This window comes from Marmota flaviventris, chromosome 3, assembly GCF_047511675.1.
Source record: "Marmota flaviventris isolate mMarFla1 chromosome 3, mMarFla1.hap1, whole genome shotgun sequence".
Lineage (NCBI taxonomy): Eukaryota > Metazoa > Chordata > Mammalia > Rodentia > Sciuridae > Marmota > Marmota flaviventris.
Window position 1 is genome coordinate 9584002 of NC_092500.1, and position 67237 is coordinate 9651238.

A 67237-nucleotide genomic window follows, 5' to 3' on the forward strand; every position below is an offset into this window, starting at 1 on the left:
TAAGAATAGCCAAACTGGAGTTTTGGATATCAGTTGTTATGGATTTGAGCCAAATCATCTTCTTTTTGGTCTGTAGAAATCGCTTTAGTTAATCTTTCTGGAATCCAAATCGGCTGCTGTTCTCCCTGTGGAAACACATAAACAGACCCCCGACTCCAGACAATCACTGGGTCAGGACCTTGGTTAATCTCTCTGGAATCCAAATCGGCTGCTGTTCTCCCTGTGGAAACACACAAACAGACCCCCGACTCCAGACAATTACTGGGTCAGGACCTTTCCATTGTCCTGTTAGAATATCCTTCCAAAGTACCTTGGGCTTATGCACATTTTTTGGACACATATGCCTTTCCGCAGCACTAAGTCCTGATGAATCCAAATTTAAAAAGTTTAGAGTAAAAAGGGTTATTTTAAGTTTATCTTTGGGGAATATATACCCCTTCCCAATTCCTTCTTTTTGCTTTAATAAGTACATTTTAATAGTTTGATGAGCTCTTTCAACTATGCCTTGTCCCTGTGGATTGTATGGGATTCCTGTTATATGAGTAATGCCAAATGTTGAGCAAAATTGTTTAAAAGAGGTAGAAGTATAACCAGGGGCATTATCTGTTTTTAACTGTTTTGGAACACCCACAGTGGCAAAATTTTGTAAGCAATGAGCTATAACATCTTTAGTTTTTTCTCCGGCATGAAGGGAGCCCATCAAAAATCCAGAAGAAGTATCAACTGTAACATGCAAATATTTTAATTTTCCAAATTCTGGCAAGTGTGTGACGTCCATCTGCCAAATATGGTTAGGTATCAATCCTCTAGGATTGACTCCAAGATTAACTTGTGGTAAAAAGGTCACACAATTTTGACATTGTTTTATTATTTGTCTAGCTTGTTCCTTAGTTATTTTAAAACGCTTTTGTAAAGTATTAGCATTGACATGGAACTTTTTATGAAAATTTATAGCTTCTTCTAGTGTAGAGAAAATATGTATGTCATGTGTAGTTTTATCTGCTAAATCATTGCCCAAACTAAGGGCTCCAGGCAATCCTGTATGTGCCCTGATATGTCCTATAAAGAATGGATCTTTTCTGTCCCAGATTAGACTTTGTATAGTGGAAAGCAAAGAGAAAACAGTAGAAGAAGGGGAAATCCTACCAGCATCTTCAAGAGATACTATAGCATTAACTACATACTGACTATCCGAAAATAAATTAAATACAGAATCTTTAAACATCACAAAAGCTTGTAAAACTGCATTAAGCTCTACCTTTTGAGCTGATTGTTTGGGTACTAAAACTGTAAAAGTTTGATCAGGGGTAACTACTGCTGCTGTACCATTATTTGACCCATCAGTGAATATATTTGGAGCATTCATGATAGGTGTTTTTCTTGTCATTTTTGGAAAAATTACAGGATGCAATGACCAAAAAGACAATAAAGGATTAGATGGTAAGTGGTTATCAAATGAAACATTAGATTTGCACATGATTATTGCCCAAGTATTTAACTCATTAGCTAACTCATCAATTTGATTCATAGTATATGGAGTAATAATTTTATTGGGAGAAATTCCAAACACTCTCTTTGCTGCTTTTATTCCTTTGAGTATTAATTGTCCTACAGCCTCAGGATCTGATGGACCTTTTAGGATATCAAATAAAGGTCCCAACTCTCCTGTTGGTATACCTAAATAAGGCCTTATCCAATTTATGTCTCCTAATAACTTTTGAAAGTCATTAAGTGATTTGAGTTGATCTACTCGTATTTGAATTTTTGGTGGACGGACCATGGTTGAGGATAATAGAACTCCTAAATAATTAATTGGAAAATTTAATTGTACTTTATCTATTGCTATCTCTAGATTATAATTTTTTAATAAGTTTGTAAGTGTGGCATAACATTCTAGCAATGTGTTTTTATCTTTGTGTGCTAATAATACATCATCCATATAGTGAAATATTTGTAGTTCAGGATTTTGATTTCTAAGTGGCTGGATTACTTTGTTAACATAAATTTGACACATAGTTGGGCTGTTAGCCATCCCTTGAGGGAGTACTTTCCATTCATATCTCTGATCAGGACCTTCATGATTCAGTGCAGGGATAGTAAATGCAAAACGTGGACTATCCTCAGGATGAATTGGAATTGAAAAAAAAAACAATCTTTAATATCTATAACTAAAACATACCAGGTTTTTGGCAAAGCAGACAACTGAGGAATCCCTGATTGAGCAGGTCCCGTAATAACCATCTCATTATTAATGGCTCTTAAATCTTGCAATAATCTCCATTTACCAGATTTCTTTTTGATGACAAAAATGGGAGTATTATGGGGAGATACAGAAGGTTGTATATGTCCTTCTGCTAATTGTTGTTTGACCAGGTCATGGGCTGCTTGTATCTTTTCTTTAGTCAGGGGCCACTGAGGAACCCATACTGGTCTTTCTGATTTCCAGGTAATTTTTATTGTCTCAGTGGCCCTTTCTGAAAATCCAACCCATGTCTGTCTGTTCCTTGATCTATTTGTATTGGTGCTGCTATACCTTGTTCTTGTTTTTCTAATCTTTTTCCTTTCCTAAAACCTTGTCTAGTCATAATAGTGGGTGCATTTTGGTTGATGTTATTTGTTAATGTCAAACCTAATTGATCTAGGACATCTCGTCCCCATAAATTTACGGGAAGATGATCCAATACATATGGCTGTATAGTTCCTTCACATCCTTCAGGATCCTTCCAATCTAATACCATTGCACTTCTATGGGGATTAGTTGCCACTCCTAGGCCTCGAAGCGTTTGAGTGGCTTGTTGTAATGGCCAATGTTTTGGCCATTCTTGACGAGAGATGATGCTAAGGTCTGCACCTGTATCCAGTAGCCCATTAAATTCATGTCCTTGAATATTTAGTTTTAGCATGGGGCGAGAATCTAAATTTAAAGAAAGCATAGCCCAATCTACACCTGTGGAGCCTAATCCCTTGGAACCTCTTTCTACAGTACGACTGGAAAATTTATCATGTAGGCTGGGTATTATTAGTAACTGTGCTATTCTATCTCCTGGTGAAATTACTGATATACCCTTTGGAGAACTGGCTATAATTTTTATTTCACCTTCATAATCGGGATCAATTACCCCAGGACTTATCATAAGTCCTTTTAGAGTAGAAGAGCTGCATCCCAATAATAAGCCTACTGTTCCTTTGGGAAGAGGTCCTTTCACCCCTGTGGGAATGATTTGAACTCCCATCTCTGGAGTTAGTACTGCTCTGGCGGAGGCGCAGATGTCCAACCCTGCGCTCCCTCTGGTTTGTCTGATGAGGGATCTGATGGACAATGTATCCTGGGCACTACCCTGATGGGGTTGCTGGGTTCCTCCAGTGCTCCGTATATTTGTGGTTTTGGGCCCCGGAGCATTGGGCCCCCCTGTCCATTTTTTGGCAATGGAGCCCGATGCCTTTCTCCACAATATCGTGGATAAACACCTGGTCCTTGTTCGTTTTTTGATAATGGAGTACCCTCTATGGTGGTTTGAGAACGGCATTCATTAGCCCAATGTCTCCCTCTACGGCATCGTGGGCAAATACCTGGTATTCTACTCCTTTGATACCTAGTTTTGTTAAACCCTCCTCCAATGGGGCAATTCCTTTTAAAATGTCCTGTTTGTTCACAATTGTAGCATGTTCTTGGCCTGGCATCTAAAGCCTGTTTTACTGCAGCTGCCACAATTTGCCCTTGTTCATTAATGTCTCTGGCATCTAAAGCCTGTTTTACTGCAGCTGCCATGACTTGCTCTTGTTCATTAATGTCTCTACATAATTTAATATATGTGTTTAAATCTTCATGTTTCCATGGTCTAATGATATCTCTGCACCAACGATTCGCTTGCTCATAAGCCAGGTGTTTTAGTAATGGCATTGCTTGTTCTGTATTCCCAAAAACTCTGGTAGCTGTTTGAATAAGCCTATCTACAAATTCAGCATAAGGTTCATTAGCTCCTTGTATTACCTTAGATAATTGACCTTGTAAACCTCCATGTCCTTGTAAAGTCTTCCATGCCTTAATTGCATCTACAGCAATTTGTGTATATACACCAGGATCATATGCAATTTGTTGCTGCTGATCCTCATAAGGTCCCTTTCCTAACAACATATCTAGATTTCTCTGAGGATAATCAGCTGCTGCATTTCGCCTAGCCGTCTCCTTGCAAAATTCCTCATTGGCAACCTTCCATAACAGGTATTGTCCTCCATTTAGCACAGCTTTACACATATTAGCCCAATCTGCTGGCGTCATGTTCAAGTTGTTAATGGATTCGACCATGCTTACAGTGAAGGGTGCTTGAGGACCATAGGTTGTTACAGCCTCTTTTAGCTGCTTCACTGTTTTGAAATTTAAAACTTGGTAAAATCGCTGCCCTCCTGCCTCAAATACAGGGCATGTTAATATTTGAGATCTTGTCTCAGGATCCCAACTATCAACTGCGGGGGTTGGGGACCTCCCAGCATATGGAGGTGGCCTTGTTAGTTGGACACTTACGTCCTCTGGTGATAGAAAGGTGTTAGTAGCAGTCTCCTGTTGTAACTTTCCCCCTGATGGCTTTTTCTGTTTTACACTTTCTTTCTCTGTCTGACTAACTTGAGAGACCTTCTCTTTTACTTGAATCATTATGTCTTCTCCTTCCTCTACCATTGTCTGAACTGAAGGCTTTGGACTAAGCAAACAAGATATGAACGTCCACAATGGCAATGTGCCAACTGGCAGAGTCCCTGGGCTTTTCTTTTCTATTCTTTTTAAATCTTCACCATGATGGTTCCATTGTGATATATTTAACAACTCCTCCTTAAAAAGCCATGGGCTACATTTTTGTATTGTATCAACGTATGCCCTGACTGTTCTTGATTTTACTGAGATGCCTCCTTCCTCTAACAATTTACTTAACACTCTTTCAGTTTGTTTTTTACTAATTTCTGATCCCGTATTTCTACTATAATACAACCCAACAAGATGACGCCAAACAAAACCGAGACAGAATGAAATAAAAAGGGAACAACAAAAAGTCATTATAGCCTTTCTATCCTCCTGACATGTGCATCCGTCCTTTCTCCCTATCTGTTCCTCAGACGTAAATAGTTTTTCCTCAGATGTGAGCGGTTTTTCTTCCGTCTCACTCATCTCCAGGGACAGGCAACTTAAAACAAAAGTGAAGCAAAATAAAAGAGGAATCTTAAAATGGCTACCCATCCTCTTGCCCTGCCCTCAGGGGCGAGCAGTTTCACTTACCTTCAGTCGCTCCCCATGCGAGCCACCAAATGCTGCAGTCTGGCTGGGCACAATCAGGAGCCACTTGTCAAAAGAAACTAACTTTATTTTTAGAACCACACACGCCAAACAAAACAGCCTCTCAGGAAAAACCCTCAGAGCCTCAACTGCCACCACCGGCTTTCCACAAGCCTCTCTCTCCCACACAAGCTTCTCTCTACCTCCCACAATCCTCCTGCTCTTGAGGCCGATTGGCTGGGTCACGTGGGCGGAGCCAAAAAAGTCCCCCAATGAGCAGCTCCGTGGTCTGAAAGGGCAGGGAAACAGCCCAATGAGCATCACTGCAGAGGAGCCAATCAGCTAGATGTTGCTGGGGCTGCTGTGAGCCAATCATCAGCCGGCAGCTGGAAGTTTGCTGGGGCCCCTTCGGCTGTGGCTCTCAACACATTCTGTTCCTCCACGACACATCCAACCAAAGCCAGCCCCTCCCTGGGTGTCACTGTCTGTTGCTCTCTAAGAATCTAAGCCTCTCGAGGGCTGGGACTTTGTCTTGCTCTAGGCCATGTCCCCGGAACCTGGGCACCCAGTGTCAGTTGCCTGGCTGCCCACCGTCAGGCCCTGTCCAAGCCACAGGGGTCCCGAGTCCCTGCCTCAGGAGTTCATGCTTCACAGGAGAAAATGACGACAAGCACGTGGAACTCTGCCCTGTCCCTGGAGCACGGAGAACATCCAAATGGGGCAAGAGACTCCTGGCCAGCTCTGTCCAGGGAACCTGGAGCTATAAGCAGAAGCAGGGCCCCAGAGCCAGATGCTGGGGACAGCAGGTGCTGGGGACAGCAGGTACTGGGGACAGCAGGTGCTGGGGACAGCAGGTGGAGCAGCATGGGCAGCCAGCCTTCTGCAGCTCCCACGCTGGTCACTGCTCCAGGGCAGGGTCCACACTGCTTGACAGAGCTGCAGAGGGAACCGGGGCACCCTGGCCTTCCAGCGCCCCCTGTGAGGCTCCTCCAACCTTTCCTTAAAGTGAAAAAGAACTCTGAGAAACTAGCACCCCGCTTCCCACCAGCCCACTGAGTAGATTTGAAAGACGCTCCTCTTGGGTGACCAGGGCAAGCCTTTGAGGACCTTACCTGAAATGAGATCCTGTGAGAAGAAGGAGGCAGCTGCAAAGACCTGGGTTTGGCAGGTGTGCTTTTTAAGCAGGGGCCATCAGTGCAAAGGTCCTGAGACAGGGACCACTCAGTAAACAGGTGTCTCAGTGATACCCAAAGAAGGATGTACAGGACAGCCTTCCTCCAGAGGCAGGAGGAGCTACCATCATTATCTTGGCTGCTTTGGTGTTAAAGAGTCTTAAACAGAAGAACAACTGGATCAGAGCCCTCCATCAAAACTGGCATTTCCCGTATGCCTTGCCCAATTATGACCATATTCAGGAATATTTCCAAACAATTCCTCTGCCTTCTTGCTATAAATAGTGAGACTTTCTTTAGAAGCACATAATTTCACAACGCGGTATTTCAGAAGTCGATACACATTTCTACTGTTTGTGACTTGCATCTGTTACCCAAACTCATGTCTTCAGCTTTTTGTCCACAGTTTCATGGGTCAAATCACAACATGTGGCAGGAGATGAAGGGCTCTAGGTGACTACAGAATTTAGGTTTCAGCTTTTGTTGTTTGTTGAAGGTGCTGGGGATGGAACCCCAGGGTCCTTAACCACTGAGCCATGTCCCCAGCCCTTTCATATTTTATTTAGAGACAGGGTCTTGCTAAGTTGCTGAGGCTGACTTTGAACTGTGATCCTCCGGCCTCAGCCTCCTGAGCTGCTGGGATGACAGGCCACCGTGCCCCACCCACCTCAGCCCATTTAATTTTTAATTTCCAGACAGGCTCTACGTTGCTGGCGATCCTCCTGCCTCAGCCTTAGAATCTAACTACTGTTCTCCTCTGTGCCTTCCACCCTGGGGTGAGCACAAACCCTGTGTCCTCAACAGTGAGATGGAATCACAACACCTCCCTGCAGGACAGTTTCAAGGACTGAATTAGTTAATGTCACCTGCAAACCACACAGGAATCCTTGGAAGGTCACAGTGTTGCACAAAGTGTTAGCCTTTGATATTTTTCACCAATATAATTTCAATTTCCAGAACTGATCTGAGAACTGACTTTCAATGGAAGAAAATGTGTCTGTCCTGTGCGCGGGTGTTCGTCCATCTCTCTGGAGATCCAGTGGGCCTGGGGGGTATGCATGCACCCCTCCACCCCGTGGACCTACTGTGTCCCCGACAGTTCCGGGTGCCTATAATGCTATCGTATGATATGTTATTATCCTCACAATTCTGGAAGATAGGAAGGACTCCAGTTTACACATGAAGAAAGTTAGGGCTCAGAGAGGTGGACAATGAAAAGTTGCCCAGCTCTGATGCAGCTGTTTGCACCCTCAATTCCCATGAACCCCAGGTGCTCAAGGGCAGGAATCTCATCTTTCCTTCTCCTTCTCCTTCTCCTCCTCCTCTTCCTCCTACATCCTCCTTTGTACTGAGGATTGAACTCAGGGGCACTTGACCACTGAGCCACATCCCTAGCTCTATTTTGCATTTTATTTATTTATTTATTTTTAAATATATTTTACTTGTAGATGAATACAATACCATTATTTTATTTGTTTATTTTTATGTGGTGCCAGGGATGGAACCCAGTGCCTCATGTATGCTAGGCAAGCACTTTAGCACTGAGCCACATCCCCAGCCCTATTTTGTATTTTATTTAGAGACAGGGTCTCACTGACTGGCTTAGTGCCTCCCCCTTGCTGAGGCTGACTTTGAACTCATGATCCTCCTGCCTCAGCCTCCCAAGCTGCTGGGATTATAGGAGCGTGCCACTGTGGAAGGAGTATCTGGCTCCCAAATCAGGGACCCACTTGTGATATTGTATAATAGACCTAAGCCCCCTTTGCCATGTGACCTTGTCAGTCCTTATCTAGGGGTGGAGTCTACTTCCCATCCCTGAATCTGGGCCATTATTTATTAGTTTTTAAGTGCGTGATGCTGAGTCACCACCACTCAGTGGCTCAGAGCAACAACACCCATGTATTCCCACAGTGTCCATCAGTCAGGAGCAGCTTACCTGGAGACTGCTTGTGGCTCCCAGGCTGTGGCCAAGGTGTCATCCAGGGGCAGCACTCACCTGAAAGCTCAGGGTCCTTCTGTGAGCTCAAAGGTTGTGACAGAAATCAGATCCTTGTGACTGCAGGACTGAGGTGCTCAGCTCTGAGAAGCAACCCACGGCTCCTGCCACATGACCTGCTCCACAGTGTGGCAGTTTGCTTCTTCAAGGACAAAAAAGGAGAGCAATTCTGCTGCCCCAAATCACTGCCCTCAGGGAAGGTCTGGCCCCTCTTTCCCAGAGCCCCCCTCCCCCAGCTGGGTCACACCAGGACAAACTCCCTTTGGGGCAATTCAGAGTCAACTGATTAGGACCTTAATTGCATCCGCAAGAATCTCTTTACATTTTCCATACAACCTAATCATGGTGGGAAAATCCCAGTCTATTCACTGGTGCTGAAGGGGGAGCTCACATAGGACTCGAACACCAGGCAGGACTAGGGCGGGGACCTTGGGAACCTTGAACTAGGCTCCCCACACCTGTGACTTGGGGGAGCACAGCTGTGTAACTTCAAGGCCAGGCCTTCAGAGACCTGTGGCTTTCCACCTTGGATGTGGCTTCTGCAGCTGTCACCAGAGTCCTAGGCTAAAGGCCTGACTCCAGGGTCCACCAAGTCAGGTCCAGGTGCCCGCCGCCAAGCCCACAGGTCCTGCTGACAACCATGAAAGGAACCTTAGTCAGAGCAGCTGCACCAGGAAGACCAGGGGACCCTGTCCTTGGCCCTGCCTTCCAGAGGCTGACAATGACTCTGAGGGTTTACAGAAAGGGGAACAAGAGCCAGGGTTGGAGGGAGAATCACTTCTTGGTGTTTTGTGCTGTGGGTTTGCTCCGTGGCACGTGCTGACTGAAATGCCCTCTCTGGGCAGCAACTCACGCAGGGGATGGGATCCATCTTTTCCCCTGTGGCCGTGGACCAAATATCAGAACCACACACAGAGGTGAGGGGACTTCTGTTCGTAGAATAGAGAAGATCTCCATGGCTTCACAGCATAGGGTGTGCTTAGGGGTGGGCACAGATCTCTCAGAAACGGAGTAGCTGGGACAGAACAATTCTCAAAAAAGTCACAGGCCAAACATGTTGTGAGCCACTAAAACTGGCCACTCCGCCTGCTATGCTGGAATTGAAACACGAAGGCGCAGAGAGGGGAAAGGATCTCCACAACCAGAGGGACACAGACCTGAACATCCTCAGCCCCCGTCACCTCATCTGAGCACTCAGCTGAAGAGTCCCTGGTGGCTGCACTGCCGGTGACAAAGTCCAAGCTCAAGCAGCACCCAACGTCCTTCCCTGTGAGGCCACCCATCCTCCCAGTGTCATTCCTTGCTGCCTCCCCCGGCCCAAGCCACAGCAGGCTGCGTGTTGGGTCCCCAAAGCAGACATCTTCATGCCTCGAGGTACGTGCCCTGGATGACACCTCTACTTGGGATGCCCTTCCCGTTTGTCACTAACAGGCAGATTCCATTCCCGCCCCCTGAGAAGCCCTCCTGGCCCCTCCTCCAGGCCTCCCCCAAGGCCCCCTGTACTTACCTTCTGTGGTAGGCTGAATAATCCCTCCACCCAGGACGCCTACATCCTGATCCCCAGAACCCATGAATATGATTCCTAACTCATCATATAAAGGGACTCTGCTGGCATAATTGAGTCAAGGATGCTGAAAGGGAGAGATTGTCCTCAATTATCTGGGTGGATGCAAGGTGACCACAGGGTGCTTGTGAGATGGAGGCAGGAAGTCAGCCAGCAGAAGGCAGAAACAGATTTGAGTGATGAAGCCCTCCATGCACCCAGGAACGCCAACAGGTTCTACAAGCTGAACAAGGCAAAGAACAGATTCTCTATTGCAGCCTTCAAAAGCAAACAGGCAGGAGGATACCTTGACTCAGTGACACTGATTCAGGACCTCTGACCCCCAGAACCCTAGTATAATAAACTTGTGTCATCCAAGCCACTAAGTTTGCTGTATTTTGTTACAGCAGCAACAGGAAACTAATACACCCTTCTTGCAGCACCAGTCACATTGCATGGTAGGTGCCTTTCAACATGAAGGGGCCAGACCTTAGCCTACTGAGCCTAAGGCATCTTTGTTTCCTGATGGTTTAATAAAAACCTGATCCTTAACAAGGGCTCACAAATGCTGATGAATGAATTGTCCAGTGGATTGATAGCTATCTGCGTCATTTGCTGCCTTCTTCTCAGCCTACATGCGTGCGCGCGCGCGCACACACACACACACACACTCACAAAAATTACACTTCCCGCACCCTGGCTGCCCCTGCCCCCAGAGCACAGCGCTGTTTTAACCTGGATGCTCACTTGGGGCTTGCCAGTGAATAGCTGTTGCTCTGGCGCATTAGGATTTATGGGGGAGGGGTTCTCTCAAGGTAGTACTTGAACACATTTGCAGGGATACAGGGATGAAATGCTAGTTTTTTGATGTGGTTGATTTGAAACAGCAAGCAATGGTAATGCAGCACAGAAATGTAAAAATCTTTCCTGATGAACAAGTCGTGCTAACAAGAGAAAATTCTGACCACCCCCAACCCATCTCAGTTTCCCCCCCACCACTAAAATGATGGTGATATCAGTATTTAAGGTCTAATTGATGTCAGTAAGGGAGAAAAGGCAGATTTCAGAACAGTGTAAACAGTACTATCCTATTTTGTTAAAAATTATACATGCGTACATATACACATATATACCCGCAATGAATATCCATGTGATGTATATATAGTATTCATGTGCTTACATAAGCAGTGAACAGAGGCTGGAAGATTTTTGAAGATGTCAACGGTTTTATGGAGGTTACAGGGTTTTCCCCCCTTGTCTGTATGTTTTTTAAATATTTGTTTTGCAAAGAACAAGACTATTGTCTTAACGAAAAAAAAACCTTAAATAACTTCAAAACAAAAGGTTTTGTGTGGCTAGGGCTACTTTCTGTCTATTTGGGGACCGTTCCAGATCCCGCAGCCCCTCCCCAAATGGGAAGTTGGGGTCTGGTGTCCCCGAGAGCAATGGCGGAACCATGAGCGGAACTGCGGGCAGGCCAGTGACGTGGCAAAGCGGCCTGGGATGAGAAAACATTGATATGACTGCGGGGGAGGATTCTGACAAGTGACCCAAGGATGACCCGCTCTGGACCTAATCTGAGGTGCGGGACCTTCTCGCCCTGCAGCTTCTCCCTCCTCCTGCCACAGCCGCATGGTCCTCTCCTCGTCTTCACGGCTCCCTGGGTGAATGAAGGCAGGTGCTGCCCAAGACCGCAGCTCGAGAACGGATGCCCAGGATCACCTCGGCCTCCCTCGACCTGCCTCGGCCGGGTCCACCGCACCCCCTTTCCTGCGGTGGCGTTTTTGTTTTAACTCATCTGAACTGGTTACAAAACCACACACCCACGAATACATAAATAATGGATAACGGAGCGGGTGGGGTGTGGAGTAGAGAAATTCCCGCAAGGCCTGGCAAGGCAACAGCAAATGCATTTCTGCTGTATCATATTTAACTGTTTGCAAACTTCTACAGGAGGATGCGCCGCGGCTGCAGACGCCAAGGCTCACTCGCACTTACAGGTCTGCGGCCTGGCAAGACGTGCAAGGGGGGTTGAATGGAGGGGAGAAGGTGATAGCGACCGAGGCCTGGAAGATGAAGTGGAGGGGAGTGGAAGACTGCACTGCGCCTCACCGGGCTTGTCACAAGCCAAACATCCACTGGTCTCCCGCCCGGGTTCCCGCCGCCAGGCGAGGCCCCTTTAAGAGCCAACACGAGCCCCCGCCTCGCGAGCGCAAACTTTCCCTAGCAACCGCCCCGGGGAGGGGGAGGTCCTGGCAACGGCGCGCTAGCCGGGCGGGTCACGTGACGGCCCGCAGCTGGAACGCGAGCGCGCGCCCCGCCGCGCGCCCGCCCGCCGGGGCCTGTGCGCTGCGGCGCGTGCGCGAGCGGTGCAGCACCGGCCGCGGGAGCAGGGAGTATTATGGGCTGTGGGTGCCGCTGAGCAAGATGGAGCTGTCTGCAGTGGGCGAGCGGGTCTTCGCGGCCGAGTCTATCATCAAACGGCGGATCCGAAAGGTGAGCTTTCGCCCGCCGCCGGCCTCCGCTCCCCCGGGCCGGAGCCCTCGGGGCGAAGCGATCCCGCTAACCCGGCTCCCTCGGCCACCCCCGCGTCGCCGCCTCCCTGCGTCCCCGCATCCTCCCCACCCCCACACCCCTCCTTTTCCCTTTCTGTTTTTCAGGGACGCATCGAGTACCTGGTGAAATGGAAGGGATGGGCGATCAAGTGAGTGTGGCGGGGCCCGGGGCGTGGGGGAGGGGCGGCAGCGGGCACCCGGCCTTGGGAGGAGGGTGTCGCGGAGCTCCTCGCGGCGTGCCCTGCCTCTGTGGTTTCATTTGGATTTTGTGCATGCGTGACTCGGCAGGTACAGCACTTGGGAGCCCGAGGAGAACATCCTGGACTCTCGGCTCATTGCCGCCTTCGAGCAGAAGTGAGTTGGGAAGCTGGCAGGGGCGGCGGGGCCGAGGCTCGTGGGGCGCCGCGCGGGGAGGCGCGAGAGCCGGGCGGGTCGCGGAGGGGGCCCGCCAAGGGGCTCTTTCTAACACTTGGCGTTTCTCGACGCAGGGAGAGGGAGCGCGAGCTGTATGGACCCAAGAAGAGGGGACCCAAACCTAAAACTTTCCTCCTGAAGGTAACCTGGCCCAGCCCCAGCAGCCCCCGCTCGGGCCCCCAGCCCCGGCACAGCGCGGGGCCGGGAGGGGAGGGACCGATCTGCGACCGCCCAGGCGGGCGGGCCTTTCCTGAGGGGCCCCAGCTGGGCAGGGGGTAGTTGCAAACCCCAGACAAGCCCCTGGCAAGCAGGCCGGGGTCAGTTCCAGCAAGGGGCCTGGGAGTAGGGATAATCCCAGATGACGAAGCCAGGGTCTGGGGGGCCTGCGGGGCTCCTGGAAGGAACTGGATGTGGCAGGTGGCAGGAGGGGGTGGTAGGGAGGCTATTTTGCCAGGAGATCCCTCACCTCCGCCAGCCTGGGGAGCTTGGGGGAGGTAGAGCCCAGGGGGAGAGTGAGCAGGGGCCACATTCTGGCCGGGCACCTGGAGGGGCACTTTGGAAGCCACCTGCCTACCGCCCCCTCCCCACCTCTCAGGATTTACTTTGCCTCTCTCCCTTCCTCACTTTTGGGCTCGATTTGAACTTGACCTTAAATCACTTGGCTTGAGTGTTATCAAGCTGGGCCACTGGCTGGGGTGGGCGAGGTGCTGAACCTCAGATGCCCCCAACCTATTTATTCGGGTTCTTAGAGGATGGGGTGGGGCGTGGTGAAGCCTAGCCCGCTGGCCCTGGCAGGGAAGGGATGAACTTCCAGAGGAAGCCTTCCTGGGGATGGGGCTTTTGTATTATTTGGTGAGGAAGAAGAGTCTGGGAGAAGGAGGGTAAGACGACCTGAGGTGGTCAGGTGGCCGGCAGAGCTGCAGGTGGAACCCACCGGGGCACTGCAGTCTCCCTGTGGGGCTGAGGATATCTCAGGGCCTCTTCCCACCTCGGAGCCAGTTATTTTGTGACGTTTGGCACCAAAAGGATAGGGAGGCCTTTTTTCAGAGAAGGGGCTGCAGAATCTCAAGAGTCTCCAGTTTGTCCAAAAGGCTCAAAGCCCAGAGAGGGTGGGATGGTCTTGTCCAGCCCACTCCTCCCCCCCACGTACGCCCAGCCAAAGGACTGCGTGTGTAAGGGTTTGTTTTGAACTTAAAGCAGAAGTGGAAAAAATGTTGGTTTCCAAAATTCCATATTTCTGTAACCCCCGCCCCCCGCTGCAGCGTATCTTAGGGGATCCCTGGAGCAGCCTTAACCCTGATGCTTCTCGGTGGGAGGGATGGGGCGGAGCAGCTGGAAGGCTGGTGGGCTGACAGCCTCTCGGCGCGGTCGGAGCGCCCTCTAGCGGGGAAGCGAGTCATGGCCCTGAGCAGGGTTCACAAAGTGCCTTTTACTTCAGGTTCTTTTTCCCTGAGCTGCCTATGGGCCTAACAGTGCTGAACCCCGTGCATGAATTGTTTTAATTCTTTCAACAACCTTGTGAAGTGGGGAGTATTTTTATCCGCATTTACAGATGAAAAAGTCAAGGCCCAGAGAGGGGGATCAACCCACCTGAGATCCAAGTAGTCAGCTGGCTGACCTCATCCTTTTCCTTCCTTGAGTACATGTCAGATTAAAGGGAGCAGGCGGACGCACACTGGGTGCAGAGGCAGACAGTAGCACTTTGATCTAGATCTTACAAAACAGGTAGCACAAGAGTGATAAAGATACCTGTGAGGGGCTGTGGAGGCAGCTGGAACCGGGCCCATTGCTGGGATGTGCTGAGAGCCTTGGCAGTCATCAGATTACACCCAAATAGCACTTTCTGCCAGGAACCACTGTGTAGGGAGCAGGAGCCTGCAAGGTAGGTTCCATTGTCCCCATTTCATACCTGAGAAGACAGACCGAAGAGGTTAAGTTAAATAACACATTAGAGAGTTTCTAACCCCTCAGCCAGGGCTCCACCCCCCACCCCCCAGGGCCAGAAGCATGTTGGCAGTGGTCACTTTTAACTCACCAGGCAGATAGACTTGTATTCAGTATTTCATAAAGATATTTAAAAATTATAAAGTAAGAAATGTTTCTGGTAGAAAATTTGGAAAGCATGCATTAGAAGGAGATGCTTGCTCACTGACTCAACACCCATGGACAAATGAATTGAGTGCTTGCTGCATCCAGACCTGTGCCGAGCAGGTGCTATACACCATGAGGTATCCCAGGAGTGCCCCTGGGGTGGGGCCTGTCATGATTGTACAGACAGGAAAAATGAGACTCCGGGGTTCCTCCTGCATCTGCAGTTTACCCATGCTCTGTCGCTCCCCTGCGTCACTGCTGGACTCAGGTCTGGGATCAGTCTGGATACAGAGGGAGAAGCACCCGTCCCCTGAGGGTGAGAAAGAGCCGAGATCCCCTAAGCTCCTTGGGGATGTTCTTGCAGCTAAGACCCTGTTTGCCAGCAGAAAGCTTGGCTTTTCTCTGCCTTTGTCTGGGAAGGGGTGTGAGTGGTCGGATCCCTGGGGAGCTCAGCTGGCTGGGAGCAGTGGGAGCTGGTGGCATTGGCCTTGTGTGCTGCCATCTAGTGGCCAGAGGAATTGTTGAGCAGGCAGCCCCAGGAGGCCCCAAATTGGGTGGGGAGACCAGATAGAGCTGAAGTGTACTTCTCCGCCCCGGGGTGTGAGGGCCATGTTCTGAGCCTCCCTTGGTCAGCTGGAAGGTCAGGCAACATCGCTTCTGGGGGTCATGGTAGTCAAGTCCTGTCAGGACACACGGGTTACCTCCCTGGGAGGCTGAGCCTCCAGCGCCTGGGGAGTGGGAGGTGGCAAGACCCTGGAACACAGCCCCACCTTAGGGTCATCCTGATTGTGGAGATGTGACCTCCCTATCTGCTCCCACCCGGATCCAGGCAGTCATTGCCTAAGTTCTCTGTCCCCATCCATGGCTGCCAGCCCTGGTACACTCTGAATTCTGTCACTCCCTGGAGTGGGCCCACAGCCTCTCTGCCTCTACCCTGTGTCCCTGTCTTCTCGGGCCACCCTCACTGTGGAACTGCTTGGGCACCCTGGGTACTCATTAAGGATCATGGTGCTCTCCTCTTAGGCTTCAGGGCCCCGCTTGATGATACCTCCTTCACGTGGGGGGGGGTTGTCTTCTCACCTGCCCTCCCACTGCCCCGCCCCCTGCACTGCCCCGCCCCCTGCCCTCTGCCTGTTGTGTGCCCCACCCTCATTGAGAGGATGCTGCCCCGTTTTTTTGTCACTGCAGACCTGAGCAGCTGGCCTTGACTCTTTTTTCTTTTTAATATTTTTTCAGTTATTAATGGACCTTTATTTTATTCATTTATTTGAGGTGTTGAGAACTGAACCCATGCTAGGCAAATGCTCTACCACTGAGCCACGACCCCAGTCCCTGGCCTTGACTCTTTAGTATCTTTCTTAGCAAAGGAAGGACAGGCCACCAGGGACAGCTTATATGGCTTTGGGAGTCCCTTGCTCACTCTCCATTTGGTGTCCTCTGACAGTAGATTGGTTGGACTAAGAGCTGGGTTTCCCAAGGGTCCTATTGGACCTCCCTTGAGGTGGCAGATGAGCCACTGCAGAGCCCTGGGGCTTTTGAGAGATTCCATACCTGGAAGGACAGCTGGGTCCAGGAGCCTGGGAGTTCTCCTGGCTGCCCACAGTCCTCTGCCGCACTCCAGCTCATTCTAAGCCAGGCCTGGGGAGGTGGGGGTGGGGCTGGAGTTGGCCAATCAAAGGCAAGAGAATGGGAACCTGGGGACACTACAAATGCATCAGCAGGACTGAGGTGCCAGGGGAGCAGGGAGGACCTGCCCCTCCTTCATGTCACTGAGAATTGTAAGAACTGCCCCCCAGGGAAGGGTCCTGATTGTTGACAGGGTGGCCCTCAGCTGAGCCATGAAGGTGGGGCCAGCAAGACTGTAGGTCACCTTAGGCAAGTGGAGTCCCCTCCTGGACTTGTCTACTGTTCTCAGTAAGGGTCATCAGCTGGTTTCCTGAGACCGTGCTCAGGGTTGGCTGTGCAGGGTGTGGGAGGTCAGCGGGCCCTGAGGTCCCATCCACGCCCCTCTGCCCGCAGGCCCGGGCGCAGGCAGAGGCCCTCCGCATCAGTGATGTGCATTTCTCTGTCAAGCCGAGCGCCAGCGCCTCCTCGCCCAAGCTGCACTCCAGCGCAGCAGTGCACCGGCTCAAGAAGGACATCCGCCGCTGCCACCGCATGTCCCGCCGCCCCCTGCCCCGCCCAGACCCCCAAGGAGGCAGCCCTGGCCTGCGCCCACCCATCTCGCCCTTCTCCGAGACAGTGCGGATCATCAATCGCAAGGTGAAGCCCCGCGAGCCCAAACGGAATCGCATCATCCTCAATCTGAAGGTGATCGACAAAGGCCCTGGCGCAGGGGCTGCCGCGCAGGGCGCGGGGGCACTTGCCCGTCCCAAAGTCCCATCGAGGAACCGCGTCATCGGCAAGAGTAAGAAGTTCAGCGAGAGCGTCCTGCGCACCCAGATCCGCCACATGAAGTTCGGCACCTTCTCACTGTACAAGCCCCCGCCTGCCCCTCTGTCCCCCCCGCCTGCCGGCAAAGCCGACGTCCCCGCCGCCCCCGGCCAGGGGCTGCTCCTGGCCAACCCTGCTGCCCCCTACGATGCCCGCAGCTCCAGCTCCTCGGGCTGCCCCTCGCCCACACTGCAGTCCTCTGACCCTGATGATACGCCCCCCAAGCTGCTCCCTGAGACCATGAGCTCCCCCGCCCCCACCTGGCCCGAGCCAGAGGTGCTCGACCTGTCCATTCCCCCGGAGTCGGCGGCCACCAGCAAGCGGGCACCTCCTGATGTCACTGCTGCCGCCACCCAGGCACTTCCATTGGCCCCAGAGCCTTCCAGTGCTGCCTCCGAGCCTGAGGCTGGGGATTGGCGTCCTGAGATGTCACCCTGCTCCAATGTGGTTGTCACCGATGTCACCAGCAACCTCCTGACGGTCACTATCAAGGAATTCTGCAACCCTGAGGATTTCGAGAAGGTGGCTGCTGGGGTAGCAGGCGCTGTGGCCGGAGGTGGCAGCAGTGTGGTGAGCAAGTGAAGGGCTCCCCAAGGAGGAGGGCAGGGGGGCCTCCTGCCTGAAGTCACACCTGTGCTCCTGCCCTGCCCCTGCCCTCAGATCCGTCTGCCTGTGCTTTGCTTGTTTCAAATGGCTCCGCGCTGACCCAGGGATGGGGTTGGGCAGTTGGCCTCCCAGAGGCCAGTGGGCGGGGCAGTCTAGGTTAGGTCAAGTCTGGGACAGGGCACACGCTTGTCTCTTGGTACTGCCCCTACCTGTGTGCAGTGGGCCTGCTGGGCTTCTAGGGAGCCCCAGGCCTGGCCACCTGCCCTATCTACATCCCACTCCATCTCCCCTCTGCTTGCTTCTTGCTCGTGTACAGCGTCTGACCTCGGTGCTAACCCAGCAGCTGCAGGTCCTTAGGAGACCCCCACCCAGGGTGGGCATGGTCCCTTTTCTTCCTGCAGATGCCTAGCAAGAGGGGGCAGGGATGGCTTCCTGCCCATTTGGCAAAGCCCCAGACAGTGAAGGAGGAGACCAGATGGGCCCCTCCCGCTCCACCAGTGAGGGCACAGCAGCTGGGCCAGAGGTCGGGCCTCACTGCCTGCTTCTGGACCAGGCCCAAGCAGACCCCTTGTGCCCCACCGTGTCTGCTTCCGATCCCCGTCTTGAAGGCGGGAGGAGCTGGTAGAGTGCACCCTGCCACAGCCTCCTGGCATCTAAAGGCCCCTTCAGTTCTTGACCAAAGGTGCTACAAGAACCTGCTGTGGAAGCTTCCGGTTGAGTGTGCATCTGCCCGTTGGCGTGTGTGTACGAGGGTCCATGTGGGCATCGGGTGCTGGGCCATGGGCCCTCCCTGCGGCACCCTTTGCAGCTCCTCAGAACAGGGTCCCTGACGGCCTGGCCCTTCCCTTTCTTCAGGCCTGGAATAGTCGTGTCTGGGCAGTTTATTGTGCCCTTGCCCGGCTTCTCCCTGCCCAGTGTGTTAGGGTCACCGAACCCCCAGACACTTCTCTTTGGGGTGGTCAGCCCGGCCAGCCAGGCCTTCACTGCAGACCTGGCATGGTGGGAACTGTGAGCGAGCGTGGGGAGCCCCACTTCAGCCTCACCCTCCTCCAGGGTATTGGGGGAGGAGGGGGCAGGCCTGGAGAGCTCCCGAGGGCCTCCAGCTTCTCCCCACCCTCTCGTCTGCTTCTGACGCTGAGGCTTTCTCTCAGCCCAGCCTGCTTGGAGCAGTGGGAGGCCTCGGGGGTCCTAGGCAGCTTCTGTTGCCCCTGCTGCCAGGGAGCCGAGGCACCTATGCCAGTGGCAGAGACCAAAGCCCCAGCTTTAGGCCAGGCACTGGGAGAGTGGGCTGCAGGGACCGGAGACTGCAGAGGAGCCTGTGTTCCGGAGAACAAGGGTATTGTCCCCTGGGGTGAGGCTGGGGGCCCCTGGCAGCCCACTCTTGGCCACTGCCAGGGACGCAGGTGGATGTGGATGGCAATTTCTGCATGTGGCTTAAACTGGGTCCCTATATGTGCCGCCCTTGGTACCTTGCTCGGAAGCAAGATGGCAAGAGGCAGGAGGGGAGCCCGTCAGATACTGAGCAAGCACCTTGGTCCCTTGGGAGGACACTCTTCTTAATCTCCCTGCTGGGGGCTGCAGCATGGCCCCCCCAGCGCACCCTTGGGGTGCCGAACAGGGGCTCCCACAGGGTCTGAGGTGGCAGCACTCCAAGTCCCTCCCCACCCCGCCCTTTGGGCTCTGTGACCGTCCAAGTGCCAATTGGCTTTTCCCCAAAATAAGGGCTGGTATTTCTCCTCTGCCTTTAGAGGTGACTCCCCCAGCCCTTCCCCAGGTGAGCCACCACCTGGGCCAGTTACAGGTGTTTCCAGAGACCATGGAAATGTGTTTTCCTGAGAATCTGTGTAATTCGTGACCTTTTTTGTAAAGAAGTTGTGTTTTCAGAGGTGATTTTATGACAGGAAAGTGAAAGAATTAGTTTTTCAAAAAATGAAGAAAAAAGAAAAAAAAAGGAAAAAAAGAAATAGAAAAAACTATCATGGGGTTCCTAAGGGAGTGGGGTGGGGGGAGAAAGATATTTAAAGAGAACGTAGTGATGCGGCATTGCACAGACGAGGTGGCCATGAGAAGCTGGTGGTCCCTGGGGCTGGCCATCCTCCTCCACCCCAGGAGGGTGAGCCTTTCTGCTGTGGCCCACTTCCACACCCGTCCTTACTAAAGGGAAGGAAGACAGCTGCCCCCAGGGAGTGAGCCAGAAGCCTGGGCCCAGGCTGCCCGGCTGATGGAGACCAAGGCTGCTGAGGTTTTGGAGAGATGGGGTCCTGGTGCTCTGTGGCTGTGGCTCGTTAGCAGTTTTCTCCTGGAAGGCTTGTGGCTTCTCCTCTTCATTCCTTTGCCAGCTTATAGGGCCAAGCAGTTCCTAGTACAACCACCCTGTGGGGACCTTCTTATCACCCCTGAGACCGGAACTTCCTGAGCTCCCCTGGCCAGGAAGAGTCTCTTCCCTGCAAGATGTAGGCAGTGACTATGACAGGGGTAACTGGGGAGATGGGAATGCCCATCTCTTTCCACGGGCAGGCTATTGCCCCAGCTCCAAGCCACGCGCAGCTTGTCCCCACCTCAGGCGTGCCCACACACTGCCTCTGGGAGGGTGCCCTCCAGGGCCTGAGGGGGCATGGGGTCTGAGGCCTCCTTCCCTCTCCCAGGAGGCCCAGTCAGCCTGCCCACTCCTGACCGCACACTTGGACGGATCGGCCTCCCGTGGGCCCCTCCTCCACCCCTTGCTGCTTTTCCATTTGCCTAATTACCTAGCAAAAGTTGCAATCTGGTTTGCTTTATTTTTGTATGTGAAGTAACTCCCAGAGCCCACTGTCCTCTATGTTCACTAGAGGGTGGCCATTGGTCATCTCCCCTTGAATGCACCCCTTCCCTCCTACGCGTCATAGGAAACAGATGAGATCCGGTGTCTGGTTTGAGTTGGACAGTGGGCACCTGTCCCTGTCTCACTTCCCCTCTGACCCTCAGCATGCCCGCGTGTGAAAGGCACCTGGGCATAAGGCACTGGTGGTGTGTAAGGACGTGAGGTGCTCATGGCTGCTGGCACTGGGACTTCCAGCCACCCACAGTCCCATTTATTCTCACTCTGCAAAGGGATCAAGGTCAAAATGAGCTTCCTTCCTGTGATCAAGGAGGAGGTGATGACCAAGTTCCCAGCTGCAGGAGAGGTGGCAGGGTGGGAGGAATCTCCCCATTCCAAAGGAGGCCAAGCTGCTTCATTGGGGTGGGGAACCCACTCCAGGACAAGGTCCGCGGCTGATCCCAGAGCGGAGTGGTCCTGGGATTACCAGGCCAGTGGACCTGCCCAGAGCTGGAGGATCAGCCTGCGGGAAAAACAGCTAAGGGGGTCTGGGCTGCTGCCAGCCTTTGTGGCCCCTTCTGAGAGGATGCACCCCCTTCCCCCACTTTTCTGTTTTTTTGGGGGGTTGCTTGTTTTTGTTTTTTTTTTTTTTTTTTTTTTTTTTTGCACTTCGTCCGTGCTGGACAGTGGAGCCCCACCTGGTCAGCTGGTCAGTTCCACTCCTGGGCTCCCACGCACTAGCCCAAGGTGGCCTCTTTGGGGCTTATATGGTTTGAGGAATCACTTTTTTTAAAAGGAAGAAGTTTAAGCGTTTTAGTTTTTTCTGTCTGCATCTCCTCCCAATTTAGCCCAGTTAAGGACTCAAACTGCAGGAGAGGGGCTCCCTGGCCCCCCCTTGTGGACAGTCCCCAAGATGCAGAAGCAGGGAGACTGTTGGGTGAGGGCCGGGGACCCTTCCTCTCAACCTGCCCGTCCTCTCCAATCCTCAAAGGAGTCAGTGCTCCAGCAGTGAGTGCCTACTGTATGCAGAGCATCAGTTAGGCGAACGGGAGGGTGGGGGGCCTCCCCCAGAGGCCAGGTGAGAGGAGCGAGGTGCCCCGGCCTGCCCTTGCTGGGCACAGAGAGATGCAAATTGCTTTTCGTTGGTTTTAATTTAAAAACACAAAGGCCTAAATAAATATGTATCTTATAATTTTTTTAATTTTTGAAAAGCTCATTTAATGAATCGTGCACGAAGGAATTCTATATATATAAAGTATACGTATATAGCTCTATATTTGGGGAGGGGCACTGTCTCTTTTTCTCGCGCTCATTTTTTAAAATGAAGTGGTGTTGCCTTGTCTGTGGTCCAACCATCCAGCTCCCAGGTGGCTAAACGTCGCCTCCAGCGGTCAAGACGGGAACGTAGTAGGGCTGGCAGGAGCCGGAAGTCTGGCGGCCCCTGCCCCCTCCTCCCCGCCAGGACTTCCGGCGGGGAAGGGCTGGTTTTCGGTGTGGGTTGGTCTTGTCGTTCCGGTTCCCTGGATTCCGGGCGGGGGAGGGTGGGTTCGGCTGGTGACTGTCGTGTGTGTTTGTTCTGCTGCTCTTCAGTATTGTATCGATGCCAGGAAATGGGAGTGAAAAGCCTCTTTTACCCCCAAATAAATTGTCACATTCCGAAGCCGAGGCCCAGCCCCCGGTGGGTGCGTCTGTCTCTTTCTTTGAAGCAGCGTCGGGCGGTGGGTAGCCCCGCGGGCCGGGCATCCCAAGGCCCCGGCGCCGCCTCTGCCCTGCCTGGGCACGCGGCAGGCCGGTGCCCTCCCTCCCACCATGGCCCCAGCCTCCGAAGGGCCACAGCCGCCTGCCCTTGCAGCCTTGGGGATAGTAGGCGGCACGTGGGAGGGTGGGGTCCTTCACTGGCCCCCCAGGTGCAGTCACAGCACCCAGGAGAGGAAGGGGCCTGCAGAGTGGTAGCCCAGAGCTCAGAGAGGGCATGTCGACCTTGCCAGTGGTCTGCACGGTACGTCCCTGTTTGGTAGCGAGGAGCTGCCCCACGGCTCAGGGAATGGGGGTCCTTTGCACTTGCTCTGGGTGCTGTGTGCCCCCCCGATGACACAGCTCTCTGCTCGGTGTGAGCTCAGAGCAGCAGCCCCAGGCACCCCACTTGCAAACTCCTGAGGTGCATCCCGTGGCTACCTGCTGCCAGGCCCTGCACAGGTGTCACTTTGCCCTCCCTCCTCCCTCCGCCCTCCTCCTGCTCCCAGGTGGTGAAATCCCATGTCTGGCCTCTCCCGGGTCTCCCACCCTGCACCCCGGCAGTCCAGAACCTCCCCTTTGGCAGTGCACCCTGCCAGTCTCCAGTCTTGCCTGCACCTTGCCACGACTTCCACACCAGGCCCCAGAGGCCTAGAGGCCTCCTTCAAACAGGGAGTCCACAGCTCTCAGGATCCCGTGCAAAGTCCTCAGCCTGCAGGGTTCTCCACTCCACCCCCGACCCACACACCCACACATGCTCTCCTAGGACTGCTGCCATGCCAGGTGCCCTCTCCAGGCTCTGCCCTGGCTTCTTCCTTGTGGTCTGGCCCAGCCCCTGCCACTCCAAGGGCAGAACTGTCTTAGCCCCTCTGCTGTAGTCAGAGCTCAGCACCTGGCACAGAACCTGCCTTTGAGTCATCTCTGTCACTAAACTGGGAGCAGCTGAGAGATAGGTAGGGGACTCTAGCAGCCTGTCCAGCTATCTTGACATGCCAGTAGCCCTGTCCCCAGGCCAGCAAGCCAAATGGAAGCATGTCCCTCCAGAGATTGCTCCCAGATACAGGGGATCACAGAGCAGGGCAGACAGGTGGCAAGGGACTCAGAGGGGTGCTGACAGGGCAGGAGAGAGGAGCAGAGTCCAGCCGTGGTCAGAGCTGGTCCTCCAAGGCACCTGCTCCTCCTTGCCACTACACCTCCTCCTCCAAGCATCTGCTCCCAGGAAGCCCTCCGTGGGGACTTCACCACAAAATACCCTCACACCTCGCACCTTGCAGGTACTGTGAGCCCCTGACTGTCTTAGCACACATTCCTCCCCAGTGCCCAGCCAGCCCACGCGTCATGAACAGAGGTCACAGCTGGAGGAGGGCAGAGAGGCGAAGTGATCGGTTAGTTCCTTTGCCCCAAATGGCCCACCTCTTCACAGTGGGAAAGCCTTGCTCGCTCCATGCTGGTCTGTTTGCCCTGAGCCCCAAGCTCTGGGAGATTGAGGACATAGGACTGTCCCCAGAGGCAGGTACAGCCCAACGTGAGTCACTACTGCGCTATCACAGGTCTTGCCTCTACTCAGCGGTGAGTCTGTTCATTGGTTGAGAGTTAATGAGTGTGTCCATGGCAACTTCTCAGAGGAGCCGGAAGCTGTGATGAGGACCAGCGCCCACTGAGGAGAGCAAGGGGGGAGGTGTAGAGAGCTGGACGCAGCTCCCAGGATGAGGCAGGTGGGCTGTGCACGGGGTGCACTTGCCAGGCTGTGCCCAACCTGGCCCCACACTGGCTGTGTCCTCTTCCTGGCCTTGTGCTGGGGCGAGGGTCTGTGATGGGTGGAGCTTAGGTTTGGGGCAAGGTGAAGAGTGGGATCTGGATGAAATGAAGATGACTAATTTTGCAAAATCTACTTTGTCATTCTCTAAAAGCTGAAACATACTGGATTTTCAGTCCTGATCCAGCTCTCCCTGGAGTGAAGAGGGGTTCAGAGAGGCTGGGACAAAACTCTCCCCTTCCGAGCCACATCATGAGCCGGTTCTGCACCCTCTTTGTTCCAGCTGCTGGCCTCTGAGCAGAGACACTTCAAAAGGCCTTGTAGCACACACAGGCCAGGCACAAGGACATCTGAGCCACAGCGGTTTGCAAAGACAGCCACAAGGGAGAGGCGTGGACCTGGCCTCCTGACTGGCGCTCTGTGCATCTGTAAGCTGTGAGCTTGGGAGAGGCCTAGGGGGAGACAAAGGCTGCTCAGGGCTGAGGTTTGAAATGATCCTAATGAGGGAAATGAGGCCCAGACACTGACAGAGGCAGTGGGGACAACAGGGAATCGTTAGAGTCAAGGGACGCTGGGAAATTTTAGGATTTGGTGATCAATTGCCTGTAGAGTTCTCTAGTTTTCAAACACAGCTGGGTATCAGGTTAGGCAAGGAAGCAGGTGTTGGCACTAATGGATGGGTTCACCTCAGCTGTGAGATGACAGGTCCCCAGCCAGCCAAGAAGGGCCGCCAAGGACTTAGATATTTAGCTCTCAAGGCCACTGGGAAACTCTAGGAGCTGATATCCAGCCCCCACATGCCCAAGTCATGGTCTTCATCACACTGAACGGAGGGTAAACTGAGGCAGGGCTAGAGGACAGTTAACCACATCAGACAAGTGAGGACGCAGGGTCTGGGGGATGGGGGATGGGGGATGGAGGCTCAGCCAGGTCTACAGCATGAGGGAGGAACCTTCTGTCATGCTGTGCTATATTAAAGACACCGGATAAAATTAAATGAACTGAGTTTCCAAGACCATTAAAAAGTACTCCCCAGGGACCACCAACCGACAAGTCAAACCTCAGAGTGACGAACAGATGCTATTCTTTGGGTACCCTGATGCGTCAGTGGGGAGCATTGGGGTGGGGGTCAGAGTAGAGGGAGGGTTTTGGCTTCTGCTGATGTGACCATCTGTGGAGATGGGGACACGGCCAAGGGTCCTCATCAACAGGTTCAGAACCAGGATACCTGGATAAAACTGGACCCGGCCCTGGTGAGAATGCAAAAGGTGGGCAGGGAATCACCCTTTAGCAAAAGGTGATGTCATATAAATTGCCTGTCTCACCTCTGGCTCTGTTGGAAGCATAAAAAAGAATTTTCTTGTGGATGTGTAACCGATGTGATTCTGCAATCTGTATTTGGGGTAAAAATGGGAGTTCATAACCCACTTGAATCTAATGTATGAAATATGATATGTCAAGAGCTTTGTAATGTTTTGAACAACCAATAAAAAAAAAAGAATTTTCTTTTGAGGAATTGTAACTCTAGACCTTCCCTGACAAATTTGAAGTGTAGATTTTTATTTTTCAGGTGGTCCCAGAACAACTTAATCTAGAAATTAATATAAAACCAACCTGGAATGGGCTACACTGTACAGTTTCAAGGACCCTACCTCCCAGCCTGCACGCCCACCCACAGCAGGCTACATGGGACTCTCATGGATAAAACCCTAGTAAACATAAGCTCAGAATCCAAAATCACAAAGCACCCAAAAAACAAGCCATCAAGACAAACTCAGAAAAACAAACCACGTATATAGGGTTCAGCATCAACACATTATTTCCAAGCATGCATCTAATACTTCCAAAAATTATCATGAATATCATGTAGTAGTACATAAAACAAATCTCAAATGTCAAGAAATTGGCATCACAGATCATGTGTAATTGGATTAAAAAATTCAGTAGCAATACATTGCTGGTGGGACTGCAAATTGGTGCAACCATTCTGAAAGCACTGTGAAGATTCCTCAGGAAACATGAAACAGAACAACCATTTGACCCAGTTATCCCACTCCTTGGCATATACCCAAAGGACTTACAATTAGCCTAGCATAGTGACACAGCCACATTAATGTTTACAACACCTCGATTCACAATAGCCAAGCTGTGGAACCAACATAGGTGCCTTCAACAGATGAATGGATAAAGAAAGTGAGGTACATATACACGATGAAATATTATTCAGCCATAAAGAAGAATGAAATGATAGCATTTGCCAGCAAACGGACAGAACTGGAGAGTGTCATGCTAAGTGAAATAAGCCAATCCCTGAAAACCAAAGGCTGAATGTTCTCTCTGATATGCGGATGCTAATTCACAGTAAGTGGTGGGGGTGGGGGAGGGAAGAATAGAAGTTCAGTGGATTAGACAAAGGGGAATGAAGGGAAGAGAGGGGGTATGGGAATAGGAAAGACAGTAGAATGAACTGGACATAACTTTCCTATGTTCTTATATGGATACACGACCAGTGTTAACTCCACCGCACGTACAACCCAACCAACGGGGAAGTTACAGCAGGTATGTGTGATATGTCAAAACACATCCCATGTCATGAAGGACTAAAAAGAAAAAATCTAAAAAATCAATAGCAAGCAATAATCAAAACAATGTTGCTCTGACATAAAGACAGACATCTGGACCAATGGACATGGACAGGGTGCAGAATTTAACTTTCACACACATGTCGAGTGATTTGGGGCAAGGAAGAGTTGCAGGACTATCTGAAGGCAGAAGGACAGTCCACCCATACTGCTGGGAAAACGATATCCATGAGGGAAAGAATGAAGCTGGGTGCTCCTCACCTAGCAGTGGCCCCTTGGGATCCAGGGGGGTTGGCTCCAGCCCGTCGCCAACACTCCACAGCCTCCCGGTGCTCAAGTTCCTTATATAAAGTGACATAGTATTTGCATATAACCTGCACTCATACTTTCATCGTGTGTCACCTCTAGATTATTTATAATACCAAAGGCAACGTAAATGCCGTGTAATACTATCATACTGTGTTGTCTAGGGGATAATAACAAGCTAAATGTCAGCACGGGTGCAGGGTTCGGTTTTTTTTTTTGTGTGTGTGTGTGTGTGTTTGTTTGTTTTGTTGGTTTGTTTGGTTTTTGCAGTTCTGTGGATGGAACCCAGGGCCTCTACCACGAGGCCACACCCCCCAGCCCTGTTTTTAGTATTTTTTAAAAAGTATTTTCTTTTTAGTTGTAGATGGACACAATACCTTTATTTATTGATATGCGGTGCTGAGGATGGAACCCAGTGCCTCACACATGCCAGGCAAGCACCCTACCACTGAGCCACAACCCCAGCCCCTGTTTTTAATATTTTTGATCAGTAATTGCATGAATCCGGGGTCACGGAACTCACAGACACTGAAGGCCAACTGGGTCAGAATGAACTCGGAATGGATCAAAGATCCAAATGTAAGACCTAGAACTAAAGACTTAAGACAGTGCAGAAGCTTCATGACAGCAGGTTTGGCAATGATTTCTTGGTGTAACATCGAAGGTAGAGGCCCCCAAAAGAACCAAACAGGAAAAATTGGGCCTGGTGTGGTGGCGCACGTCTGTAATCCCAGAAGCTCAAGAGGCGGAGGCAGGAGGATCAAGAGTTCAAAGCCAGCCTCAGCAACTTAGTGAGACCCTAACAACTCACTGAGACCCTGTCTCTAAATAAAATACCAAAAAAGGGCTGGGGATATGGCTCAGGGGTTGAGTGCTCCTGGGTTCAATCCCCAATCCAAAAAACAAAAAAACAAAAAAAAAACCCAGGCATATTGGGCTGCATGAAAATTTAAAAATTTCCTGCATCCAAGGACATTACCAACCGTAACAGGGCAGAACAGGAAAAAATACTTGCGAGTCATATATCTGTTATATCCAGCGTACGTAGAGAACTCCAAAAGCTCAACAACAACAACAACACCAAAAGACTCAAAAATAGGGAAAGGACTTGATTAGACATTTGTCCAGAGGATACCTAAATGGCGGATAAGCAGAGTGACAGCAGGGGACTGCCGGTGGTGGGGAGGCAGCAAGGGGCGGTGGTGTTTAACTGGTGCAGAGTCTGAGTGCTACAGGATGAGAGTTCTGGAGATGGGGGAGGTAGTGCCGGCAGCAGTGTGCCAATAATGTACATTGAAAAATGGTTAGGGTGGGGGCTGGGGCTGGGGCTGGGGCTCAGCGGTAGAGTGCTGGCCTAGCACGTGCGAGGCCCTGGGTGCGAGGCCCTGGGTTCGATCCTCAGCACCACATAAAAGTAAATAAATTAAATAAAGGTATTGTGTTCAACTACACCTAAAAATAAATATTTTTTTAAAATGGTTAGGGTGGTGAAGTTTATGTTGCATGCTTTACTATAATAAAAAATGGGGGGGGGGGACAAAACAGAATCAAGAGTAAAAAGATAGCTAGAAAACAAAACTGTCACCCCACTCCCTCTCTCCTGCCATCCCCCTGCATCATGTTCCCTCCCCAAACTTCTGAAAACTCTAGAAGAGTGAGATCCAAGGATGGATGTGCAAATGTGAAACCGTGAGAGGAGAGACACCTGCGGGGCACACCGCCAATCAGAGTTGAGACTGGATAGGGACAGGTCCCCCTCTGGTCCCCGAGACGGGATGTGGCCTTCATTAGAGCAACTTGGTACCAAAGTCTTCCCTGCTGTTTCCAAAGCGGAGTGAGCTCAGAGCATGACAGAGACACGCGTTCCTTTTAAACGACAGCCATCAGCCTTTGTGAGTAAGCGGGTCTGGGGTTGGAGCAGGCGGCGCAGAGCCAGAAGGAGCCCAGGGAAGCCGAACAAAGCCGGGCTGGGGTGGGGGCGGTTCTGCGGAGCAGACAAGGCCCCGCCGCTGTGTCCACTTTATGCCTCGTGGTCTGCAGTCCGCAGGGATCAGCAGGCTCTGGGCTGGGTTTGGGGGCCCTGGAGCCCAAGGCCCAGAGACGCCCTGCGTGAGCAAGGAGACGGGACACACTTTGGAAAAGAGAAGTTGGACCCTGGTCCCCCAAGGGGGCTCGTGAACGTGCTCCCCTGGCGATCCCCGCTGGCACCCAGGCCTGGACGCTGGGCAGTGGCCACCCAGCGCTGTCTCGCTGCCTCGAGGTCTCAGAGGTCCTCCCAGAGCTCCTCCTGCCGCCCACCCTTGTCCAGGACTCGGGAGGCCTGGTTTGTAGGCCAGGCTTTGGTGCCCCTGTCCCATGAAGGAGGACTGGATGCTCCTTACCTAGCAGTGTCATTTGAAAGGAGTGAAGGAGCTGAAGGGGAGGAAGAGGCGCCAGCCACAGCTGGATGTAGCCTGACCACTGCTCTGGCCTCCTGTCGGGTGGTCAGCTCTGCTACCACTCAGTCTTTTTTCCCCCTGTACTGGGAGTTGGACTCAGGGCACTCCGCCACTGAGCTATGTCCCTAGCCCTTTTTATTTGTTATTTTGTGACAGGATCTCACTAAGTTGCCTATGCTGACCTCAAACTTGTGATCCTCCTGCCTCAGCCTCCCAAGTACTTGGGACCTACAGTGTGTGCCAGCAGGCCTGGCTCTCTTGCTAACTCTTTCCTTCCTCCCTCCCTCTCTCCCTCCCTGCCTGCCTCTCTCTCTTTCTTTCTTTTTTCTTTTGTACCAGGGATTGGACCCAGGGGTGTTTAACCACTGAGCCACATCCCAGCCCTTTTTATTTTTTATCTTGAGACAGGGTCTACACGAGGTTGCTCATAGCCTTCCTAAGTGGCTGAGGCTGACTTTGACCTTGCCATCCTCCTGTCTCAGCCTCCCAAGCTGCTGAGATTACAGCGTGCACCACCACTCCCAGCTAGATCCAGGGGTTGACCCCTCGCTGTCATGACTGACCACTGCCCTGACATGTTATGTTCATAGCAGTGGGTAAGGGAACAGTGGTAAGCTGGGTCCTGGGCGAATCCCTTACCTGCTCCGAGCTTGGCTTTGCCATCTGTACCAGGGGACAGCAGGGAGCTTTGCAGGTTGGTCCATGAGCCGGGCCCCGAGCTGCCTGTTGAAGCTCCACTTCTCTTGATCCTGCCATGGTGCAGTCAGGGAAACTGAGGGGGAGGCTGAGTCACTCACTCCGGGTGACATTGTTAGCACGGCCCGCAGCTGGGACAGAAACCCACAGGCTCCAACTTCAAGGTCCACCCCTCGGACGGCTCTGCCCTACCTCAACGGGACACCTCACAGCTCCACATCTGAAACACACCTCCTGACTGAAAACCACCGCCCGGCTGCCTGACTCCCCCTCCAGCTCGTGGGAGCCTGTGCCTTGTCCCTGAGTCATTCCTTTCCAGCCAGCCACCAGCGGTGGTGACTAACTGACCCCTGAATGGAAACGCCACTAGATCTATCCCTCCCTCTCCAGCCCTGCAGGTCCCCCCCAGTCCAAAGCTGAGAACAATGGCCCCCATGTCCCCACTTGTCTGGCCCATGGCCCAGCTGTGCCCGGGCAGCAGGAAAGATCGCTGAGAGACCAAAGAAGACACCTGAAGGCGGCGGGCAAGACGGGGGCTACTGAAAAATGCTCCCGGGAAGGCCCAGGGGCGCCAGGCTGGACAGGAGCGCCTCGGTGCACAAGGTGCCTCCCCAGGACATAACCACTGTCCCCCTCAGTGCTTCGTCCCTCAGTCACCCCGGGTTCTGACATCCTGGGTTCTGCCCCAGTGGTCACAGGGAGAAGGGTTTATACGTTAGGCCACAGAAGCAGTGACATCATTTGTTGGCTCAGTTTGCTTAGTCCCTCCTGTGACCAGCATCCCAGGGAGCAGCTGTCCTGCTATGTGCAAGGCACCTGCTCCCCCAGAGGACTCCAGCCCCCCATCTGCAGTGGGTGAGAGAGTCAGGGCCCTCCGGGGTGGTGTGTACCTGACCACTCTGGCCTCTTCTTACCATTCTCCTACTTGGCTAGATTCTTGGGGATGCCAAGGGGCATACTGGGGTGCTTAAACCCAGGGGTGCTCTACCACTGAGCTACATCGCCAGCCCCTTTCTATTTTTAATTTTGAGGCAGGGTCTAAGTTGCCCAGGCCAGCCTAGAATTTGCCAGTCTCCTGCCCCATCCCCCAGAGTCCCTGGGATTACAGGCCTCTGTCTCTCAACTGGCTCAGTCCTCCCTTTTTTAAGGAGGACCTCTCAGACCCCCAGGCTCAGACCTGCCAGAAGAGCCTTCCCAGGGCTGGGCCTCCATCTGGAGATATGGTGGGTCCCAGAGGCCGTGGGCTTAAAGGTCTGGGTTTGAATCCCAGCATCTCGACTTCGTCACTGAGTGACCTCAGGCAATTTGCTCCACCTCTCTGTTTCAGCATCACTGCAAGCCACCTGGGTATGGTGACCATGGCACTCTCCACGAGAGAGGACTTCCTGAGGTTTAAGTGTGCTGTCACCTGTCCAGCCGTGCCTGGGAAGCCAGCGCCTCCTCAGCGGGAGGGCTCCTCCTTCTCACGAGCCTCCCCCTCGCTGCACACTCTCGGCCCCCCCCACTTCTCACTTTCTATATCTGAAAAATAAATTGTGTGTGGGTACAACCCGCTAGTTACTGCCACCGTTGCTGGTGGCAGGCTGACAAGAGATGAGAGAGACCCAAGCCTGGGCCCATCCCGAGGTGCCCCTGAGGGCTGGCAAGCTCAGGGCGTGGGAGCAAGGAGGGTCCAGCCCGTGGGTCATTTCCCCACGTGCATTGTCCCCTCGCCCAGCCTGAGGGTCTCCCCAGCCTGCTCCCCACTCTTAGGACTCAACCTGGGTACTCTGAGCTAGATCAGGAAACAGATGGCATTGGAGGAGTTGCTGCCAGGGACACATGAATAGCCACCCAGGCAAGGTCCCAGCCGGCTCTTGCCATCGATAGCTCAGTGTTGTGCACACCCATTTTACAGACTAGAAAAGGGCATTTCCCAGAACCCGAAAACTCTAAATGCAGTGTCTTAAGAATCCTGGGGACATTGGAAAACTGTCATTTTTTTTGGAGATGTGGCCGTCAGCCCCGGGATTCCATTGTGCATGAAGCGGATACACCCTGGACGCTCCCAGGTGCCAATGGCCCTCGAATGAGGAGACAAGGTGGCAGGACTTGGGCAGTCTGTGGACTCATTGGGGAAATGCGAGCTGCAGACCACTGGGCGGGAGCAGGAAGGGCTGCAGCGGCCAGTGGGGACCAGGGACGAGTACAGGCAGGAGGGACCCTTCCCGGGACACCCTGGTGCCTCCTTTCCGGGTGGGGCCTTTTTTTGTCACCTCTCTGAGGCCTGTGAAGTCTGATAAGTTCTGCCTTCAAAGGCCAGTGTGTCCTCACTGGCTGTGGGACCCTGGGCTGAGGCTGGGCCTCTCTGAATTTCCATTTTCTTATCTGTGAAACGGAGACCACTGCAAGATGGAGCTGCCACACTCCACAGGGGAGACCCAGCACAGGACGGGACCAGCCACCAGGGCTGTCACATGCCCTGGGACAGGCAGCCCCCATGCAGCACAGAAAGAGGAGGCAGCCATACTAGCTGGCCACTCTTTCTGGCCTTTCTTCTCTGGGCCTGGACTCTGGCAGGCGCTTCCCAGCCAACTCCCAGGCCCCCCACGGGGAGGACACATGTTTCCTCCAGTTCCAGTTCCCTCCTGAGCCTGTGTGGGAGCAGATGTCCTCCTTCCTGCCCAAGCCTGTGAGCCGGGTTGGCTTCCAGGGAGGCAGAACTCTGGATGGCACTCTCTGGGCTTCCCCGAGAGGGAAGCTCTCTCTCTCGCCTGGCTCTGGCCTCCTCCCTAGTGCGGGCTCCTTGTTCCAGCTCAGGCTAGGAGGGCAAAGGCTTCTGGGTCCCAGCTGAGCCTCTCTCTTGGGAGGCCCCAACCGGGGTGTATGGACTAGAAACGTGAATGGGCCTCAGTCTGAACGATCCCCTGACTCTGCTTAGGAAGGGGACCGGAGGGGACCCAAGAAAAGGCTTTGTGGGAGAAGGCGTTGTAGGCGCTGGGAGTTCAAAGCAAAGAAGTAAAACGGGAAATTAATATTTACAAGAACTGGGAGTAAATAAGGAGGGGGCAGCATGTACGGGACGCCTACTAAGTGCCAGGGGTAGTGTTGGGCCCCTGGGAGAGTCCACACACCGCCTCTCACCTGGCCTTCTTTAAATCCACCCCACAGATGAGAAGACCAAGGCAGCTCAGGGCCCGAGACCAGACCTCAAGGAGACCAGACCCAGACCTTTGGGATGGAAATGTCCAGAATGGACACGGATGCCTCTATGTGTCCCCAACCCCTGTTCCCCACATCCTGGGGGGGGGCAGTACCCACCCATTGTGCACCAGCACCGAGGGATGCAGCCGAAAGGCGGGGCCATCTGAAACTGCCATGGTGTGACCCAGTGTCACAGTTTGTCACAGTTTGTCAGGGACTGAGGTTTCCGAGGATGCAGGACTCTCAATGATGAAACTGTTCCAAAGAGCCCAGGCCAACTGGCCCAAGTTGGTCACCTTGAGCGCCATGTTCAGATTCTAGCTCTACCCTTGCTTGTGGCAGAGGTGACCAGTTATCTAATCGGAAGCTGGTGACCGCCGAGGTGTTACCCAACCTCCATCTTTTAGAAATCACCTGGTGATATTTCCCTGCCCAGTCCTGCTTTCTCCACACCCCCACCTTGTTACGATTAATCTCAGTTTAGTGAGCACTTACTAAGCAGATGCCTTCCCACGGATGTGACTGGACCCAGGGAATGAGAGACTATCCTTCCCCCTGTTGGTCAGTGGAGGCCATGGTGGAGGGCAAGACCAGATGGCGGCTGGGGGAGGAAGCAGGCAGGGAGCACTGCTCATGCCAGAGCCCAGAGCAGCAGTGGGAGCTCCGTTCACCCCACTTCCAAGTGTCTCCTCCAGAGCAGGGGCCCCCTGGGACCATGAGGAAATGCTCCCTTCCTCCACATGGAGAAGCAGGTCTTGAGAGTGCAGGGGTAGACGGTGGCCCTGTAGGGGGCGCACTCTGTACTCCCTTCAAGAACACATTTGCTGCTCAGTTGCCTGCGGTGTGGTGAGCAGACACCTCCAACTTCATGATGCACCCCACATTTTGAGCTAAAGCCACGCCCTTCTGGAGCAGTTCACAGCCAATGACTGACTTGGTCCAGGAGCTCACTACTGGGTTGGCCAAGACTTTGCCAGATTTGCATTGAGGTCTGAGGCTCTTCCTGCCTCCTTCTGCCTCTTCCCCTTTTATCCTTCACATAACACCATTGCTATAAGGAAATGCCTGAGGCCCCCAGCTTATAAAGAAAAAAAAAAAGGTGTACTTAGCTAATAGTTTGGGAGGTTTCCAAGATCACATTGTGGGAAGGGACATTGGTTTGGCTTCTGGAGAAGGCAATGGATGGCGGCAAATCATGGGAGGAGTATGGGTAGGAGCAAATGGTCACAACTCAGAACAGAGCAGAGAGAGACCAGAGCGCCACAATCCCCTTGAGGGCATGCCCCCCAGGACAACACTGAAAACTTGATAACACTTAGCACTGGGGACCAACCCTTTACACACAGACCTTGGAGGACACACAATACTCAAACCAATAAATCACTCGCACATCTAACGCCATCTCGGTGCCTGTTTCTGGAAGACCCAACTGACGAAGGTTATCGCTAAATAAATCTACAGTCCATCCTGATCTTCAGCGTCAGGGCTTCAAGGGCCCCAGGGCTCCAACCAATCTCCCTGTTTCCTCTCCCATCCTTTTGTGACCCAGTCTCCACACAAGGATCAAAGGAATTTTTTAAAAACCACAGACCTTGTGATATCACTTCCACACTTGAGTCCCTCCAGTTGGACTTGGAATCAAACCCATTCCCCACCCCCAGGTGGGAAAGCCCTGGCTCTACCTCCTTCCCCAGCCTCTGCTCTCAGGTGGTACTCACTCTGCCCAGCCCCACTGGCCTTCTTTCTGTTCTAGGAACACACCAAGCTCATTTCTGCCCCAGGGCCTTTGCACTAGTTGCTCCCTCTGCCTAGAACACTCCATCTTTCTCCAGATTTCTGCATGGCTGGTTTCTTAGGTCATTCAGGTCTCAGCGCAAGTGCAGGCCTTCTCTGAAAACTATGAATGACGTCCATCTCCCAACTTCCCAAGTCCCAGGCGTCCTATAACTATCACATCACTTTAAAATTTCTCTTTGTAGTTCTCACCACTATTGTAAATTGACTTGCTTATTTAATTATTCATTTGTTTACTGTCCGCCTCCCACTAGAATATGAACTCTGAGATTTCTGGTCCCACCCCACTGCCGGGCATATGCGTCACAAGGACGATGGAAAACTTTTTTATTTTTTAAATGAATGACTATATTTGTTATTTACAAAAGAATTCTCTCGCCCTAAGAACGGAATGAAAATAAAGAAACCGAAAACTCAGGAGACAGGAGTTAAGAAGGAAAGTGTGGGAATGATCCCAGCCTTATGGAGGGTTCCCTGAGAATTCTGACCAGGCTTTGAAGAATTCTAGGTTAGGATTGAGGAAGGTCCAACAAAAAGCCCCAGAGAAACAGGCTCCCAGACCTCAGTGTCCTCACTGAGAACACCTCCCCACGGTGTCCCCAGCAGCAGCACTGCCTGGGGGGAGCCAGTCCAGCCAGAATTCATCTAGAGGAAACTGGGAGGCTCCAGCTGGGGCTGGAGAAGAATCCAGGAGGTGTGAAATTCCAGGTTGGGGGGGGGGGTCACATGAGCAAAGGCAGGGAGGAGCAGTCTGGTGGCCTGGGGGCATTGACACAGGTGGTATTGCTGCAGGTAGAGGGACTGGAGATGGGCTGGAAGAGGAGGGTGTTCTGATTACCAACCATCTTGCAATCCCAGAAGCTAACACCATAAGATTTTTTTTTAAATATTTATTTTTTAGTATTGGGCGGACACAACATCTTTGTCTGTATGTGGTGCTGAGGATCCAACCCGGGCCGCATGCATGCCAGGTGAGCGCGCTACCGCTTGAGCCACATCCCCAGCACCCCCATAAGATATTTACCCAAGGCTGCCCTTGGACTCCCATGATTCCCATCTTAGAGATCAAAACACTGAGGCACAGAGAGTGTGTCAAGAACTGGGAAAGGCCTGAGATCTGATCTTACCTGCAAGTTACCATGGCTGCTGATGCTGGCAGAAGACTGGAGACAACCCTGGGTCAGAGACAAAAGACTTTGTTACTCAGGCAGCATGAATATCCCCAGGGGACACAGGCCACCCTAGGTAGGTGCTGCTCACATCACCAGTCTGAGTCACAGCCAAGCAACCATGGGTTTAGGCATCTCCAATCTTCTAGGAGAGGCTGTGAGCTCTCCTGCCCTACTTTTAGCCCAGAGACACGAACTTTATTACTCTGATCAGGGAACATGGTACCTGCTCTCGGGTCCAGAGGGAGATACTTCCTCGGTTTTCCACGGCTGCTCACCAGCCTTGAAATGATGATCCAGAACAAGGATGGAAGCCCCTCACAGGTTTTTAAGCAGCAGAGTGACATGTTCCTATCACAAGTTTAAAACCCATGCTAAGGGGTGAACACGCAGGTTGAAATAAGATTCACCTCCAGCCCTGGGACCCACTTATCCAATTGCCCCAAACTCTCTCAGGGCAGCTTACGTAAAGGTGGTACCATGTGACGCCCAAGTCACCGTGGCTCTGCTGTTCCTGCAGCGGCTCCCTGTCATGGCCTCCCCTGTCCTTCCCTCAAACTCCCACGACAGTTTCTCCTGGGGATGTTGTCTGTATGTGTCTGTCTTCACAGGACGCGTGAAGATGCACCCAGGGTCCGAATGCTTCATAAGTCTCCAGGGCTTTAGGGGGCCCTGCCACCTGCCCCTGCCTCCACAGAGCCCAGTCACCTCTGTCTGGAGATGCTACCTCCCAGCTGCGCTGCTGGGCTGGGTTTTCAGGTCACGGCTTCAGTGAGCACCAGCTCACACCCATGCACACTCGGCTCTGGTTCTGGCTGGAGCTAGAGCTTGCACGCGCCTTGCCCCCAGGTGAAGGCTCAGATCTGGACAAGAGTCTGTGACTCCCAGAGAAGGGGTGGGCAGGGAGGACATCATCCCCATGGCGGGGAGGAGCTAGATGGAGCACATGCCCAAGGACTCCTGGACAGGACCCCAGTGGCCAGACAGAATCCTGCAGGACTGCTGCCTCCTCAGAGATGTTCTGGTGACCCCTCACCCCCAGCACTATGCAGACACCAGTCAAGACTACAGTGCAGCCCTGGTGACCCCGCGACCCTGATGTGGGCTTCCCTTCAAGTCGGGAATGCAGGCCTGGAAGGAGTCGGGCCTGGGGCTGGGGAGTGAGCCTCAGGCTGCCCCGGAGACTTCCACATCCTTCCCATGCCGCACTGGTCAGGGGAGGATTTGTGCAAAAATGCAGCTGGAGCTGGAGTGAGAAGGATGGTAGCATTTTTTTTTTTAAGTTTTTAATTGCAAAGTTAATTTTCTCCAGCATATATTTAGACATTTTTGACAGGATGAAGTAAGATGCTTCCCCAGCTCACCTCAAGTTGCCCCACACACTGGCTAATCCCATTGCTGCTTGTTCCTTCCCTGCCCCGTTCTCCTGCCCTACTGTAGACTGTGATGGGTGGGGGGCACAGGCAGGATTCAGAGGAGGGGGTTTCTGCTATCCCCTGAGATCACAGAAATACTTATTAATGGGGGTGGAGGGAAGTGAACTCCTTTAGGAGATTAGAGGTGGCAGGCCACAGGTAAGTGGCCATGGTACAAACAGTGGTTCGGTCAACACCCCCACCCCACCCAACACTGGCCTCTCTCATCCTCTCCATCTCCCACCCCAGCTTTATACAATAGTCTGGTCCAGTCGGAAGAAACGAGGCACAAATGCTGCTCCAACTCATACTGGCTGTGCGACCTTGGCCAGCGCCTTGACCACAGTGGGCCTCAGTTTCCTCATTTGTATTGTGCGCCTGTCCCCAGCGAGACTTAATTGAGACCCGGCTTGTAGGGCGCTCAGCACAGAGCTGCACAGGAGGAAAGCTCGCTGCAAGGTGGCTGTCGGCATTACGGGTACCCGGGTGAGGCCAGAGGGCGCGAGGGGAGGGCTGGGGGTCGCCCAGGATCCCGCCGCGCGACCAAGGGGTCTCCGCCCTCTGCGCCGCGCCGGCGGTGACATAAAAGTCCTGGGCGCGGCCCCGGCCCACGCGGCATCCTCGGGCGACCGCACCTGGGCGCCCGGCACAGAACGGGTGCGGGGCTGGGCCAGGGCCGCCGGGGGAGCGAGTGGGGCGGGGCCGCGGAGCCCGCTCCCTCCCCGCCGCCCGCCGCCTTCTCCGCCTCCCGCCGCTCGGGCTCAGAGCGGCGGCAGCAGCGGCCGCGGCGACAGCTCCGGCTCCCGCTCCCGATCGGCCCTGCGCTCCCGGGCCCCGCGCCCCGACCCCGCCGCCGCGCCTGCCGGGGGCCTCGGGCGCCCCCGCCGCCCGCCTCACGCTGAAGTTCCTGGCCGTGCTGCTGGCCGCGGGCATGCTGGCGTTCCTCGGTGCCGTCATCTGCATCATCGCCAGCGTGCCCCTGGCGGCCAGCCCCGCACGGGCGCTGCCCGGCGGCACCGACAACGCCTCGGCCGCCGCGGGCGCCGCCGCGTCCCCGGGCCCGCAGCGCAGCCTGAGCGCGCTGCACGGCGCGAGCGCCTCGGCCGGGCCCTCGGCGCTGCCCGGGGCGCCGGCGGCCAGCGCCTACCCGCTGCCACCCGGGCCGCTCTTCAGCCGCTTCCTGTGCACGCCGCTGGCGGCCGCCTGCCCGTCGGGGACCGAGCAAGGGGACGCGGCGGGCGCGGCGCCGGGCGAGCGCGAAGAGCTGCTGCTGCTGCAGAGCACGGCGGAACAGCTGCGCCAGACGGCGCTGCAGCAGGAGGCGCGCATCCGCGCGGACCAGGACACCATCCGCGAGCTCACCGGCAAGCTGGGCCGCTGCGAGAGCGGCCTGCCGCGCGGCCTCCAGGACGCCGGGCCCCGCCGCGACACCATGGCCGATGGGGCCTGGGACTCGCCCGCGCTCATCCTGGAGCTGGAGGACGCCGTGCGCGCCCTCCGGGACCGCATAGACCGCATCGAGGTGAGCGCCGCGCGCCGTCGGGGAGCCGCCGGGGTGGGAGGGGCCGCCGCCCGCGTGCAAGGGCGCCCGATGCCCGCGCCACACCCGCGGATCTCCGAGCCTCGGGTCTCCTGTCTGTGTAACCGGGAGGATCTTTCCTTGCGGGCGAGGCGGGAGGGTTGCTGTCAGGAGCAAGCAGGTGTCTGGAACGGTGACAGCCGCACCTGGAGCGCGCCAGAAAGGCTCAGTCCTGATCCCTTTTCTCTCCATGCACCTCCCTGAGTCTCAGTTTCCGCGACTGTAAAATGGGTATAACGGCGTCCCCTTGTAGTGGAAATTGAACGTGTGTGGAAATGCTTGGCACGTATGAAGATCTCATTAAATGTTCGTTTCCTTCCCCACGAACCCCCAAACAGCTCCAGTCCCACTCCTCCGTCAGGTGAGAAGAGGCACTGTCCAAGACTCAGAGTTCTCCCCGCATGCCAACGAGCCGAGAACAGAGTGCCCATAAGACAAACCTGGGTGCCCCTCACCCTCTCTCACTCTTGAATGGGCTGGGGCTGTGGACCTGACGGAAGCAGCTCAGAGGCCAGGTCCAGCCTCAGATACTTGGAAGGCCACAGCTATTGGGTGGGGAATGGATGGCGATGGGGGACCCACCCTCCTCCTCCTCCTCCTAACCCTCACCTTTTCCAGATTTTCCCGGCTCAAGTTCTGGGTCAGGCATGGGTGGTCAGAGGCAGCAGCCTGCTTCTGTTGGGTGTGATCCTGGGCCAGTCACTTCTCCTGTGGAGTCCTGCGACCTCCTTCCTTCCTGTAAGAACAAATTTGTGGTCTCCAGAAGTGGAGGTCAGACAATTAAACAGGGCCGAACAAACAGAAGGAAGACCCTGGCCATCCCCAGGCATGGAGGTGGACCACAGGAATGGGGTAGCCTTGTGGAAAAGGGGGAGAAGGTTACAGCACCTCCTCTTTCCATTCTGAGTGCCACCAGGCCAGGCGAGGACGGAGAGGGGAAGGAAGTAAATGTGGGGCCCCCAAGCTCCTTCAGTGAAATCCCAGGGCAAGCAGCACAGGGGATGCCCACCAGAGGGTTGGCGATGCCCCTGACCAGCAGTCCTCTAGCCGGCTAAGGGCAGTACCCACCCCAGGGTGTCAGAGTCATGGCTCACAGCACTGCAGCCGCCCTCTGATCCCCTTACAGGTGGGAAAACCCAGCTCAAAAACCTCCTCAAGGGAGGAGAAGAGAGGGAGGAAAGCCAGTCCAGTACCTCTCCCCTGACTCACCTGGGCAGTGCAAGGAAATTACCAGGGATAAGCTTAAACTCCAAAGCGAAGGGAGCCTTGGTTTCTTCACCTGTGAAATGGGCATAACAGTAGCATGTGCCCCACCAGGTGGCGGAGGATTGAGTGAGTCTACCGAATGTGAAAGGACCCAGAACCCTTTCTGGCACAGAGGCACGCTCAGGCAATTTGAGTGATTGCTATTCTGATCATTGTGCTATAATATTATCAATTTTAAAAAAGCTACCAAAAATAAAAATGGAAACAAACTCTTCTTTTAGGAAAACAGATTTTATTCATGTTAAATAATTAATGTCCAGTCAACGTCCTTTGGCCTCTCTTTGCCCCCACCCCCATGCCCAGATGGCACGGGCATCTCCTCCCATGTGTGGGCTGGCAGGCTGGGCTGGCCTGGATCTGTTCCCCAGCACCCGCAGCTCTTGGCAGGGGTGGGCTCCCCTCGGGAGAACCCACTGAGGCCGGGGGATCCTGGCGGCTGGGATCTGGCGCAGGTTGGCCTTCCAGGCAGGGGGCCCGGCTTCCCCACATACACCTTCTCATTTTTTCTGTGTGGTGGACAGGAAGAAAGAAAGGCGGGTGGCCGCCTGGCCGCCGGGGCTGTCTTCTGAGCCCGGCGGGGGCCACAGCCAGTCTCGGGGGGCCTTTGGCAGGGGCCGCAGTCTGGAGCCCATGGATATGGGGCCAGGCTCCGGCTCTCAGGTGGGACCATGAAGCCAGCGTCTCATTTCTCACTTCTCTTCCCATTCAGTATCTTCAGGAAGCCCCCAGATTTTTCAGGGTCTACCTCCCTGCCACCAATGTCCTGAAAGTGCTCTTGCTAATGTCCCCAGAGTTGATAAGCAGCATAGAGACTTTCCTTTTCTTGCTGGGCCTGACATCTGCCTCTCCCCCTGCCCTCTGCCTGCTCTGCCCGGCTCCTGTCTCCTGGCAGGGTCCACCTCCTGTGTGGTGTGTGCCCCTCTTGGCTGGCCTGTCCCTTTCCCTGCGTGAACCCAGCCACATCTGGAAGCTTCCAGCACCCTTTCCACAATGGGCCAAACCAAATCTCAGTTCTGGCCCCAACTTCCTTCCCAGCTCCAGACCCGGGGGTGTGGACACCACCTGAGCTCCTGCCCCTGGCCTCCCCCTCCTGACCGCCCCTGTTCTCCCTGCTCCGAGGGCCTTCTCGCTCTGGACTCATCTCCCGTGCACCTTGCAGCAGCAGCCTCTTTGCTGGTGTCCCACCTCCAGGTCCCCCCTTCTCCAGGCAGCCCCAGGGGTCCCCCTTATGTCGCTAGAGGGGCTCCCCTGGGGTGCAGACTCCAGGCTGCAGTTTGGGGCTCGGCTGTGCTTCCAGCCTTACCTCCAGCTCTTCCTACCTCTGCCTGGGTCACCCCAGCACTTCCTGCTCCCCATCTAAGAGTCCGTCCTGAGGTCACCTCCTCCCGGAGGCCTCCCCAATCATGCCCACTCCACACCATGCCGTCCCTGCCCACCATCACCCATGCCTCTTGGACTCCCTCTCCCCTCCCAGCCACACGCGACTAGAACCTTCTCCCCATAGACCTCAGGTGGCAGCCGCATTCGAAAACTCAGGCGAAACCATCTTTTTATGTATTATGTACACATGTATTTATTTATTGTTGTTCATTGAAAAAAAAAGTCAAAGGTTTGGGGGGATTTTATTTAATTCCATTTTCTCCCCTTCTGCAGCCCCCCTAAGTCCCAAACATGCGCAGTGAGCTGCTGTGCAATTAACATGTTAATGACTGACAGTTCCCTGGGACTCACCTTCCAGCTCTTTCTCTCCTCGGTCACTTGACCAGCTCCTGTTGCTGGGCTGTTGCCATGGGCTGTGTCTACTTGCTTTTCTTCTAGATTCTCATTGTCACATCAACTTGATGCATAGTTGTTTCCTTTTTAAGTCTGTTGAATCATTTCTCTCACTGAATTCCCAGGAGTCTCATTACTGGGTCAGAAGATATTGGCTTTGATCCTGGGGTTGGAACCCAGGACCTCACAGGCACTAGGCAGGTGCTCACCACTGAGCTACATCCCCAGTCCCTTTCTTTTTTCTTTTTTTCCTTTGTGGGGCTGGGGATTGAACCCAGGGCCTTGTACATGCGAGGCAAGCACTCAACCAACTGACCTATATCCCCAGCCCTGGCGTCAAACTTTCGATCCTCCTGCCTCAGCCTCCAAAGTAGCTTTTCAGCCTCCGATTATAGGTGTGTGATTTTTTTTTTTTTTATGGCTCTGGCCAAGAACTACTTTCTAAGAGAGTTAGACCATTTACGTGGCAACTCACTGTGAATGCATGTCCCAGTATTTCATTTTTGTGCTAATTTATGTGCACAATGAAACTTCAAGGCTGATTTAGCGTTTCTTTGACATAAGCCCACCCTTAACCCAGCTTGGCAAGATGATTGCCTTCCCCCATCCTGAAGTAGGAGCCATAGCAAGGAATATCCTGCTGCTGATCACAGGAGTCGTTGGATTCAGGGAAGCCACGATTTCTGCTGTATCAAAAATCAGTGCTAGTGCCAGGGGTGATGGTGCACACCTGTAATCCCAGCAAGCTCAGGAGGCTGAGACAGGAGGATCATGAGTTCAAACCCAGCCTCAGAAAAATGAGGCACTAAGCAACTCAGTGAGACCCTGTCTCTACATAAAATACAAAATGGGGCTGGGGATGTGGCTCAGTGGGCGAGTGCCCCTGAGATCAATCCCTGGTACCTGCCAAAAAAAATCAATGATAGCAATTATAAGTCACAGTTACTGAGCACTTACCCTGCATCAGGAACTATGCATTATCTCATTTAATCCTTCTAAAATCTCTATGGGGAAGTACTATTCTATCCTCCTTTTACAAAGAAACAGCTCTTTAGAGAGGTTAAAAAATTTGCCCCAGGTCCCACAGCAGTGGAGCCTGGATTTGATCCATGCAGTGTCTGGCTCCAGAGCCCCAATTCTTTGATTAATGCCAGACTCATCTGCAGGAGTCAGATGCAAGAAAGAAAGACAAGTGAGGGCAGTGCCCATTGCTGGATACTGTGCTAGACCATGTTGGCCTTAGAACACTCAGAACAAGAGAGGGCCAGGCCAGAGCTCAAAGGCACGTCCTCCAGCCGTTGAAATAATCCGGGGCCTCACTGTGCTGTTTATGATAATGGCAACTTAACGAGGCACTTGCAACATACCTATTAGCTTGTCCAGTCTTCAGTCCTATGAAATAGGCCACACGCAATCCCATCTTACACAGGGGGCCTGGAGGCTCCGAGTCTGAGGGGCACCTAGCAGGCACGTCCCTGCCCCACACCCACACCGGGGCCAGATGCTCCCTGACCCCCTTCCAGCTCCAGATAACTTCTGCTGTGGGAAGGCTGCTGGGCAGGGCTGAGTCCTTGCTTGTGACTCTCCTTTTCAGGGCCTCCAGTGTCCTTACCTGTAAGATGAGAGGAGGGGGCTAGGTGAGGCCCACATTGGAGTCCCTGAACCTCCCACTCCAGCTGATGGCGGCCCTTCACTCTAGGAAGAAGCCTGGACTCTAAGTTTCTGCATTTGTTTTTTGTGGTCCTGGGGGTTTAACCCAGGGGAGCTCTACCACTGGGCCACATCCCTGGCCCTTATTTTTTCAAGATTGCATCTCACTAATTGTCCAGGCTGGCTTAGAATTTGCCATCCTCCTGCCTCAGCCTCCTGAGCCACTGGGATTACAGGCCACGGCACCTGCTGAAGGCTGGCTTCTTAAATCCCACCTCTCCCACCTGCTTGCTGTGACCTCAGAAAACTCCTTCTCCTCTCTGACCCCCCAGTCTCCCATCTGTCAAATGGGAAGGCCCATCCTGTGTCCTTATAGTTCATCCCTGCCAGGCTCTCCTCTGGGAGGGGAAACCCTTCCCTGCTGTTTCAAGCTGGCAGGAGCCACTTGGGCAGAAGGCAGAGTGTCCCCTGTGGATATCTTAGATCCAAAACATGGAAAAGCTCGCCCATGGTGCTTACGAAGGACACAAATCCTATGTGGACAGCTCCTGGAGATGGTGCATGGGTACATCCCTGAAAGCACCCCCAGATCAAAGCTAAGACCCCCCCGGCTCCCCAGAAGGCTCCCTCCTGCCCCTCAAAGTCAACACCTCCCCACAGGCCCTTCCTAGTCCTCCCTTTGACCCTGGGGGTCCATCTTGCTTGTACTTGAACTCTGGCCTCCTTTGTGCCTGGGTTTTCCATTCTACATCCCACCTGGGACATCAGTCACCAGGCATGTGCCCGGGGCTCGTGGGTGTTCACTGCCTGGTGGTGTCCCGTTGCAAGGACGCGCTTTAATTCACTCACCTCTTCTTCTGCCAGTGGGCATTCAGGTTGTTCCTAATGTCACAAATAAAGCTGCTTTGGACATGTTGGTGACATCTTTTGGTGGCTGTCAGCCCTGGTTCTCCTGCATTCATCTATCCCTAGAAGTGGGACGTCTGGGTGGCAGGAGCGGGTATATTTAGCGCCGGGGGTACTGCCAAATGTGTTCCAAAAGTGGCAGTGAGAGTTTACACGCCCACCTGCATTTGAGCCTCGCCAGCCTGGGCCTGGTCATTTTCAGACACCCCTGTCGTGGTGGGCGTGGAGTGGGCCCACGTGGTTCTAATCTGGGTCGTCCTGGTGACTCCTGCTTAGCCGTGCATTGCCCGTGGGAGGTGGGGTGAGGTCAGAGGTCAGTGCTCCTCACCGAGGGAGGCATATGTTGGGGTCTCTCCTGGACAGCCTTGGGTGCACCAGCCCCGTGGAACTCCGGGGACCAGGAGTGAGGTGCTCAACCCAAAGTGGAAGCTTCTGGAGATGGTGTCCCCACAGCCCTGGTTTAACTCCAGGAGAAACTGAGGTTCCCAGAGGCACAGGGACTTGCCAGGGCCACCCAGCGTGGCAGAGGTTGAGCCAGGGCCACCCCAGGTCTGGATGTGGGGTTTGGTCTGGGTCCCAGAAGGTGTGTGGGCAGGCAGGACCTGGGAGGAAGTTCTATCGCCTTCTGGAAGCAATAGCTTGATTTGGAGTCCTTAGAGGGGACAGATGACAGGCTGGGGAGGCTGGGTCCTAACCACACTCTGGGGACTCTGGGCCCACAGGGACACATGCACCCCTTCTGCAGCTCCAGAGAGAGTCTTGTCCCCTTTCTTGTCCTCTTTGCCCATTTGTCTTCTCACGACAGCTCCAAGCTGGCACTGGGGACCAGGATGACAGAACCCAGTCTGGCCCCTGCCCCTGGCTCTCCTGGCTGGGCTGGGGGAGTCAGGAAGCTTCTGGGTATGTTCCTGAGGAGGAAGGTGGGACAGCAGGGCGGGCGCATGGCTCCCACTGGGCTCTTTGAGAGGCTTCCACAGGCCCCGCCCTGGTGCTCGTGGTGCTGTCACCCTGTGCTCTGGCCACACGTGCAGCAGCTGCCTCTGTGCCATGGGGCTGTGCCACGTGAGCACCCGGGGCAGGCATGGGGTCTTCCTCTCCTTAGGGACACAGCAAGCAGCAGCAGGGATGAGATGCCCCTGTGCCCAAGCCTTCCAGCCACTACTGCCCTCCCTTTCACAGACAGTGACACAAAGGAGGCTCAGAGACATCCAGACGCTTGTCTACTTGTTCTGCTGGCACTTTGATCCATTAACCCAGGTCCAGGACCCAGACTCCTGCCCCTCAATAATAGCAAAGAATAATAAGAATAGTTATGACCATTTGCCAGTCACTTATGTGCCGGGCTGTCCATCTATCCTCTGGTTTTATCATTACTTATGTTCCCAAAGGTAGGTATTGTTAGAACCCACATCTTACAGATGAGGAGACTGAGGGTCAGAGTGTTTGAACAACTTGCCCAAGGTCACAGATCCAGTATCAAGGAGCCTAGAAATAATGCAGACCTGTGTGGTGTCCATAACAGGAACACAGTTGACAGATGGATGAATGAGTGAATAAAATGAATGAGCGTTCTGCAGCTCTGCCAGAGAAGCCCTCAGGGTCGCTTCTCTCCCTTTGGAGCATCTTAGCTCAGGCATCAGGGAAACTGCCATCTGGAGGGGGGCAGGCACTGGGCAGGGTGGGGGGCGGGGAGAGTGTTCTTGGAAGAAGGAACAGCATGTGCGGAGGCCTTAGGAGGGAGCTCAGTTGGGGGAGTTGGGGCAGCTGGGGACTTTGGGTGGGCGTGATAGACAGCCTGCTGGGTATGAGTGTGGTCCTGTAGTGGGGTCAGAGACCAGAGAGGGACTTTATTATGGGGAGGGGGCTACTGAAGGATTTTAGGCAGGAGACCAGCGCGGCTGGACTGAGTTTAGGTGGCGGCCTCTGGCTGCTTTGCGAAGGGACGCAGCCACAGCGGGATCCCAGCCCAGGGGACCCGGCCTGCGCTGGAGAGAGACGAAGGGCTGGGCGACGCCGCGGAAGACACCAGACGCGGGGCTGGATTCTGCCATCAGGCGCTCTGCTTCGGGATTTTGTTTTCTGTTTTTTAATCATTGGAGATGATTTCAGATAAGGGGTGTAAGTGTGGCCAGCCCCTGGGGGCCCGGAGCAGAGGTCCCAGAGCCCCCGCGCCGGCCCCGCCCCCTGGGGACCCGCCGCCCTGATTGGCTGGTGTCAGCCCCGCCTTTCCAGGCGGCCGCCTCAGTCCCGCGTCCTGGCCGCGTTACGAACAGGTCTGGAGTTGGAGACGGACAGCGGCCCCTGCAAGGGAGAGTTGAGTGGTGTTGGCCAGTAACGGGCCGGCCCTCCTGCAGCCCTTCGGTGCCAGCTGTACCCTACCCTCCTCCAGTCGCCCGTCCAACCGTCACGATGCCATGAGACAGTAGTGTCATTGCGTCCTTTCTGCCTGGGGGAGACTGAGGCCCCGCACCCCCCCACGGCAAGGGCGTTCAGTGGTGGAGCCAGGGCGGATGCCGGGCATAGGACTCACATAGGACGTGGGGTGCTTGGTTGGGAAGGTGGGGGAGTGACCCACCCTGCCCTGCTGCCTCCAGAGCCCGCCCTGTTCTCAGCAAGCAGGGGTGGCCTGTGCCTTCAAGGCAGCCGAGGCAACCAGCGCAGTGCCCACTGGGCCAATCAACCATCTGAGACCCACACCATCAGGGCAGCACTGAGGAGTGGGCACAGTCCCCTGGGTTGTGGAGGCCTTGGCGGAGTGTGTGCTCAGAGCTTCCCTAGAGCAGGACTCGGCATGCCGGGAAGGCGCCCTCTTGGCCTTCCTGGTACCGAGTGCCCAGGAGCCCAGCACACTAGCGGCTGAGCTGGACTCTCCTGGGCTCTGCTCCAGGCCCAGGAAACTTCCCCTAAACTCCACCTGCACTCCCAGCAGGACAGCCACGGCTCCAAGCCCCACTTTCCTGCCTCATCAGGAGCTGAGTGGGGCGGTGGCGTGGTCATCACCCCCTCTCTCCCACACCACCTCAGGCCAGGGGCCCACTTGGCAGCTGGCCGGGAGCCCACGCAGCACAGCGAGCACCCGCAGCAGATGGCAAGGGGGGTGGGGGAGTCGTGTTCTGATTCACGCGCTGGGGTGGGGAGGGGCTGTGCGTGATGGGGAGCCCACCTCCTGCCTGGAACACGTGGCCACCCCCCAGCTGGCATGCGTCCTGAGGGGGCAGTGGATCAGCATTAGTGTAAATAGCCAGTGTCCCCCCTGTCCTGACACCCAGCTAGAGAGGCATTGGCTCCAGTGGCACCAGGCAATGCAGAAGCACTCCTGCTTCCGTGTCCCCAGCCGTGCAAAGGGGTCCTGAGAGTGCCACCTTCGGTGAAAGCGTGAAGATTTATGAACCGCACGGGAAGTGTCAGGCCTGGCCCGGCCTACGGTCTCCTGGGTGCGCACTCTTTCCAAGTGTGGCACGGAGGCTGGCGGGGAACTGGGAGCAGATCAGAGGGTCAGAGCCCCGGGGCGGGGGTCCCTGCCATGGCCTTCTCAGCTCTGAGGAGGAGCACCCCTGTGAACTCGTCACCACGGCCAAGCCGGACATACTGAGAGGCCCACCTGCCCACCCCCACTTCCCCCCAGCCCAGGGACCACGAGGGCATTTGGAAGGGTGGGCAGCTGTGACCTCTAAGATGGGCTGTGGCGGAGGATAAAGGTGGCTGGGGTCTCCCTGCCCCACTGCTTCATGGGGTCTCCTGGACCTTTTCAGAGGCTGGAACAGGGAGGTCAAGCCTCAGTCCCTCCCCCCACCACCAGATGGAGCGGGGCTGAATTTGCACTGGTACAGACCCCAAGGCCACCTCACCTTTCCCACAGGAACCTCTCAGCAGAACTTGGGGACAGACAGGACAGAGCAGTGGCAGGACAAGTGTCCAGAACAGCCAGGTGACAAATGATGCCTAGTGAAGATAGCGGAGTGGGGCTGCCAGGGGACTCCTCTGCTGCCTGCTCCCGAAGTGACAGTGGGTGACTCTTCCTGGTTTCCCTGCCCACAAAATGGGGACACTGATGGTACCTTCATCACAGACGTGTTACATGGATCAGTGGGTGACTGTTGGCGAGAGGCCTGTTGGGCCTGAGCCAGAGAGACAGCACCGTCCCACCTGGCCCAAGCCGCACACCATGCCCCAGCACCCACTCTGGCCAGGCTCTGGGTGGGACCCTCCTGGGTGGGAGGGTCCCACCCTGCGAGACCCCCCACACACAGGCCATCACTCACCCTGCACAGCCTGCAGCGGGTGTGCGATGGCCCCATCCTGCAGACAGGAGCAGTGATCCCAGCTAGTCGGCCGCCTGCTCCTGCTCTCTGGGCACAGTGCCAGGGAGCTGGTCCCTCCAGTTCCTTGACATGAGGCCACCCCAGCATTCACGGGGTCAGCTCCCATATCCCCCAGCACTTTGAAACATGGGACACACTTATCCTCCTGCCACGTGGCTAAAAACAGGGACATGCCTGTCACCCAGTAAATGACCAGCAAGGCTGGGGCTGGGCTGATGAGGCTGAGAGGGTCATCTCTGCTTGTCCCAAGCTCCAGAGGCAGCCCCTGGCAGCTCGGGGCACTCACGAGATGGCAGGTCCTGGGCTTTCTGTGTCGCTGTGTCTCTAGCACCCTAAATGGGGGCCTAGTATGTAGCAGGTGCTCAGTGAGTGAACTGTGAGGATTTGATGAACTCAAGTCTGGGTCCCAGGCCTGGGGACAGGGCCATGACCAGGCAGAGAGGGAACTGCCCAGGAGCATGGAGGAGACAGGAAACCCCTGGGAGGGCGGATGTTCAGTTTGCTCCTAGAAGCTGTTAGGAATTACTAATCTCTGACTGATTTCCTGTGACGTGTCTGCCAGAGACTGTCCCCCAAGAGTCTGAACCCGCAGCCTTACCCATCTCCCTCCACCAGGAGAGGGCAAGGAGAGCTCCTTGCTCCCTGCCCCAGTTCTCCTTCCGGCCGGGACCTTATGGCAGGACAGGAGGGGCTCTGAGCACTCGGTCCCCATCCTGGGCTGGGTGATGTGAGTTCCCCACCCCGAACACCGTGTCCCAGACAGTAATCGCAACAGCAGGCTGCCTGTTGGCATTGGCCCTCAGTGCCCCACAGCCCTGCCAACTGGGTGCCATTGTCTCGGGAGAAAGTAAGTTCAGAGAGCTCGGGATTTCCTAGGGCCACGGGGCAGGCTGCCTCCAAGCTGGACTTGAGTCCGGGGCCATCAAACTCCAGACTGGGATCTTCTGCCTGCAAAGGCTGTGCCCCAGAGTCCTGTTCCAGAAGACCCTGGCTTATGCCTCTGGGTCTGCCTTGATGGCAGTGCCACGTGCAGAGAGCCAACACCCCTGGGGGCAGTGGACACGGCCCAGCAGGCCGACCCCGACTGGTGCCTGGGTTTGAGCAGTGAGTAGAGGGGGCCCGGCCCCAGCACCTCCCAGGCCTTGGCAGAGCTGTGCCAGCCCCCGTGGCTCTAGTGACAGGCCACCCAGGCCTTGTTAGCTAGAAGGCCGACAGGCCCGCAGAGGCTCGCCCGCTGGCTTCTCTAAGACAGTGGGCGCCCAGGTGCCCGAGGCTTCCCCCTCCCTCCCGCAGCCTCACTTTCCCTCCTTCTCTCCCTCCGAGCAGCAGGAGCTCCCAGCCCACGTGAACCTCTCGGCCGCCCCGGCCCCCGCCCCCGTGGTGCCCACCGCCCTGCACTCCAAGATGGACGAGCTGGAGGGGCAGCTGCTGGCCAAGGTGCTGGCGCTGGAGAAGGAACGCGTGGCCCTCAGTCACAGCAGCCACCGGCAGCGGCAGGAGGTGGAGAAGGAGCTGGACGCCCTGCAGGACCGCGTGGCTGAGCTGGAGCACGGTGGGTCCTGGGCCCCACGAGGCCCCGAGGTGCCAGGTCCACCCTGAGCTCGTGCTTTCCAGAGGCTAAAGCTGGATGGGATGGTGGGGAGGAGGCTGGGAGTACAGAATAAGTGGGGGACAGTTTCATCAGACCTAAGTTATCATTGACAGTTACCACTTCCTGGTACTACTGAACCCGAGGAGTGGGCTAAGCGCACGACAGGTCAGCTGTCAGTCCTCACAAACTGCACAGGGATTTTCACAGGCGAGGAAATTGAGGTTCAGAGGTCAAGTGACTTGCCCAAGGTCACACAGCCAAAAAGTGGAGGACTGAGACCTCTGTCCAGTTCTGTTCGACTCCACAGTCATGCATTTAAACACCCACAAATAACACCTGCAGCAACTACCAGTCAGGGTTTTGTCATTTGCTTAACACCCAGGCCCGGCCCTGCTGGGGAGGCAGAGCAGCATAATAGATGGTGTCAGGTGTGGGCATCAGGAGGGCTCGCTCCAGGCCCCACATCTGTCACTGGCTTGCTCTGTGACCTGGGAAGGTCACTTCTTTCCCCAGGCCTGTTTTTCTCATCCAAGAAATGGGGGTTTAGGACTCCTGAGATCTCATGGGCCTTTTAGCCTTGAAACCTTGTGGAAACAAGTTGGGGAGCAGGAGAAACCATTGGCTGAAGGAACTGAGGCCCAGAGAGGCCAAGTTGAACTTGTTGATGGTCTCACAGCCTGGAAATGGCAGAGGGAGGATTTGAACTCAGGACATCTAGGTCCAGACTGGGGGCGGGGGCGGGGGGGCTTTCATCACATATATCGCTTAGCCAGAGGCAGAGTAGAGAAGACTGGGTGGGAACGACCCACTCGACGCCTGTGGGTGGCCGGGCGCCGCTAGCCCTCTTTCTGGAGTGCCTATGCACCCAGCCCTTGCTGGCTGCTCTGACCCCGCCATGCCACTCCCCAGGGTCCTCGGCCTACAGCCCCCCGGACGCCTTCAAGATCAGCATCCCCATCCGCAACAACTACATGTATGGGCGGGTGCGCAAGGCGCTGCCCGAGCTCTACGCGTTCACCGCCTGCATGTGGCTGCGGTCCAAGTCGGGCGGCACCGGCCAGGGCACCCCCTTCTCCTACTCGGTGCCTGGGCAGGCCAATGAGATCGTGCTGCTGGAGGCTGGCCACGAGCCCATGGAGCTGCTGATCAACGACAAGGTAGGCAGGAGGGGCCCTGCAGCGCCGCCTTGCGACGGGTCAGTGCTGGAGCTCTGCTGGGCCGATTCAGCACACATTAAATGCCTCCTGTGTGCCAGGCGGGTGCTGAGAAGGCAAAGGCAATCGAGAGGTGGGCTGGCCAGGCCGGGTCGCTCCCCGTTGTCTAGAGGAGCAGGGGAGGTAACAGACTCGCCGTGACTTCCCCAGTGGCCCAGCTCTGGGGGCGGGGTTGGAGGTGCCCGTGCCCAGGGCCTGCTCTGTTCTCCCAGAGAGAGAGAAAGAAGGAAGGGAGGCGCATGGACCGGCCTGGGGAGGTGGGGGAAGGCTGAGGACCTCCCCCTCTGCCAGTTCCTTTGCCCTCCACTCTGTGGGAGAGACACGGCTGGGGCCATTCTGGGACCCGAGTGCCGGGTGGAAGCAAGTGCATCGCGCCCACTGAGTGAGGTGGCCATTCACCTACCTGGGCCTTGATTTCCCACCTGTGAGCAGGGAGGACAATAGTCCCTGCCACTCAGGTTGTCATAGGAAGCAAGTGGCTTAACCTCACATAGAGGGTCTGAGCAGAGCCTGGCATTTAGCACGCCTTGACAATGTGAGCTCCACTGTCACCCAAGGCGCAGCGCTAAAAAGCTCTATCCTGCTGCCACCCCAGCCTGCCCCACAGCCTGGGAGTCAGGTCCCTTCGTCGTCCCCATCCTGCAGGGAGAGCAGCGAGACTCAGAGGGGAAGCCAGGCTTCCTGGCCACACTGCTGGTGGAGGGCGAAGGTGTGATTTGGGGTTTTGGGCTCCAGAAGTCACCTCTTACCCCCTCCCGTGTTCTGCCTCCTCACACCCAGGCTCCCGTCCCCATGTCCCTTCCCCCGGCCTGGCTGGAAGACAGGGAAGGAGGAGTGATTGGAGGGGCAGGTGATGGAGGGGCAAGAAGAGGAACCTCTCATCACCCCTGTTCCCGCCAAAGTTCCTCCTCCTGCCTGACACACTGCTTTGGCCTTGCTGGTACAGTGATCCCTTAAGGTCCCCTGGAAATGCAGGCATCACATGTCACACCCACCTTTGACCAGCTCACAGCCACACAGAGTCAGGAGATGCCTCTCCTGGGTGTCCTGGGAGAAAAGGAAGGAGATGGGCCCAGGATACAGTGAATTTCTCTTGTGGCCCCAGAAGCTCAAAGACCAGCCAGGTGGCTGGGCTCCATCTAGACCCTGCCACCTTGCTCCTACCACCACCGGCCGGCTGCCGTCCCTGGCCCTGCCCAGGACAGCCCAGGAGTTCAGCACCCTGGACAAGGCACCAGGCCTCTCACTTTCCTGCTGGGCGGTGCGTGGTTTGCCTGGCACAGAGTGGCCAGATACTACTGACCTTCCAGGTGTCCTCTCTTCCCATCTCCCCCTTCCTCTGGCCTTCACAGCCACTGTGTCTCCCTGTGGCCTCTGTACTACTTTGGCAGTGTTGTCCCTGAAGTCCTGCCCTCCTGGGCAGGCACAGCTCACTTGAGGCCATGACCAGACCCATCTCCCCAGTGTCCAGAATCAGGCCTGGCATCAAGTAGGCCCCAGAGAGCGCATGGGATGAGGGAGCCCTTTAGGAGTGCCATGTCCACGTCCTGCAAGTGCCGTCACCTCACAGGCCAAGCCCAGCCCCTCAGCAGAGGCCCCAGAGCTCGGTGATGAGTCTGAGGCTCGTGGTGAACTAACCGTGCTTCCTGGCTGGAGGGAAAGACAGGGCTGCTGTTTGCCCTCCTTGGCCACTTCGCTTTACAGACAAGGAAACTGAGGTCCAAGGCGGGAAGAACAGCCTCCCTGCTCACGCAGGGGGTTGGTGGCAGAGCTAGAGCCAGATACTGGCACCTGGCCTCGGGTCCATGGCCTCTTTTTTGCTGCCAGTGCCCCGGCCCCGGCTGTGTGTGGACATGGGGTGCTGCATGCAGGGGGAGCGGGCCATGGGACACTGCCTCCACCCGCATGACCTTGTGGGCCTAGAAGCAGTGGAAGACCCGAACTGGACCGTAACTCGTGACCTGAGGGAAGCTGCTTGGTTAGGCTGTGAGGGAAGGGAGAGGGGTCAGCGGAACCCTGGGACGGGAGGGAGGCAGGTTCAGGACTTGGGCCAGTCTCTGGGTCTCCCAGCCCCACCCCCCTGCTCCAGCTTTGGGCCTGTGGCTCCCCTGACCTGGGTTGGGGAACCTGTGTCCAGGTAGCCCAGCTGCCCCTGAGCCTGAAGGACAACAGCTGGCACCACATCTGCATCGCCTGGACCACAAGGGATGGCCTGTGGTCTGCCTACCAGGACGGGGAGCTGCGAGGCTCTGGGGAGAACCTGGCGGCCTGGCACCCCATCAAGCCCCATGGGATCCTCATCCTGGGCCAGGAGCAGGTAAGGGTTGGACTGGTGTCAGGCTGGAGGCCCAAGAGCCTGCCCAGGGGCCCTGAGGGAAGAGGCAGGCATAGGGGACCTGAGAACACAGCAGTGACCATTCAGGCAGCTCTCCCATTCTACAAATGGGCAGACTGAGGGCCAGAGACAGTAGGGACTGGCCAAAGGGACTGGGACCTTAGGGAGGACTAGAACCTCAAGATGGGGCTATGTCCTTGGAGTGGGGGATAGAACCTTGGAGGTGGAGGTAGAGCTTGGAGGTAAAGGGAGAACCTGGGGGTGGGGCTGGAATCTGGATGTGGGGCTGGAACCTTGAAGATGGTGCTAGAACCTTAGGGATGGAGCTAGAACCTTGTAAGTGGAGCTAGATCTGGAGGCGGGGCTAGGACCTTAGAGTGGAGCTTGGATGGAAGCAGAGCTAGGACCCTGGAGGCGGGGCTAGGACCTAGAGGTGGGGCTAGTACCTGGAGGCGGGGCTAGGACCTGGAGGCGGGGCTAGGACATAGAGGCGGGGCTAGGGCCTGGAGGCGGGGCTAGGGCCTGGAGGCGGGGCTAGGACCTTGGGCAGGGCCTCCCGGGGAAGGGGCCTGGCTGCTGTCCTTTCTGCTCCCTCACGCCACACCTCTTTCTTCTCCCTGCTGCTCTCTTGGCCTAGGACACCCTCGGGGGCCGATTTGATGCCACCCAGGCCTTCGTTGGGGACATCACCCAGTTTAACCTGTGGGACCATGCCCTGACACCTGCCCAGGTCCTGGGCATTGCCAACTGTACTGGGCCACTGCTGGGCAACGTCCTCCCCTGGGAGGACAAGCTGGTTGAGGCCTTCGGGGGTGCAACGAAGTCCTCCTTCGACGTGTGCAAGGGGCGAGCCAAGGCATAAGGGGCCACCTCGCCTGCCACCTGGGGGACCCTGGGGCGGTACTTCCCTCCTCAGCCTGCCCACACTCTGGCCTCCTTCCTGCCCCTCCTGGCCATGTCTCCCATCCCTCTCACCTGTACACACACCTCCAGAATCCCTGCCCTTCGATGGGTCCCCTTGGCCTCCTGGGTGGGCACAAGCATCTCAAGTCAACAGGCCAAGCCCGGGGACTCCAGGCCCCGCCCACCCTCCTGGCGTTACGCGGGGTGGCCTGGCCTGCCCGCCCTCTCCCATGGAACACACGGATTCCACCCACCTCAGCAGCATCCCCTCGGGGTCGTGTATGGCGGTGGCCTTCAGTACCTTTGTCCCCCAGGCTGCAGGTGGCCCCTTTCTCTCGGGGCCGCAGCAGGAGGCGGAAGGGGCTGCCGCAGGCATTGGAGAGCAGACTGCCTCTCCCTCCTCTCCCGCTGCCCATGGAGGGCGGGGTCTGGACGAGCCGCCAGCCCTTACCCCTCCTCCCTCCTGTGTGTGTGCAGTGGTGTGAATGTCGGTCCCACGCCCAGGCTCACCCACCTCAGTTTCCAGGACATTCCCTGCCCAGCCCCACCTGCAGGGCTGGGGTCCCATGGACCAGAGGCCACAGGACTATGGTCACTTCTTGTGCCCAGGGCTTGGGCCACTTTCTCTGGTCTGGGAGCAGCTTAAAGCAGAAGTGTCATGGCCCAGGACACTCCTTCTGCATGGCCCTGGGGAGGGAGGAAGATGCTGAGAGGGCCCCACCTGCTCTGTGGTCTTCTATAAGTGCCTGCCCTCTCTGGGCCTAGTTTTCTCTTTGTGAGTTGAGGCCGTTGGTTTGGCCATTTCCGAGAGCTCTCCAGATGGATAGTGAGATGACGCCCCCACCTGACCAGGTGGATAGTGCAGAGAAAACCTGAGAACCCAGGGGCTTGGTAGGGGCAGGTCCTGGGACTGGGCAGCAGATGGATCAGGCTGGGCATGTGTCTCCAAGGGTCAAGGTTCAGGGTAAGGTTCAAGACAAAACAGACTCACACATGGATCCTAAGTATCAGCTCCTTCTGGGTCCTGCCAGCCTGGCACCCTTGCCTAAGAGTGTCACAAAGACCTTGAGTCCTCACCAGCTCCCCCAAGAGAGTGGACGAATGTCAGAGCTGAGAAAAGCCATCCAGCCTCACCTCTTGCTGTGAGAAATGGGGAAGAACTCAGAGAGGGCAAGTATCTTGCACAAGATCACACAGCACAATGGGGCAGAGTCAGAACTAGAATCCAGAGCTTTTGACTTCCTCTTCAGTGCTCCTCCCTCCACACCACACTTTCTTTGGGTCCAGTCCACAACTGAGAGGGTGGACATTTGAGAGGGCAGGATGCTTTCTAGATGCCACTGGAACGTCTCCCTTCAGACAACAACCCAGACATCTTGGCACCCCAGGAGGGGGAGCATGAGCCCTGGGCGCTGTGGCAGAAGAGACAGCTAGGGATGCACGTGTCCCTCCCAGGCATCCGAGCAATGGCACTGGTGCCTCTCACCCCACCTCTTGTTTCCTGCTCCGCTCCCCATGGCCGCTCAGCCTGAGCCGTGACGCGAGAGCCACAGGATGTGGGGCTCAGTGCCCTGGAAGTGTGTCCATGTCCTGGACCTGTGGCCTCCGCCCCCAGGTCCTCGTTTCCATTTTGAGAGCACAGACGATTGCTCAGCACCTCGGTCCCAGGGCCCTGGAAGACGAGCACTCGGGCTTCAGCCAGGACCACTGAGATCTCGGTTGCCCCGGTAACAGCCAATGACATCAGCCCAAGTGCTGGGTCAAGTGTCTCATCGTGATGACACCGGCTGTTGCTGGGGCAATGGCAGGGTTCGGAACTTAGATGCTGGGGACGTGACCTTGTTGGGTTTCTGCTACTATTTTGAGACCTTAGAAGGATCAGGCCTTGGGAGGGAGGTGACAGAAACTGCTTGGCCACTTGAGCCCACCCAGACACGTCATCCCCAGTCCTTTATGCTTTGTCACAGTGAGGACTCGACATTGACGCCTGAGCCTCGTTTCTATGCCAATCACCTTGGTCAGCCCCAAGAGGGAAGGGAACAAACTGGCGATGTTGGGGTGTGCCTCTGAGTGTGTCCCCACCCCTCCCTCATCTGTTCAGTCTTCTGCAGACCCAGGGCACCGGCTCTTGGGACAGTTGGGTAACTTGAGCTGCTCCTGGACATGTCCAAGAGACAGGGAGAGAGGGGCTGGGCTGGCCACCAAGGAGGATGGAGCTGGCCATGTTGGGCCTCTTTAGGCACCTGGCGCTCGCTGAGCCCTGCGCAGGCATCGGATCGTCCTCACAGCACAGTCACAGGTTAGGACTGCTCTTGGCCCCGCGTACAGGGAGGTCACTGGGGCTCAGAGGTGAAGCGCCCTGCCTGTGTCCATCAGCCTCCCAGGGGTGAAGTACAGATTTCTACCCAAAGGCCACACACAGGGCCAGCCTCAGCCCAGGGCCCGAGAACCCCAACGGCACAGACGAGCTCAGGTGCCCCGCTGCTGGTGTGGTTCCACCTGAAGGGACGGCCCACCTGGCTCAGAGGGACAGGAGAGACAGGTGTTTCTGGAGGGACCTTTCCCAGGGCCAAGGTCCCTTTGGTGAGGCCGTGAGAAGGGTCCCCGCCCTAAGGGATCTTGTCCCGGGGACCAGGCAGGGAGGGGACGCATCTGCTCCTCTTCAGACTCCGCTGTGGGCCACGCCCTGGGCAGGTGCTCCACAGCTGCGCTCTGCCAGATTTGCCCACCTTGAGGCATGTGGCAGCACCCCTCCCAGAGTCCCAAGGGGGCGTCCGCCCTTGCCACAGTCATGCATGACCCGGGACCACAGATGGGGCACGGAAGTTCTCGGAGGAGGACGAAGCCCTCACTTTACAGATGAGGAAGCTGAGGCTGGGGAGGGCGAGTGACCCCCCAAAGCCACCCTGCTGAGACTGGGGCGCTGTGAGCCCCGCTTGCAGGCCGCGCCTCATTCTCTTCAGGACCCAGGCCCCTTTCCACAGCATCCTAGGTGTCCCAGACCCTGGCCTGAGGGGACTGGGGAGGGGCCCTGCCAGAGATGGGATCACTCTTCACCCCTATTTCAGATGCCTGCCACCCCGGACCCCACCCCGACACCCTGACCCTGGGAAGGGGCCCGTGTGGCCCAGGCTGAGCAGCCGGCAAGCATGTCACGTTGTCTGTGAAGTCAGTGCCCCCACTGCCCGCCCTCCGCGGCTGCCCTCCGGGTCCCTCCTCCCTGTTTGTACACAGTGGCCTGCCATGCAACGTGTGCGCGTGTGTGACCTGTGTCACGGTTTTTGTTACTTTTTCGTTTTTGTAAATTTGAATGTTCAAAATAAACTTTCGGTTTACTCGAAGGCTCTTCTTTGGGGGTGGGGGGTGCTGTCCCCGGGGCACCCGCCCTGGACTGTCCCAGAGCTTCCCCACCAGAGCCGCCCTGGACCTGGCTGGTTCTGCCAGCGGCGCTCAGTCACACCTCTGTTCCAGCGTTCATGCCGCAAGCTGTGGGAACCAGGTCCCTCATGGAAAGTGCCCCAGTTCTGAGAACTGGGCTTTGGCCTCGTTCCGAACACCCCTTCCCCACCATGTGCCCCAGTTCCAGGATCCGGGCCCCCGACTTGTTCCCTAGGATCCAGTCTGAGTCACCTGCTTGGACCCTTGGGGTCCTGGAGATGGAGTTGGGCAGGTGGAAGGACCCTGTCATATTCCAACCCCTCCCCCAAGGCAGCTGGACTCCTCTGGCACCTGCGGCCTGGAGCCTGGGCCCTGGGAGCAGCATTAGGGTCTGCTCCCAACCCCACCCTTCTACCACCCACCCCCAGTCCTGCGGGGTCTCCATCTTTCCCGGGACCTCCCTGTGCACACGGTCACGGGGGCATTTTACCAATGTGACCACTGTTTGGGGCTGGACTTTGTCTACAAATGACCCCTGTGAAGTCAGGGGCTAGGCAGGGTCACACGAGCAGAAGGGACTCCGCAGGCTGTCCCCAAAGCCTCCCAACCTTCCAGGAATTCCAAGAGTGAATTCCAGGTAGGGCTGGCTGGAAGTGGCCTGTCCAGCGGGAAGGCCCGAGGGAAGTCGGCTACGGTAGCTGAGAAGCCCACGTGCTGCGTTGACTCCAGGCCAGAGCCCCAGATTTGTTTTAGGACAAGGATGTTTTCAGTGACTTCCCACCAACGGGAAGACACACCTTGAAGGCCCAGCTGCACAGATGCGTCCTGTTTATCCTCTCCTGCAGGATTCACCTGCAGACGCCCCCTCTCCCTCTGTCCCCCAGGCTGGCTGCCCAGCCCGGTGCCATCCCACCTCCCCGTCTGCTTCCCAGCTCTGCACAGCTGAGTCCTGTGTGGGGAGGCTCGGCTCTGGCACCCCCGGATTCCCATTGAACTTCAGGCCCAAGGTCCCCGGGGCCGCGTCACCCTGCCCCGGGACCTAAGCACTCTCTAAGGCTACGTTGTACTGTCCCTGTCCTCGACTCTGCAACCCCGCATCCCAGCCCTGTGCCTCACATTAATTGTACCTCCTCGTTCCTGGAGGGGACAAGGCCATCGCGCGGTCCCTCCCTCCTCACGGCCTCCAGGTGCCCGTGAACCAGCGCGAGCCCACTCCTCAGCTTCCTCCTGTCACCCTGACCTGTCCCTGCTTCTCTCAGAGGCGCTGTGAGCTAGAGCCCTTCCCCTCGACCATCTCCAAAACGTGTCCCACAAGTGACCAACTCATCCCCCACTGCTTTGTCACCCCAGCGGGCGCGCACTTCCCCCCAGTGTCTCCTCCCTTAAACAAAATCCCTGCTTTGGTTACTGGAGGGGCTTGGAGAGGGCCCTCACTCAGGATGACCGTGTCCTTGACGCGCCAGCTGCAGAAGACAGCAAGGCTCAGAAGAGCAACGCGGGAGGGCAGCACAGGCACCAGGAGAGGGACCGCATTTTCAGGGTCTCGGGTTGTTCTGTCAAAGAGGATTTGGTGGGGGTGGGGGTGGGGAAGTCCATGGGGATGGCATCGGCATGGTGACCACAGGACAGTTTAAGGTGGCCTAAGGATTCTCAGGATCCCAGGTGGACGTTGTCTCCTCTGCTTGATCCGTGGACAAGGCTGGGAACGCTGCCTGTATTACAGGTTTCTTAAAATATCATATGTCCTTTTGTTAAATCTATTCTAAAAATATGCGTTCATAACTCACTGTGTGCAGTTCTCATGAGCGAGTGAACCCACAGGAGCTTTAAGGTCCACAGATTTCCCAAGAATTTGCGAATGGCAGGCCTGGGAATGGAACCCAGGGCCTCACACATATGAGGCTAGTACACTACCACCGAGCTACATCCCAGCCCTTTCTATTTATTATTTTGAAAGAAGATCTTGCTCAAATGCCCAGGCTGATTTTGAACTTGCAATCTTCCCTCAGCCTCCTGAGTAGCCGGGATGCTGGCTCACACTGGAATTTGAATTCAGTCTGACTCTGGAAAAAGCCTGCTATGTGAGCCACCTTCTGACACTGTAGCAAAATACTGGGGACAGTCAGTTCACAAAGAAAATATTTATTTGGGCTCACAGTTTGGGAGGTTCCAGTCAGTGGTCAACTGCTCTGTTGTTCTGGGCCTGTGGCTGGGCAGCACGTCATGGGGGACATGTGGCAGAGCCAAGCCACCCACCTCATGGCCAGGAAGCAAAGAGAAAGAGCCTGGGGTCTCACAGTCCCCTTCAAGCACACTCCTAATGACCTAAGGACCTCCCATAGCCCCCGCCATCAACACTGCCACCCTCTCCCAGTAGAGTCCCTCTGGGGACCGAGCTTTTAACACAGGGCTGTTCAACATCCAGGCTGTGGCACACAGATGCCACACTAGGTGTCTGTGATTCAGTCCCCTGTCCTTTCAGGGTATCAAAACAACAGCTGGTGGAGGAGTTTTCTGTTGTACACCGACTCCCCGCCGAGAAGCCCAGGAGAAAACGAAGGGCATGTTTAAGACGTCCGAGGGGCGCTGAGGCTGCAGCTCAGTGGTCAAGTGTTGCCTCTCATATGTGAGGCACTGGGTTCAATCCTCAGCACCACATAAAAGTAAATAAGGGTACTGAGTGCTCATCTGCAACTAATAAATACTAAAAAAAACAAAAAAAGGCGTCTAAGGAAGGCACCAGGGAGGAGCCGACCACAGGCGGTTTGAGGGACACCAATGTGAGGGATGAGAAGTGCAGAGGGTGAGTCTGACCTCAGGGCAGAGGCCGCCTATGCAGGCACCTCCCACAAATGGCTGTGTCCAGCAGCTGGCCAACTGTCCTAGAAGTCAGATACCAAAGAGGTGTAGAGCATCCAGCTGAGAAGAACTCCAGGTTCAGGAGGAGGCACTCTGGCAAATGACCCAGACTTTCAGGGTCATAATGCCCCAAAGCGTTAGTTTATTATTATTTTGTGTACCAGGTATTGAACCAGGGGGCACTTTACCACTGAGCTGCATCCACAGTCCTATTTTTTATGTTGAGGCACAGTCTTTCTTGTTAGGTTCTTGAGGCTGGTCTCCAACTTGCAATCCTCCTGCCTCAGCCTCCCGAGTCACTGAGATGATAGATGTGCCACTGACCCAGCCAGGGTCACAGCTTCACAGTAGGTACCCTGCAAACATCCAGCCTTCCATGGATTACCAGCTTACATTCCATTCATCAACTGAATTACAGTATCAGCCAGTTCACCGGCAGCTTTCTAGAAACAATAAAGAAAGAAAGAAAGAAGCAAGAAAGAAAATATTATTTTACTTTTTTTCCCCCTAAGGTGAGGTCTCACTACATTGCCCAGGCTGGTCTGGAATTCCTGGGCTCAAATGACCCTCCTACTCTGGCTTCCTGAGTAGCTGGAACTACAGCATTGCCAGGCTTGTAAGACATTTGCTATACATGATTTGGCATTCAATAGAAAACTATCACATATCCAGAAACAAACTGAATGGCTGAATTTCCATAGGGGAGAACAAAATTTAAAGTCATCTGATAAAACTGCATAGAAATAAACACACACATGGGTAAAAGTGGAGGGAATCTGGATATGATCGCATCTGTGTCCATACCTTGGTGATGTTTTACTCAGGTAAGAACACAAGAGATCTCACTTTGATACACACACACACACACACACACACACACACCAGAATAGAATCTACAATTATCTCAAAGTAAAAAATAAAAAATTAAGAAATACAAAAATAAGAGATCCAAATAGTGGAGTTATAAGACCCTTGAAAGCAATTATGAAATCACTTTCATAATTGAAACACTGGAAGGCTATTATATTTGGGACATTAGAGAACAAATTGGAGAATTTCAACAGAGAATTATAGACTATGAAAAAAGAATCAAATGGAAATCTGAGAACTGAAAAATATATTACCCAAATTTGTGAACTTAATAGATTTAACAACAGGCCAGATGCAGGGAGGAATTTCTCTATTCAAGAAATCAAACGAAACGAGGGGAACATGGAGTGCCGAGAAGGGTTAAGCAAATATCAGGGCACTGCGCAAAAGCCTGACACACTGGGAGCCCTGAGGAAATGGGAAGTGGGATCAGGGCAGAAATGATATTAGAACACATAGTGTCTAGGAATCTTCCTCAAACCATTGAAATACATTGAGCCACAGGTTCAAGAACCTCAGGAACTCCAAACATGGGAAATGCAAAGAACACCACAAAGAGGGCCTGAAAGTGAAAAAACCTTAAATCAAAGACAAGAGGAAGATCTTAAAAGCACCCAGAGAAGGATGTTCTATTTTCCAAGAAGCAACAGCAAGAAGGATAGCTTCCTGCTGTGACTTGAATGTGTCCCCTCAGCTCACGTGTGAGAAATGCAACCCCAGTGCAGCCAACCCAAGGTGGCTCCCTCTGATTCTGATGCTCTTCCCCTTCCCTCCCTGTTCAGCCATGGGATGCACAGTCAGATCGCCTTCACCAACTGCAGGTGCCGTGCTGTTGGCCTCCCCAGCCTTAGAACTGTGAGAAATAAACTCCTGTTCCTTATAAATCACTCGGTCTTGCAGAGTGCAGTGCTGCATGCCTGTAATCTCAGTTACTCTGGAGGCTGAGGCAGGAGGATTGCAAGTTCGAGACTAGCCTCAGAAACTTAGCAAGATCCTGTCTCAAACTTAAAAAATGAAAGGGCTGGGGATGTGGCTCAATACTAAGATGTTCCTGTGTTCAATCCCCAGTACCAAAAAACTAAAAACTAACAACTCAGTCTCAGTTAAAACTCAGCACAAAATGGAGTAAGACAATAACTTTTCAATAAAAGGAAGGGAGAAAGGAAGAAATCTCCCAAGTGCTGGAAGGAAATAACTGGCTCCACAGAATTCTACATTCACTGAAAACATCCTTTAGAAATCAAGAGAGAGGACCCCGAGCCAGGCATGGTGGTGCACTTCCATAACCAGCTTGGGAAGTGAAGGCAGGAGGAGTGAGAGTTCGAGGCCGGCCTCACCAGCAGAGCTTCCCTGAAGGAAATATTAAAGACAGTGCATTAGGGGGAGAGAAAGTAATCCCTGGGGAGAGCATGGAGATTCCAATGGAGACCACCAAAAAGGATGGCTGTATACCAAGCTAAGTAAATATTGATGGAAAAAGACAAAAGCGATTACATCTTGTGAGGTTACAAACCCATGACACCAACAGGAACAAAAGGTGGGGGAGAGACACACACAGGTAAAGTAGTTCAATGTCCTTCCTTTGTCCTGAAAGTAGCAAAAATATGAATTTACATGAAACTTTAACATGCCTAGGAGCACTGTTATTTGTCCTATGGTATCACTAAAAGGTCTGTGTATTAACATGGGACTCACAAGTTATTAAAAAAAATGGAATGATAAAAATTCAAAAGAAGACCAAAAAGTGAGAGAAAAGGTGGGACAATAGAAAACAAATGGCAAATCTGCTGATTTAATCATGAATTTAGAGAAGACTATCAGACAATGCACAGATCACACACCCTAGCCCTGGAGGATAAGGAACTGCCTCCAACGCCCATCTCAGATGACATCTCCCTGGCCATCGTTTTTTGGAGGTGTCAATCTTTTGTCACTGAGTTTAAAGAGCCAGGTATTAGGAATAAGATTATGCATAAAAGTTTCCTAAAAATTCCCAGATGGTTGCAGATACAGATAAAGTATGTGATATTTTAGAAACTTAGCGGGGGGGAAAAGTAAAGTGGTATTTTTTATGTAAAGCCTTGACCTAATGTTTAAAAGCCTAACCCTATTTAGATCTTGTTACTGCTCCAGTACATAGGAGATGTCTAAAGTATTACAGCAGTTGTTTATGTTTAAATTGTGGGTGTCAAAGATCAGGAAAAATAGAGTGGTTATTTTTCCTAAGTGAAATAATTCTTTTCTCCACCCAAATTTTTTCTCTGAAGTTGCTGGCATTTGGGTCAAGGTTTTAGTAAAAGCTACATTTAATGACAGTAGCACAAAAAAGGTCAAAGTAAATAAAATAAATGTAACGTACATGAGTGATTACTTTAAATACAAAAAGATAAATATTCCAATGAAAAATTAATATGTCAATCTGAATTTAAAATTGTCATTTGAAAGATTCAAATTAAAAGGATAAAAAATATATACTGTGAAAATATTGACTAAAAGTTGGTACACTTAGTGTAAAGTACACTTTAATACAAAAAGCACTGCTAGGGATAAAAGGGACATTTCATGATAATAAAGAGTCAGTTTTGGGGGTGGGGGTCTAGCTCAGCAGTAGAGCACTTGCCTAGCATATATGAGGCCCTGGATTTGATCCCCAACACTGCAGGGAAAAAAACAGTCAATCTCTTAGGAAGATATAACTATTATAAATTTGAATGCACATATGAACATAGCTCCATATATACAAAATAAAAAGTGAAAGAACCAAAAGGAAAAATCTAGAAATCCAAAATCATAGTGAAGTAGTTTAACACACCTCTTTCAATAACTTGTAGAACAGACAAAAATATCAGTGTGGGTACAGAAAATTTAAACAAAATGATCAACAATTTTGACCCAATAAAGTAACTACCGAGTAGACATCCTTTGCAATTTCACATGGAAAATTTACTGATTATGACAGGGCAAAATCATACCTCCTCCCCGAAGAGGACCACACCCTAATCCCCAGAGACTGTCACTATGTCACAAGGCATCTGGGTTTGGATATTAATCGTCCCACCAAAGGCTGATGTGTTGAAGACTTGATCCCCAACTCAGGGTACTGTTGGGAGCTGGGGGTGAGGTGGAGGAAGGAGGGCATTGGGGGCGCATCCTTGAAGGGTGCTTCTTGTCCCCAATCCCTTCTGCAGCGCTCTCTGTTTCCTGGCCACCCTGAGGTGAGCAGTTCCGCCATGTTGCTTCTGCCTCACCACAGACCTAAAAGCAATGGAGTCAGATGACCACGGACTGAAACTTCTGAAACCAAAATAAAGCTTTCTCTTTACATAGTTTTTCTCAGAAATTTTGTCACAGAATGGAAAGCTTAGTGACAGGCAATGGCAAAGGAAATTAAGGCTGCAGATGGAATTACTGTGGCTGATCAGAGGAAACAGGACCCTGGATAATCCAGATGGACCCAATGTCATCACGCGTGTGCTTAGATACGGAGGAGGAAGGCGGAAGAGCCCGTGTCACAGAGAGGCAATTGGAGACTCAACCAATGGTTGCTGGCTTTGAGATGGATGGGGCCATGGCCCAAGAAGGAACCCCTGGAAGCTGGAAAAGCAAGGAAACAAGAGTCTCTCTTAGGAAGGGATGCAGCCCTGGGGACACCGATTGTGGCTCAACAAGACCTATTTCAGACATCTGACCTCCAGGACCATCACAGACGACAAGCTTGTGTTGAGTCACTAAGTCTGCTATAATTTGTGTGGCAGCAGCAGGAAGCTAATGCACAGCTGATCGTTTGCCGGATGAAAGCACGTTTCAATAAACTCTAGAGAATGAAAGCACACGGGGTGTGAAGCCAGATATCAATAATAGAAGAAGCTACATAACGCCCAGATGTTCACAAACGAAGCAAAACACCAATGACTCATGGATCCATGAATGTGGATCAAGGAAGGGACCTCCTTGATTAGACCATTTGAGCCAGATGACAACGAAAATATGGAATACCAAAACGTGTGAGATGCAGAGGGAAATTTGTATGCTGAGAGGGAAATTTTTAGCCTAGAAAGTGTATGCTGGGAAAGAGGAAAAAAACAAACAAACAAAAAGAAGGAAATAATAAGGATAATAGCAGAAACTAATAAAATAGGAAATGAAAAATATTATAAAGAGAATAACATCATAAGTTGGCTCTTTAGAAACAAGGAATCAGAATGGTTAAATTTCAGTGAACAGGGAAGGAGGAAAAGGCAGGGAGAAAGTTCTGGAATCATGAAGTAGGCTACTTGGGGACCGAGCCAGGTCGGGAGCCACCAAGAATGAGCCCCAGGGAGTTGTGACACAGATTTGTCACAGCTAGCATGGAGCCAGCTCTGCTCTGGGAAAGGACACAAGCCATGAGCTGAGTCCCACGTCCCACCATGAAGCATAAAGGGGCCTCGAGAGCCTGCTCTCTGTTGGGTCCTGTGAGGAACACAGGGTGGAAAGATGAAGAGGGCCAGGTCCTGCTCTCCTGAGGAGGAGACAGGATTAAACCCCAGGGAACAGAGGGGAAGACAGTGACAGAAACACGCACCACACCAGAAGGGAACACAAAGGGCTCTTCTGGTTACACATGATGGGATCCCAATGTGGCAAGTTTAGGCCAAAAGCCTATAAA

General features: G+C 54.3%; 2 protein-coding genes and 1 long non-coding RNA gene across 4 annotated transcripts in view; 2 read left to right on the forward strand and 1 right to left on the reverse strand.

Moving 5' to 3' along the window:
• The first annotated feature begins 12316 nt into the window (after positions 1 to 12316).
• On the forward strand, positions 12317 to 22535 carry Cbx6 (chromobox 6). 2 transcript variants are annotated; one of them, XM_027930177.2, is made up of 5 exons: positions 12317 to 12470; positions 12635 to 12678; positions 12818 to 12883; positions 13018 to 13084; positions 17054 to 22535. In XM_027930177.2, the coding sequence occupies exons 1-5, from the start codon at positions 12402 to 12404 to the stop codon at positions 18047 to 18049; spliced, it is 1242 nt and encodes a 413-aa protein (XP_027785978.2). In that variant the 5' UTR covers positions 12317 to 12401; the 3' UTR covers positions 18050 to 22535. The 2 variants fall into 2 exon arrangements, with proteins under 2 accessions (XP_027785978.2, XP_027786055.2); XM_027930254.2 differs by having other exon boundaries at positions 17108 to 22535.
• Positions 22536 to 24008: 1473 nt separating this feature from the next.
• Nptxr (neuronal pentraxin receptor) lies at positions 24009 to 58714 on the forward strand. Its single transcript, XM_027930140.2, has 6 exons — positions 24009 to 24173; positions 38596 to 39465; positions 50766 to 50991; positions 51940 to 52187; positions 54382 to 54561; positions 55217 to 58714. The coding sequence occupies exons 1-6, from the start codon at positions 24009 to 24011 to the stop codon at positions 55439 to 55441; spliced, it is 1914 nt and encodes a 637-aa protein (XP_027785941.2). The 3' UTR covers positions 55442 to 58714.
• A 3127-nt stretch (positions 58715 to 61841) lies between these two features.
• The window catches only part of LOC139704976 (uncharacterized), a 7963-nt gene continuing 2567 nt past the window's right edge, over positions 61842 to 67237 (reverse strand). The window contains exon 2 of the long non-coding RNA XR_011706904.1: positions 61842 to 62162. This is a non-coding gene — a long non-coding RNA (uncharacterized lncRNA). The remainder of the gene's footprint in view (positions 62163 to 67237) is intronic.

Coding starts and splice junctions, on each gene's coding strand:
- Nptxr (XM_027930140.2), top strand. CDS start 24,009: ATGGCCCACCTCTTCACAGTGGGAAAGCCTTGCTCGCTCCATGCTGGT. Junction 24,174..38,595: donor GGTCTTGCCTCTACTCAGCG/GTGAGTCTGTTC, acceptor CGCCCGGCACAG/AACGGGTGCGGGGCTGGGCC. Junction 52,188..54,381: donor AGCTGCTGATCAACGACAAG/GTAGGCAGGAGG, acceptor ACCTGTGTCCAG/GTAGCCCAGCTGCCCCTGAG.
- Cbx6 (XM_027930177.2), top strand. CDS start 12,402: ATGGAGCTGTCTGCAGTGGGCGAGCGGGTCTTCGCGGCCGAGTCTATC. Junction 12,471..12,634: donor TCAAACGGCGGATCCGAAAG/GTGAGCTTTCGC, acceptor TCTGTTTTTCAG/GGACGCATCGAGTACCTGGT. Junction 12,884..13,017: donor ATTGCCGCCTTCGAGCAGAA/GTGAGTTGGGAA, acceptor TTCTCGACGCAG/GGAGAGGGAGCGCGAGCTGT.